At 46.7% G+C, this 71,879-nt stretch overlaps 4 protein-coding genes and 1 pseudogene across 4 annotated transcripts; 1 reads left to right on the top strand and 4 right to left on the bottom strand.

Annotated features, from left to right (window-relative positions):
• The first annotated feature begins 15,778 nt into the window (after positions 1 to 15,778).
• LOC123189196 (ubiquitin carboxyl-terminal hydrolase MINDY-3) lies at positions 15,779 to 24,279 on the top strand. The gene is made up of 7 exons (XM_044601544.1): positions 15,779 to 16,559; positions 19,642 to 19,720; positions 21,517 to 21,671; positions 22,140 to 22,230; positions 22,339 to 22,524; positions 22,635 to 22,706; positions 23,118 to 24,279. Exons 1-7 carry the CDS (start codon positions 16,054 to 16,056, stop codon positions 23,940 to 23,942), a joined length of 1,914 nt encoding a protein of 637 aa, XP_044457479.1. The 5' UTR covers positions 15,779 to 16,053; the 3' UTR covers positions 23,943 to 24,279.
• A 2,915-nt stretch (positions 24,280 to 27,194) lies between these two features.
• On the bottom strand, positions 27,195 to 29,672 carry LOC123191727 (G-type lectin S-receptor-like serine/threonine-protein kinase At2g19130). The gene has a single exon (XM_044604355.1). It carries the CDS (start codon positions 29,670 to 29,672, stop codon positions 27,195 to 27,197), a length of 2,478 nt encoding a protein of 825 aa, XP_044460290.1.
• Positions 29,673 to 33,327: 3,655 nt separating this feature from the next.
• Positions 33,328 to 36,262, bottom strand: LOC123189195 (G-type lectin S-receptor-like serine/threonine-protein kinase At2g19130). Its single transcript, XM_044601543.1, has 2 exons — positions 33,714 to 36,262; positions 33,328 to 33,528 (listed from the first exon to the last, which is right to left on the bottom strand). Exons 1-2 carry the CDS (start codon positions 36,103 to 36,105, stop codon positions 33,443 to 33,445), a joined length of 2,478 nt encoding a protein of 825 aa, XP_044457478.1. The 5' UTR covers positions 36,106 to 36,262; the 3' UTR covers positions 33,328 to 33,442.
• Positions 36,263 to 37,507: 1,245 nt separating this feature from the next.
• Positions 37,508 to 40,025, bottom strand: LOC123189194 (G-type lectin S-receptor-like serine/threonine-protein kinase At2g19130; annotated as a pseudogene).
• Positions 40,026 to 43,079: 3,054 nt separating this feature from the next.
• On the bottom strand, positions 43,080 to 45,953 carry LOC123189193 (G-type lectin S-receptor-like serine/threonine-protein kinase At2g19130). Its single transcript, XM_044601541.1, has one exon. The coding sequence runs from the start codon at positions 45,919 to 45,921 to the stop codon at positions 43,414 to 43,416; it is 2,508 nt and encodes an 835-aa protein (XP_044457476.1). The 5' UTR covers positions 45,922 to 45,953; the 3' UTR covers positions 43,080 to 43,413.
• Between the last annotated feature and the right edge of the window lie 25,926 nt (positions 45,954 to 71,879).

The raw sequence follows: 71,879 nt of genomic DNA, 5'->3' as shown, positions 1-71,879 counted from the left end.
ACGCGCATAAACAAGTGGCAATTAGGCTCAACTTTACTCATCTTGAATTGTACATATTTTCTTTAGTACAACCTACCTTTTTGCACGAAATTTTTCCAACTAAGTTCCTCTCTTTTACAGATGACCATCGTGCTACACTCGTCCAGGATACGGCACAACGGAGACACAGGCGCAGATGTGCAGCAGGGACCCGTTCCAAGGATTCTTTTTAGATTAAGACCCTGCGTAAACCTTTTTTACTGTCTCTTGTTGATACACATCCCCTGTATTCTCTGTACAATTGAGAAGGATGCTGACGTATTGGTATGTGGCCACGTCAGAATATTGCACGTACCTGGACACCAGGGGCTTATTACAAAGGGCACTGTTTAGGCCCGGTTTACACCATAAAGACCGAATACCTTAGGGAGTGTTCGGCGTCGCGAGTTTGGCCTTATATGCATCAGCTCTGAATCATGTCTTTGGTCAAATGTTGGGTTTTCCCGGCTCCTGTGTTTTGCTGCCTTACGTTCTGCTCTATCGGCTAAGGCGGCGCCAGGAGAACTACTGCGATTGTGCCCTGGTTCATCCGGACAAGCACCTCAGTAGAGAAAGCGGAAAACTGACTATCATGATATAGCGTGAGACTGGTCAACCACTCGATGACCTACCGGAATCTTCGGGATTCCTCCGCCTTAACGAAGGGCCGTTTCCCGGCCAGGCATGTACGCACCCCGAATTCGAAGGAGTGCGGAGCCACCAGGGGCTATATAGTAGCCCCACTGTCAAACTCCTCTGGCTAAGTGAAAGTGTTAAAGCATTATAGTCCGGTTGCCTAGTTCGCTGCGCTATCACCTCCTTAATGGACCAAGACATTGGATCAAGTGTGAACATGCGTCTTTTGCGAACACCCCCGCATTATATGCGTGGGGGCTGAAGCCGACGACTGCAATCTTTCAGGTTATATACATATATATATAAACGGTCGCACAGGAGGCATCATAATACTTTCGGGCAAAAGTATAAATACAGCCTTGATAAACTTAATAAAACATTGTTTTTACAATGGGAATACATGTCATTCAAACATAATATTCTTTGAGCACTGGGCCTCTATCGAACGAGCGCCTTCAAGAACTTCTTCAAAATAGTGCTCGACAGCCACTCGGCCTATGGAGAACCCTACACCGCGACAGTGGTGGCATCCATATCCGCCCAGTATGTTTTGACACGGGCAAGGGCCATCTGCGAGCCTTCTATGCACGCCGACCTCTTCATCACATTAATGCGGGGCACCGCACCAAGGAACTGCTGCACCAAACTAAAATAGTTGTTCGGCTTTGGCCTTTCCGGCCACAGATGATCCACAACAGACCTCATGGCGAGTCCGGACAATCTATTTAGCTTGGCCCATTCGTCAAGACGATCAGTCAATGGAAGCGGACGCTCTAGAACATTAAATTGTGACCAAAATAGCTTGTCCACTTCACGATCTGTTTGATCTCGGGAGTATTCGGCCGCATCGACAGCACTCGCCGCCAAGTCCAGATATGCGTCCACCAAACTCCACAGCCGGTCCAGAGGGGCATACTAAGGATCTCCAAACTTCCTCCGCAGCATGAAGGGTTTCCCAGCCACAATATCCCCGGCTTGACGCAGCTCCTCCTTCTTCGCTCTCATTGCAGAACGGGTGTCTTTGGTCGCCATCGTGGCCTTTTCCAGGTCCGTCACCTTCGCCCGATTTTCTTCTTCAACAAGCTGGCAACGGTCGGGAGTGTCTTTTAACTTTACAGCCATCTTGGCCATTTTCTCTTTGCTCTCGCAATGCGTGGCCTTTTCGGCTCTTAACTCTTCGGTCACCTTTAAAGCGGACGCATTACTACTCCTTGCTTGCTCCTTGGCTCGGGCAAGCTCCGCCCGAAGGGTCTCCATGGTGGCAGCTCCATCTGCAGTCACAACATGTTAAAGATACTGGCATCATGCTGCTCTTATTATGTGACGATCACCAGAAAAATCACTCACCCTGTGCCTCGTCAAGTCGCTTGTTGACAAGCACAATGTCGGCATCTGCCGCATCCAGTTACCACTTTAGTATGGCAAACCCATCAGTCCGGCTATCCACCGGAGCTTCAACCACCTGCACATAAAGGCGGTCCGGTTATTACCTGGGACTATGATCCTCTGTTTTCCGCCATTCTCGATGACAACCAGAGTCTCAGGGGCTACTATGTACACGGGGCACACCTTAAAATGTGCGGTACTGTCAAAAATGTACATCATTTCACGTACCTCAAAACCCGTCAGTAGACTCATAAAGGCTTCATGCAACCCGCTTTCGGCGGACGAAATCCTTTCAATCACCGTACCCATCAACGTACGGTGCTCTTCTGAGATAGTCGCTCGCTCTAGCAGATCCCTCGGTACGTCCGACCGCATACCAGACGGTGCCGGACTCTTTCGGTTGCTCTCTTCAAGAGCCGGATACTGGGGACTTCGGGTGGCCATAGGATTATCTTCTGGCCTCGCTGGATCCGGAGAGACCCTCCGCGACGACACTTCAAGGTCGCCCGCTTCTTGAGCTGGGGAGTCCAGGGGAGGCGTTTCGCTCTCCATCATCTCCGGAAGAAGATCCCCTAAAGACGAGCTCTGCTGAGAAGGGCTAAGATCCGAACTGTAAGATAAATACTTCGGTTATTTTCCTCAGAAGTAAGGTAGGATATCTTCACTATTAAGTACTTTTTGATTACTTACAGCTCGTTAGAGGGTTGATCCCCGCGCGGACATTGTGTGGCAAGAGAACCCTCTGAGGCAGGACCCTGTGGTGGAGATTTCTTCTCCCGTTTGGAAACCTTGGTTTCCGGGCCTTCAGAGGTAGTCCTCTTCCTTCCCCGGGGCGAGAGAATGTCAGATTCTTCCCCTGGGTTGTCCTCCCTCACGGAGGCGCTCATTCCCTCGGTTGGAATAGGTAGCGGTGGAGGCCCTCTTTCGCCCTCTTTATTCCCCCCTTCATCTTCCTTTGAGGGCACCAGGAAAGGTACTGGCTCGAGCATCTTTTCCAGCACCGGATTGTCCAAGCCTTCAGGAAGGGGGGCCGAACACCGGATCATCTTCGCATTTGTTATCCAGTCCTGGTCAAAGAGCGATTCTTCAGAATGATGTCATGATAAAAAAGGACAGTGTGTTCGGCCATGGGATTACTTACTTGGGCCGCGGTGCGGTTGCTGCTCAGGCCCACATCCTCGGTAGTGTCCGGACACTCTATTTGGGGTCTGAAGAACGATTTTTACATCTCCTCGTGCGTTAGGCCGAGGAAATTTTGAATAGTGCGCGGTCCTTCCGGGTTGAATTCCCACACGTGGAGGGGCCTGCGTTTGCAAGGCTGGACTCAACGAACCAGCATGACTTGCATTACCATAACTAGACTGAAATCTCCCTCGAAGAGATCTCGGATGCAGCTCTGCAGTATGGGCACGTCCTTGGCTGGGCCCCAGCTCAACCCCCTGCTGATCCATGACATCAGTTGTGGTGGAGGGCCCGAGCAGAAGGTGGGGGCGGCTACCCACTTGGCACTTCGGGGAGCTGTGATGTAGAACCACTCCCGTTGCCACAATCCGGACACTTCTGGAAAGGAGCCCTTCGGCCATGGAGCGCTAGCAATTTTGCTTATTAGAGCACCTCCGCACGCTGCGTATTGCCCCTCGACCATCTTCGGCTTCACATCAAAGGTCTTGAGCCACAGGCCGAAGTGAGGGGTAATGCGGAGGAAGGCCTCACAAACGACAATAAATGACAAGATGTGAATGAGGGAATCCGGGGCTAGGTCGTGAAAATCCAGCCCGTAATAGAACATAAGACCCCTAACAAAGGGATCCAGAGCGAGGCCAAGTCCTCGGAGGAAGTGGGAGACGAACACAACGCTCTTGTTGGGTTCGGGAGTAGGGATGACTTGCCCTCGGGCGGGCAGCCTATGCGAAATTTCGGTGGTCAGGTATCTGGCCTCCCTCAACATCTTGATATCCTCCTCCGTGACGGAGGAAGGCATCAACAGGCCTTGAAGGCTGGATCCGGACATGATTGAAGGTCCGAAGCACCTGACCTGGGCTTTGGGTGTTAGAACTCGAGGCGGGGGAAGGATTCGATTGAGCACGGGAGGGAAGAAGTAAAAGCCTTGTCCCTTTATAAAGAGGGTGAACATCAAGCGTCCTCCTCATGGCCGTTTGGGACTTGCCTAAAATCTAGGAGTCCTAGGCACGGTTGGGTTACCCACGTCCGTATTGATGAGAATCCTGTAATAAGGGGAACACGATCTCTGCTTTGACAAGACGTGTCAAGAAACCGCCTCGCGTTATGTGCGGGGCTGGTTAAGGAAAAATGGTTCGAATAATTACCGGGCCATGGCATGATGTCATGCTGCCAAAACGTGTCAGCAGACTGGATTTGTGGAAATATTATTCTCTCTACGGTGGTATGTGGGACTTATTTTGCAGGGTCGGACACTATCCTTGTATTCAAACTCTTCTGTGGTGTGTTCGGAGGAGGAACCCGCCTTGCAATGCCGAAGACAACACTGTGCGCCGGACTCATCGTCATTGAAGCCTGGTTCAGGGGCTACTGAGGGAGTCCTGGATTAGGGGGTCTCCGGACAGCCGGATTATATCCTTTGGTCGGACTGTTGGACTATGAAGATACAAGATTGAAGACTTCGTCCCGTGTCTGGATGGGACTCTACTTGGCGTGGAAGGCAAGCTAGGCGATGCGGATATGTATATCTCCTCCTTTGTAACTGACATTGTGTAACCCTAGCCCCCTCCAGTGTCTATATAAACCGGAGGGTTTTAGTCCGTAGGACAACCGACAACCATACCATAGGCTAGCTTTTAGGGTTTAGCCTCTCCGATCTCGTGGTAGATCAACTCTTGTACTACTCATATTATCAAGAATAATCAAGCAGGACGTAGGGTTTTACCTCCTTCAAGAGGGCCCGAACCTGGGTAAAACATCGCGTCCCCTGCCTCCTATTACCATCCGCCTTAGACGCACAATTCGGGACCCCCTACCCGAGATCCGCCGATTTTCACACCGACACCCTCCATTATATTCTATTCCACCCATAGTGCTATATCCATGGCTCACGCTCATGTATTGCGTGAAATTTGAAATTTTTTTGAGATTACTAAAGTATGAAACAATTGCTTGGCTTGTCATCGGGGTTGTGCATGATGAGAGCATTCTTGTATGACGAAAATGGAGCATGACCAAACTATATGATTTTTTAGGGATGAACTTTCTTTGGCCATGTTATTTTGATAAGACATGATTGCTTAGTTAGTATGCTTGAAGTATTATTATTTTTATGTTATTATTAAAATTTTATTTTGAATCTTTCGGATCTGAACATTCATGCCACAATAAAGAAAATTACATTGAGAAATATGTTAGGAAGCATTCCACATCAAAAATTCTGTTTTTATCATTTACCTACTCGAGGACGAGCACGGATTAAGCTTGGGGATGCTTGATACGTCTCCAACGTATCTATAATTTTTTATTGTTCCATGCTATTATATTATCTGTTTTGGATGATAACGGGCTTTATTTTACACTTTTATATTATTTTTGGGACTGGCCTATTAACCGGAGGCCCAGCCCAAATTGTTGTTTTTGCCTATTTCAGTGTTTCATAGAAAAGGAATATCAAACGGAGTCCAAACGGAATAAAACCTTCGGGAATGTGATTTTTGGAACAAACGTGATCCATAGGACTTGGAGTGGACGTCAAGCGACCAACGAGGAGGCCACGATGCAGGGGGCGCGCCTACCCCCTGGGCGCGCCCTCCACCCTCGTGGGCCCCTCGTTGCTCCACCGACCTACTTCTTCCTCCTATATATATCCACGTACCCCGCAAACATCCAAGAGCACCAGAAACCCTATTTCCACCGCCGCAACCTTCTGTACCCAAGAGGTCCCATCTTGGGGCCTTTTCCGGAGCTCCGCCGGAGGGGGCATTGATCACGGAGGGCCTCTACATCAACTCCATGGCCCCTCCGATGATGTGTGAGTAGTTTACTTCAGACCTTCGGGTCTATAGCTAGTAGCTAGATGGCTTCTTCTCTCTCTTTGGATCTCAATACAAAGTTCTCCTTGATTCTCTTGTAGATCTATTCGATGTAACTCTTCTTTTTGCGGTGTGTTTGTCGAGATCCTATGAATTGTGGGTTTATGATCAAGTCTATCTATGAACAATATTTGAATCTTCTCTGAATTCTTTTATGCATGTTTGGTTTATCTTTGCAAGTCTCTTCGAATTATTAGTTTGGTTTGGCCTACTAGATTGATCTTTCTTGCAATGGGATAAGTGCTTAGCTTTGGGTTCAATCTTGCGGTGCTCGACCCCAGTGACAGAAAGGGAAACGACACGTATTGTATTGTTGCCATCGAGGATAAAAAGATGGGGTTTACATCATATTGCATGAGTTTATCCCTCTACATCATGTCATCTTGCTTAAGGCGTTACTCTGTTCTTATGAACTTAATACTCTAGATGCATGCTGGATAGCGGTCGATGTGTGGAGTAATAGTAGTAGATGCAGGCAGGAGTCGGTCTACTTGTCTCGGACGTGATGCCTATATACATGATCATGGCTAGATATTCTCATAATTATTCGCTTTTCTATCAATTTCTCGACAGTAATTTGTTCACCCACCGTAATACTTATGCTATCTTGAGAGAAGCCACTAGTGAAACCTATGGCCCCAGGTCTATTTTCCATCATACAAGTTTCCAATCTATTTTATTTTGCAATCTTTTACTTTCAATCTATATCATAAAAATACCAAAAATATTTATCTTATTATTATCATCTCTATTAGATCTCACTCTTGCAAGTGCCCGTGAAGGGATTGACAACCCCTTTATCGCGTTGGTTGCGAGGTTCTTATTTGTGTGTGTAGGTACGAGGTGACTCGCGCGTGGTCTCCTACTGGATTGATACCTTGGTTCTCAAAAACTGAGGGAAATACTTACGCTGCTTTACTGCACCACCCTTTCCTCTTCAAGGGAAAACCAACGCAATGCTCAAGAGGTAGCAATGGCGCGCCGAACGCTTCCCCTTCTAAAGCACAGGATAGTGCGGTGGGTTAGGAGGAACGAGAAAACTCTTTTGGATAAGGTGTCTTCGGATTACTTACACATGAAGCAGGAAGGAGGCCGGGGTAATTGGCGATAATGGGTACATATGTACCATTGTAGCTCATTGATAGAATATTCCCTCCTCAAGCTTCACAAATATGTCCGGATCTTCCTCATATCCGGGGTCGAGATCCCGGTTGCGATTCTCCGGCTGAGGGACAGGGTCATAGATCCCCTCGATAGCCTTTCGACATTCCTGTTATGAGCAAGATAAGATGCTGCTTGTCAAGAATGATTCAGGGACAAGAATAAAATAGTGGAGCTGAGCCTTACCCAGTTGGGAGGATTATACATGGAAAACCTGTCTCAAATTTGGAGACGGGTGAACTCCTCCTTCTCCCCTTTATACAGCTTGGCCAGTATTTTGGCTAGGGCGTCAGGAGTCTTTGGGCCCTTTCGGCCATAGCGTGAGGTGTCGTCTTCCCCGTTATAATGCCACATGGGCAGCCCTCTGTATTGAAGTGGCTGGACCCCCCGTGTTATCGAAATCGCCATCACCTCGGCTATTGATAATCCGGACTGGGCAAGCATCTTAATCTTGCCCAGCAGCAGGCTGATCTCTGCACTATCCTCTTCCCCGAGGCTCTGAGGACGCTAGCTATGGCGTTTCTTCAGCGGAGCATTTGAAAACTCATGGAGGCCCATGCGGACGGGGTCGGGTAGAGCGACGTCGTCGATGTAGAACCATTCGGAAGGCCACTCTTCGGGAGCTTTCTTCGGCATGCCGGACAAGTATCCGACCCGGCGATGCGCCACACTTCGGCTCCTCCCACTTCAAAAATTGACCCACCTTGATTGCGAGGGACGAGACAGAACAGTCTTCTCCACAAATCGAAATGGGCCTCACAACCCAGGAATAGTTCGCATAAAGCGACATAACCCGCGATGTGCAGGACGGAGGCCGGGGTAAAATTATGCAGCTGGAGGCCGTAGTACTCCAGAAGCCCTCGGAGGAATGGGTGAATTGGAAATCCCACGCCCCTCAGCAGATAGGGGACAAAGCACACTCGTTCTCCCGCAGACTAATTAGGGAAATCCTCCGCCTGGGTTTTGCCATTGAAGGAGGTCAGTCCTGCTCGAACAGGGACCAGATCTGCAGGAGGAAGAAATCCCGGCGTTTGTAGCTTCACCAATTGGCTATGGGGCACGGAGCACCTCTTCCACTTGCCTCTCTCTAGGTTGGAACGGGAAGAGGAGATGGGAGTGTTGGCCATGTTGGAATGGTTTCGCCTGGCAGTATCTGAGGATTTTCTTCGCGTGATGCTGAAAGGATCTGAGATCCAATCCCTTTAAATAGACATTCTTTCTTGCAGGGCTAGGGTGTTATTTGCAAAAAATACCCCAACCACCCACATTCGCCCGACACGTGGAGGATGAAGTCATAAATGCACAGAAGCCGAGGGGTGCGACATTGAATTGAAAGTCGAACACATTACTTGGAAGACGTTGGAGGAGGAACCCACCTTGCAATGCCGAAGACAGTCTGCACGCCGAACACCTCGTCACTAAAGACTGGTTCGGGGGCTACTGAGGGAGTCCTGGACAAAGGGGTCCTCGGGCGTCCGGCCTGTTAGCCATGGGCCAGACTGATGGGCTGTGAAGATACGAAGACCGAACACTGCACCAGTGTCCAGATGGGACTCTCCTTGGCGTGGAAGGCAAGCTTGGCGACCGGATATGTAGATTCCCTTCTTTGTAACCGACCTTGTGTAACCCTAGATCCTCCCGGTGCCTATATAAACCGGAGGACTTAGTCCGGATAGGAGACTCATTATCATAGCTATACAAGCTAGACCTCTAGGGTTTAGTCATTACGATCTCGAGGTAGATCAACTCTTGTAATACTCATATTCATCAATATCAATCAAGTAGGACATAGGGTATTACCTCCATAGAGAGGGCCCGAACCTGGGTAAACACCGTGTCCCTTGTCTCCTGTTGCCATCGACCTTAGACGCACAGTTCGGGACCCCCTACCCAAGATCCGCCGGTTTTGACACTGACAGGAGCTTCCCAATTCGGCCTCCCCCCTTCCATATTCATCTGGAGGGGGAAGTAAGGAGGAGGGATGAGGGAAGGAAGGGGGAGGCCGAATCCCTCTCCTTCCTTTCTCCCTTCTCCTCTTTCCTTCCCCCTTATTTCAGCCTACATGGAGCGCACCAGGGGCTGGTCTATCCCCCTCTTGGCCCATTAAGGCCCATGTAGTTGCCGGGGGATGCCCGGAACCCCTTCCGGTGACCCGATATGCACCCGGTACCCCCGGAACACTTTCGGTGTCCGAATACCATCGCCCAATATATGAATCTTTACCTCTTGAACATTTCGAGACTCCTTGTCATGTCCATGATCTCATCCGGGACTCTTAACAACATTCGGTCACCAAATCACATAACTCATATAATACAAAATCGTCATCAAACGTTAAGCGTGCGGACCCTATGGGTTCGAGAACTATGTAGACATGACCGAGACACCTCTCCTGTCAATAACCAACAGTAGAGCCTGGATGCTTACATTGGTTCCCACATATTCTACGAAGATCTTTATTAGTCGTACCATAATGACAACATACGTTATTCCCTTTGTCATCGGTATGTTACTTGCCCGAGATTCGATCGTCGGTATCTTCATACCTAGTTCAATCTCGTTATCGGCAAGTCTCTTTACTCGTTTCGTAATACATCATCCCGCAACTAACTCATTAGTCACATTGCTTGCAAGGCTTATTATGGTGTGCATTACCGAGAGGGCCCAAAGATACCTCTCTGATACTTGGAGTGACAAATCCTAATCTCGATCTATGCCAACCCAACAAACACCTTCGGAGATACCTGTAGAGCATCTTTATAATCACCCAGTTACGTTGTGACATTTGGTAGCACACAAGGTATTCCTCCGGTATCCGGGAGTTGCATAATCTCATAGTCGAAGGAATATGTATATGACATGAAGAAAGCTATAGCAATAAAACTGAACGATCAACATGCTAAGCTAACGGATGGGTCTTGTCCATCACATCATTCTCCTAATGATGTGATCCCGTTTATCAAATGACAACACATGTCTATGGTTAGGAAACTTTACCATCTTTGATTAACGAGCTAGTCTAGTAGAGGCTTACTAGGGACACAGTGTTTTGTCTATGTATCCACACATGTATCAAGTTTCCAGTTAATACAATTCTAGCATGAATAATAAACATTTATCATGATATAAGGAAATATAAATAACAACTTTATTATTGCCTCTAGGGCATATTTACTTCAAGGGGTTCTTCATCATCCTTGTTGCCCCTCCAATGATGCATGAGTAGTTTACCATAGACCTATGGGTCTGTAGTTAGTAGCTAGATGGCTTCTTCTCTCTTTTTGATCGTCAATACAATGTTCTCCTCGATGTTCTTGGGGATCTATTTGATGTAACTCTTTTTTGTGGTGTGTTTGTTAGGATCTGATGAATTGTGATTTTATGCTCAGTTCTATCCATGAATATTATTTGAGTCTTTGTTGAACTCTTTTATGCATGATTTTTATAGCCTCGTATTTATTCTCCGAAACTTTGGTTTGGTTTCGCCAACTAGATGGTTTATCTTGCCATGGGAAGAGGTGCTTTGTGATGGGTTCAATCTTGCGGTGCTCAATCTCAGTGACAGAAAGAGACATGCCACACATGTTGATACGTCTCCGTCGTATATATAATTTTTGATTGTTCCATGCCAATATTCTAAAACTTCCAGATACTTTTTGGAAACTTTTTATACTATTTTTGGGACTAACATATTGATCCAATGCCCACTGCCAGTTCCTGTCTGTTGCATGTTTTTGGTTTCGCAGAATATCCATATCAAACGGAATCCAAATGGGATAAAAACGGACGGAAAATTATTTTGGAATGTTTGTGATTTTTGGGAAGAAAATTAACGCGAGATGGTGCCTGGGGTGGCCACGAGGGTGGGGCCCACGACCACTACAGGCAGGCGCGCCCCCACCCTCGTGGGCCCCTCGTAAGGCGGTTGATGCTCTACTTTGGCTGCAAGAAAGCTAATTTTTGGAAAAAGATCTAGGCGAAGGTTTCAACCCAATCGGAGTTACAGATCTCCGGATATAAAAGAAACGGTGAAAGGGCAGCAGAACAGAACACAAAAACAGGGAGAGACAAAGAGACAGATCCAATCCCGGAGGGGCTCTCGCCCTTCCCATGCCATGGAGTCCAAGGACCAGAGGGGAAACCCTTCTCCCATCTAGGGAGGAGGTCAAGTAAGAAGAAGACGAAGGGCCCCCCTCTCCCCTTCTCTTCTGGTGGCGCCGGAACGCTGTTGTGGCCATCATCATCATCACCGCGATCTACACCAACACCTCCGCCATCTTCACTAACATCTCCATCACCTTCCCCCCTCTATCTACAACGGTCCACTCTCCCGCAACCCGTTGTACCCTCTACTTGAACATGGTGCTTTATGCTTCATATTATTATCCAATGATGTGTTGCCATCCTATGATGTCTGAGTAGATTTTCGTTGTCCTATTGGTGGTTGATGAATTGCTATGATTGATTTAATTTGCTTGTGGTTATGTTGTTGTACTTTGGTGCCCATCATATGAGCGCGCGCGTGGATCACACCATAGGGTTAGTTGTATGTTGATAGGACTATGTATTGGAGGGCAAGGATGACAGAAACTTTAGCCTAGCATAGAAATTGATGCATACGGGATTGAAGGGGGACCAATTTATCTTAATGCTATGGTTGAGTTTTACCTTAATGAACATTAGTAGTTGCAGATGCTTGCTAATAGTTCCAATCATAAGTGCAAAGAATTCCAAGTCAGGGATGTCATGCTAGCAGTGGCCTCTCCCACATAATACTTGCTATCGGTCTAGTAAAGTAGTCAATTGCCTTGGGGCAATTTCGCAACTCCTACCACCACTTTTCCACACTCGCTATATTTACTTTATTGCTTCTTTACTTACAACGGCCCCTACTTTTTATTTACTTGCTCTTTATTATCTTGCAAACCTATCCAACAACACCTACAAGGTACTTCTAGTTTCATACTTGTTCTAGGTAAAGCGAACATCAAGCGTGCGTAGAGTTGTATCAGTGGTCGATAGAACTTGAGGGAATATTTGTTCTGCCTTTAGCTCCTCGTTGGGTTCGACACTCTTACTTATCGAAAACTATTGCGATCCCCTATACTTGTGGGTTATCACAGGTATCATTGCTATTAAGGGTAACAATATGGGGTTTATTCATACGTGAGTTTATATTGTCTACATCATGTTATCGTTCTTATTGCATTACTCTATTTTTCCATGAACTTAATACACTAGATGCATGCTGGATAGCGGTCGATGTGTGGAGTAATAGTTGTAGATGCAAGCAGGAGTCAGTCTACTAATCTTGGACGTGATGCCTATATACATGATCATTGCCTTGGATATCGTCATGATTATTTGCTTTTCTATCAGTTGCCCAACAGTAATTCGTTTACTCATTGTATGCTATTTTCTCGAGAGAAGCCTCTAGTGAAAACTATGGCCCCTGGGTCTATTTCCTATCATATTACTTTGCTGCAATTTTTATTTATTTATTTTATTTTGTATTTTTGTTAGATCTATTTATCAAAACCTATACAATTTAATCTATCTCAATACCGTTGAGGGATTGACAACCCCTCTTACGCGTGTATTTGTTGTTTGTGTGCAGGTGCTATTTACATAGTGTTGTTTGCTTCTCCTACTGGATTGATAACCTTGCTTTCATAACTGAGGGAAATACTTACCTCTGCTGTGCTGCATCATCCTCTCCTCTTCGGAGAAATACCAACACAGAATACAAGCATAAGTGGGTTGCATGTGACCTCCTATAGATGAGCCACGTTCGAACTGGTCATGGGGCAATGATGATGAGGCGTCTGGAGGGGGATGGCCGATGCAGAGCTCCTCACACGTGAAGGGGAGCTTTGCAGCTGACACGATAGGGGGATGCAAACATGAAATGTGGTGGGTGTCGCGTCATGGGTGACTGTAGCCGATCCGCCATTGTTGAAGCAAGCAATAAAGCATCGATTCTTGGAAGCCATTAATGCATTAATGGCAGCTGAATGCTGTGAGCAAATGGAGGTATGTTACTCTTCGCTGCCTACACATTCACATGCCTATATATGATTTGTGGGTCCACATAATGGACTTCTGATGTCACTGCTGCCACTATCTCGGTCTCCTCTTCCCCGGGTAAGTATGATTCTCCGCCACACGCTATTCTTGGTCACCTTCTCTTCGCCACGCCTCGCTGGTGTCGCCCTTGTCTACCACCAACCGCCTTCCATGTCACTGCTTTTTGCCGTGGGAATGGTAGCAGTGGTGGCAATTGGCTCGAGGTTAAGTCCACCTTCCGCCCCGCACGAACACAGACCGTGGGAGCGCACGAGTCTTTACTTGGAGGTGCCATGTATCCCCTCTCAGGCAAGCGTCAGAGTCATTCCGCCGCGAGCATCACCATGAGGAACATGCGATGTTGTCGTTGCTTTCACTCTCTATCCATGAAAATGTCGAGCAACCACCTTCTCCCCTAATTACGCATAGTTATTACATGTTGAGCGTCACATCTGTAAGGAGCGGAGAGGATGAGCTACGTGCTTTCATGCATATCATGTTTAGATATTGCTTTTCATGTCATCTATCTTAACTTTGATTGAAAGTAGACATGCTCTAACGTGGATGACTCATTTTCATGACGTTTATACATACTTCAACCTTTTTATATGGCATGTTAGATATCGCCTCACTAATTCCCAAATACCTCTTGTCCTATTATATGCATGTACTCAATATGGCTGAGTAGTGCAATGGTTTTCAAATTTGTACAATCTTTTTTTTTTCTGCGGTAGAAATTGTACAATCTAAAGTTTAGCAAAAAAGATATACTATGTTTCGACTCTTTATTTACATACATTACTTATGAAAGAAATCTACTATACTCGTAAAAATGAACGGACAGGGCAACGTGTGGCATCAACGGTTTAGCTCTTCACTATCACTTACCATGAACTCATGTATATCAAGCAAAATTCTCCCAATTTTAGTTGAATTCCATAAACATGCTTGGTAACTTCAACAAATGTGGGACCCTCTAGTTGCAATTATAGCTCAAAACGCTTTAATTTTCTGACAGAAGCGTGTGGCGGCGAGACATGACAACTCACTATACTACAGACTACATCGAATAAAGTTGGCTCAGGGCAACCCCAGAGCCTTAAAGGAGTGGATCGGTGTCTCCTCGTGTCATGTGGGTGAGAATTCTCCAGTGACCACGAGCATGTGTTTTTTGAGTCGATCGAGAATGCCCAAAGCAAAAAACAATAAGGTAGAGAGACATATGGCAAGGGAAAAAGATAATAGGAATAACATGAAACAAATTGAGTATTGTTCATGCAAGCATGTTACTTAGAATATCAACATTTCTGTGATATCAGTCACATATGCTAATATCTATATGTTTGAGCCAACGTCACATAGTAATAGTGCGCACTACTAGGGGGGATGGAGTGGGCGCGGGGCTGCAGCCTGCAGCAGGGATGCACGTGATGCTTATATACCTGATAAGTGTCAAACCAATATCTAATGCAACTTTGCTTCAACAAAATTTCTCTCGTCTTAGCACATTTTTGCATCTCAACTCGTAGTTTGCACTATGGGGTGCTAGAACTATTATAGTACAAATCATATTATTACAAGTGACCCACTAATAATTTGTTGAAAACATATTAATTCTAAAAGTATGAACATCGGCGAACCAACCTGTGGTTAGATGGTTAGAGAAACAGTGATATCTCTAGCCAACCAATGTCCAAGTCCTAATGCTCGCATTTATTTCTGAATTTCCGGCGATGCGTTTTCAGTAGGAGGAGATTTTCCCATCGACGACGAGGCGCATACGGTGACTTTGTAAATCTCAAGATGATATGCCGGCTCAATCTCTCAGAGATGTTTATAGGGGTAGGATGTGTGTATCTGGTTCATAGGGGCGAATGTATGAGCGCTTACGTCTGTTGTTCAAAGAAAAATAATATAAACATAGAAAACTTGAAATGGAACTCGTGAAACTTGGTCGTAAGAAGCACAAGAATGTGTCTATTTTAAAATAAAAAGAACAACAATTAAATGTTGTGGGATACATAGAATTCCGTGAGATTATCAAGAAAATTCTTCCATCGGAGGGCCGAAAGAGAGCTGCTACACAGCCGACGGGTTCTGAACGATCTTGAGAATGCAGCACATCTCGCCATCGATGCGTAAAGCGAAAATGAACAGGACCATTCAATTCTTCAATCGTCCGGAGTTCGGCCAGCAACTGTCGTGTGTACAGTAATTCCGGGGCCGAAAACGCATTCAACTTGAGCGTAGACCAATGATGAAGGCGGATCTCAGGCCGCACTGTCCAAACTCCAAAGCAGGGGAAGCCAAAGCTACCGTACCGTCCAACCAGTCACCAGGAGTCATCTGCCACTAGTCCATGACAACTGGGCCACGATGTACCTCGGGCCCACAAGTCATTGACTGTTCATCCAAACCACGCTCCCGAGCCGCGGGTGTGCAGCGCACCGAACAGCCACCGGGAGAACACTTCCGTTTCTGACACACCCCCACCACCCCCCGTCGCATCGCCGTCGCGACGGCGCTCCTACAAATTCACCGACCATGTCGGCCTCCTGACCCGCCGCTATCCCGGATCCCGATGCCCCAGGCCCGAATTCCAACAACCACCGCCCGCTCCACTTCGTCCCTAGCTCGAAGCCTACGACCGGGGGCGCAGGGCCAAACCCTGCCCTAGGGTTTGGGTTTCGAGCCGGATCGATCCGGCCAGGGTTCGGCGGAGCGGCTTTCAATGGGGGATCGGGACGAGGAGGAGGAGCTCCAGATGGCGCTCCGCATGAGCCTCCACGGCTCGCCGCCGGCGCAGCCCGAGCCCAAGCGCAGCAAGCCCCCATCGCCCGCCGGGGAGTCGCCTGAGGCGGAGGCACGCCGCAAGCAGCGCGAGCTCATGGCGGCCGCCGCCGAGAAGCGCCTCCGCTCCGTGGCCCCGCCTGCCGCCGTCGCCCCGCCCGTCGCCGTCGCCCCGCTTTCCGCCGTCGTGGTGCCGCCGCCGTCCCAGCCGACGGCCGTGGTGGCGGAGCAAACTTCCGCCCCGGAGGACGTGAAGGTGGAGTCGGAATCAACCGTGGTACCTATGGAGGATGTGAAGGAGGCGGAGGTGGAGTTGGAGGTTGATGTGGGAGAGGAGGAGAAAGGGGAGGAGTTGCATCCGGAGCTCGCCGAGAAGCTCTGGCTCATGGTGTTTGGGAGCGGGGTTTCAAAGGCAGTGCTGGCGCAGTGGAGCAATCAGGGTATCAGGTGAGCTTTTGTTTGGTACTTCAGTCTCATTAATATATGTACATGGGTGAAAAACATATGCATACTTTGATTTCTGGAGCACTTACCGATTCACCGAAATAGAAATCTGGCATTAACGTGTGATTCCTGAATAGGATATGGGATGTGTGATATAGGATGAGTGATATCCGGTTTTGTAACTCAACTATTCGGATAATATAATCTATGATATCCGGGACAAACTAACTTGCTCAGCCTATAGATCTTAGCCCACTGCTCATATCCCGCCTTTTTGAAGGCCTGACCCATTGCTTGTGTGGCTATCAACCTTGCTGATGCTGTACTTTACCTATTTTTCTTGGAAAGGCACCTTTGGTAGGTTAATTTCACATTGTCTTGCACGGTACATGTCATCCAGTGTCATTGTACAACAAGTGGAAACCATATATTTACGAGTTAATTTGCCTTGTTGAATTATTGATGCAGTTGCATTTTGGAAATGGTATGGTTGATTGATCTTTATATTGCCATATAAATGGTTTATGTTTTATACAGTTCTTATTTGATTAACTTTCGTGCCCGGCAATATTTGCATTTGTACTCATATCGGGCACGACACGTGTCCAACTCTGACTCCCACGGAAAAATGTGGTTTAGGGTACGAAATGAGCGATATCTGTCCATATCCGCTCTGGTTTCACCTCCCATATCTGTAAGATGATGGCCTTTCGTGACTTCGTTGCTTTCATTGTCTAAGTAGACACGTGTTGCTTTCATTGTCTAAGTTTCTGTTCTGATGGGCATGGTGATGGGCACCTAGAAATTAGCGTTAGACACGTGTTTATGAGATTAGGGTTTAGTGTCCCACTGTCCCTGAATACTGGAGGATTGGGTGTCAATCAATGGTTCAATGTTCCGTGAAGACAGACTGATGTGGACATACATTGTGTATTTTAGTTGTTTCTGCGAGCGTATGATAGTCATGATTCAAAGTGATCGTACATGGTTATGTGTATCTTTGAGGATCGAATCATGGTAGGAGACTAAGAGAACAAGAGGTTGTCCTTGAGGTTACTCAGGTTGGCATCTGGGCATGCTTAACTGTACTCATTTATACTACCTCCATCCGGGTTTAAAGGGCCGGCCGACCGATTCTCCAGGACCAAGGCAGCACAGCGGTACACAAAGCAACGCGCCATAATTTGCTCCAATTATTAATGCGTTATCGTTAGCCTTCCTCCAAATTCGCCAATCAGCAAGTCTTGCGCGCAGCCGCACGGCCAGCCAACCAGCGCGCTCACATTCCTGCTCTTTCACCCGTTCCCACGTATCCCAGAACTAATGCTTGTTAATCCACGTGAATTAGCACAGCGCAATAAACACCCGGCCTAAAAATCCGGACTGTGCGCCGTGCTCCTCTGGCACTTTAAACCCGGACGGAGGTAGTAGTATACATATGAAACATTGGCATAGAATATATGGAGAACACAAATTTGGTAGTTAATAAATACTCCATGCATGGCAAAATGTAAGTTCCATAATTTTTTCTTTTCTCGTGGCAGAATAGATGTGCATGGAGATGTGTTCTCTGACTTACATTTACGTTTTGTTTCTTGTCGGTATTGTTAAGTTAAACATTGGTAGTACCTCTCCATTTTCCAACCCAATTATGAGAAACGTTCTATATATCATGGCAGTTTCAATCGCAGAAACCAGAAATTAAAGATGACACTGGTTGTGCTCTATAATTTAATATTCATGCCATACATGATACATGAGCTTCCAGTACAGTGATCTGGTGGAAGCATATTCAAGTTGGACGCGAGAAATATTGGGTTAGAGCCGGCACCGCAGCGCTGGCTGCTTGCTGGCCAGAGGGTTGGGATGTTTCACTGATTCCCTGAGGACCTTGTTTTTCTGCCTTTTTTCCTTGCCTCTGCCCGCCTGGTTGTGTGATTAGCTTTATTCCACCATTTAAATACAACGAGATGTCGCGTTTTCTCGAAAAATGGTTCACTTTCCTGTGCTCTTCCTGCTTCCTGCCAGGGTCTGGAATCCAGTTTTTACCGGTTACCAGCGGGGTTTGGTCAAATTCTGATGATTTTGGATTTCAGAATTTGAAATAAACAAAACAAAAGGTCTCATCAACCTCAATTTTTAAGTAGTTATTGTTAATTCATGCTTCTTCGTATATATTATAGCTTCTTGCCGTATCCATTCTGGATGTGATCATATCAGCTACAAAATACTGCATACTTTTAATAAAGGAATTTAAATTCAAAATAAACCATCCGATTTATATTACCTTGGCACTGTCCCATTCCTGGCAGTAACTGGCCGGTACTGCCAGGAAATGGAACCCACCCTGGATAAGAACTTGTGTCAGGTTGGCATTACAAAAGATGGGCGTTTGTCATGGGTAGCTAATACCATGTCTGATGTCATCAAAGGTAACTTTGTTAGGGGTATTTGTGAAAATAAGTGCTGCTGGAGTTGCAAATATCTTCATAATTATGCGTTGGTAGTTGAGAAAAATAGTTTTGTAGTGATCAAAGGGCCTACGTGCAACAATTATAAGCCACTGCTATTTTTTTTGCCTGGGAACAGTATGGGAGAACCGTACAGCACAGAGCATCAAGCATTTCAGGTGAAACGCTGTCCTTCATGAGCTACAGTTCTGAAATGGACTTTTTTTTCTTCTAAGCTTTCTACGATTGACTTGATCAATTTTATTTTGTTTCTCTGAATCCAACTTGGATCCCATGTCTTCACTCTCCTCACATCAAAGGGGCATTTTAGTTTGAATAAGTTTTTGTGCAACTGACTTAACACGAAGTTTTAAGTATGCGTTTGGTATGTTGGTGCTCCGAGTCTGAGTTAAAAGTGTGATTATTTTGAATTATGACTCTGATTGCTGGCAAGTTCTAGCCATGAAGTAGGAAAATTTCCAGATTTGACAGTTAACAGGAATTTGCATGCCTGTGCCATTAGAAATTAACGCACACAGTTTCTTGGAAATATCGTAGCATTGATCCTACCGTACCTTTCATTGCAGTCACACAATTGAATGCTATTTTTCTAATTATTGTTAAAATGTATGCAGGTTCAGCTCTGACCCAGAAACAGCTATGGGACTGGTACAACATGAAGGTGGCCCTTGTGGTGTCTTAGCTACAGTGCAGGTACATCATTGTTGCTTTAGCTAATTGTGTTTGATTGAGTGTTATTGTGGGCATTTTTGGTGTCTAGAATTGCCCTACATGTTTCCTTGCCTTAACTGGGTGTCACTTCAGTTGGACTGCCTAAACTTGGTCAATACTATGAACCGCCAACTCAACACAGAGCTAAACTGAGGAGGGGTCAACACTGATTGGTGTATGATTAAGTAGTCATTTCAATTCACAGTTAGCCAAAAAAAGTTCCACATAGTGCTACTTAACCAAGGGAGTATACAATCGCAGGAGGGGCCAAGGCCCAGGTTGGTCTCAACCAAGCTCTGCCCCCACGCCTAAGCATCCTGTGTAGTGACCCTGATGAATTGAACAGACATGTAAGAGATAGGTTGGAGCATTCTGCCGTTACTTAAATTTCTTTCCTACTTACAAAGATTTGAGTTGGTGTTTAGTTCACTCACTCTCCATTCTACTCACACCTGGGACTAACAATCTTGCAAAAGTCACAAGTATAAATGCACTCCATACTCGCACGTGGGAGCATCGCCCTGGGAAATGGCACAAATAAATAGTTGCACACTTACTCGTATAAGTAAACAAGTATGCTCTTACTCATGTGGGACCAGTGTTCTTGTAAAAGGCACAGATTAACACACAGGATGAACCTCAAACTCCTGATGAATAGAACAGACGAGTAAGAGATAGGTTGTAGCATTCTGCCGTTACTTAAATTTCTTTCTTACTTGCAAAGATTTGAGTTGGTGGTTGAGTTCACTCCTCACTCTCCATTCTACTCACACCTGGGACTAACAATCTTGCAAAAGTCACAAGTAATAAATGCACCCCATACTCGCAAGTGGGAGAGTCGCCCTGGGAAAAGGCACAAATAAATAACTGCACACTTACTTGTATAATTAAGCAAGTATGCTTTTACTCACGTGGGACCAGCGTTTTTGTAAAAGGCACAAATTAACACATACAGGACGAACCTCAAACTCAAAACGTTGCTATGGGTTTTACCTTCCAGCACTCTAACCAACCAACTCTTCACATGCTATACAGTAGCATATAGAGCAAACGATTTGACTTATTCAAACGGGATGAAAGATGCCATTGCGCTACCATCTTTCTTCCTCAATCACCTCCCATGTGTCGCCTCTCTTCCCTATGCGTATCTTTTCCCAATCTTGCAACCCTCCCATGGTTGTTTCAGTTGCTTCAGGGCATCACTGCCTGCAACTCTTCCCTGCCATTTCGCTCTCTTTTTTCTAGCTGGATCTCGTGCAGCGATCAAATCACACGTACGCCTTCCCATTAATCTTCCATGTCGGGTGGCTAACTCAGATTTTTTGGTTTTGTAATAATGCAGAGGCACTGAGCTAGTTATGCCAAAAAACATTTAAAGCTGAGTAGCTCTACCGGTCGACCTTTTTTCTTCTTCTAGAGTTCACCTTGGTCCAATTTAAAATCCCATTTCCTGATTTTTTTTACACTAATTTATCCTGATGAACAAACCCTATCGTTGGTGGTCACAAATCTGTGCTTTTCTTAGTAAGGTCTGGTAGGACCGCTGGGGCATTCTGCTGTCACATTAAATCAGTAGAGAAGTTTGGTCACAGCTGAGCAGCTTATCTGACTTATACCTTTTGCTTGTATATAAGCCATATGATTTTTTTTTCTAATTTGTCACAGTAATGTGTTTATATACAAGATCTAACTATTTATTTTGCTATCTGTGCAATTGTTTCTGCTCTCAGCAAGCTCAACATTTCTGATGGCTACTTTCTTATGTTCTCTTTTTGCAGGCATATGTCCTTAAATATCTTCTGTTTTTCTCTGATAATTTGGGTAACCCAGAGGTCAGTGACCCGTCATTTGCTCTGGGACAAAGACGATTTTATCAGAGTTCTTTTGCTGCAAGGGATGATTTTTCTTCTCTTACCGAGGATGGAAAGACGAGGTGGTTTCTTTTGCTCCTTGAAAACCACACTGATGCCAGTGTTGTCTTTTAGCTAATTATCTATTCTGTAATTCTTCTGAACCACCGTTCTTGATTATGAAAATAAAAACATAGCAGACTGACGTGGGAGATTAACAATTTTTTAATTTAAGCCCATGACCTTTCTTAGTTAGTTCTCTATTCATGTGTTTGTGACAGATCCCTTGATTTACCAAACTAAAAGCCATATTTCAGTGAACTATTAAAAATCCATGCCATTTTATTACTTTATTGAAACAACAGAAATGCTCTAAACGTTTATTCCGTGGAGAACCTAAATGCTTCCATACCTATTATTTCCCCACGTCGTTAATATTTTAGAATTGATGATATTCTAAATGTACTATGAAACATTATATAGTTTGCAGAATTGTACTTATTATTCTTGATACTCAAACGGCTGTTTATTAATTGATTTTTTTTTACTAGAGCATTGGTTCATGCTATGGTGGAAATTCTATTTTTATGTGGAACTGGGAAAAGAGCTGTTGTTGCATTCATTGGAGGTGTCACTCGTGAGGTAAGTGGACTTGATAACAACCAGGTGCTTATAAGCTTTGAGATGCTTCAAAGTTGATTATACTTCCATATACAGCTTGCTGACAATCTCTTTTGGAACGTACAACAGAAAGTTGATGCTGCTTTGGAAGGCCTTTCTCTTGAATCGGCAATTGATTTCCAGAAAGTTCTTAGAATAAGTACGTTTACCTCAAGGAAGGATGCATTCAACATGCTTCTGGCAAACATTCCTCTGTTTCAAAGTCGACTGGGTGCCATGTTATTTCTTATCTCTTCTTTACTTTCGCGGGGACTGGTATGTCTATGTCTATGTTTTGTTGTGTGCATCATGTTTTTTTTTGCTTGCACAATTAAATAAATTGCAAATTCAGTGGTGTATTTGAACTTCAATCAATTTTGAACCAGGATTGTATCCAAGCAGATAGGGATGATCCAAGCCAACCATTGGTCACGGCTCCATTTGGGCATGCTTCTCAGGTACAGATAGCATTATCAACTCCAGTATTTTAGCACGAGTTGCTTACTGTAACACCCTGCCATTTAGTACCACACTGTCAGTTTAACTCGAGTTACACTTGCATATAAGTCTTGTTTGTGCAAGCGGTGTCTCTTCAGGTTTAACCCTTTTATGTGAAGTGAGGACAAACGTATAAACGTATAAGTAGGGTGTTTACGGATGCATGCCCACTCCATGATGAACAGGGCTGTTGGCTTCTTTGGGTCGCAGTGTATCGCACCTGACATAGCAATTCAGTGCTTACTGTAGGAATACAGTGCTGGAGTCACTTGAAAGCTATAAATATTGAACAACTTTTTATGTACTAGTACTGCCCATTATTATCAGTAATATCTATACATTACATTACAACCTAGTGTGGTCTTTTTCAGGAAATTGTAAATTTATTGCTTTGTGGAGAGGCTGTCCCAAATGTATTTGATGGCAAGATGGACCTTGGTGGCGGCATGTCCCTGAAAGGCATTCCAAATGATGTTGAAGTTGGGTTCCTTACCCTTCTGGAATCGCTAAATTTGTGCAAGGTTGGTCAGTACCTAAAGTGCCCGAAATGGCCTATATGGGTGGTGGGAAGTGAAAGTCACTACACTGTCCTTTTTGCCCTAAATCCCAACGTCCAAGAGGAGAATGAGCTGGAAGAGCGGGAATCCAAAATTAGGAGGGCATTTGATGCGCAAGACCAAAGTGGAGGTGGAGGCTTTATTGCGGTGGAGGGATTCCAGCAAGTTCTGAGGGACACCGACATAACATTTCCTTCTGACAAGCTCGACGATCTCTGTAATGCGGGCGTTATAGTATGGAGTGAGTTCTGGCAGGCACTGCTTCAGTTGGATAAAAGGGCTGGAGGCATGAAAGATCCAACTGGCCTTATGGGCAAGAAGCAATTCACTATCTACCACTTCAATGGAATTGCCAAGTCAGTGCTTAATGGGAGTGGAAACACAGGAGGAGGCTCAACTCCAATACAAAGACCTAGGATATGCAAGTTAAATGTCAGCGTCCCACCTAGGTGGACGCAGGATGAATACCTAGCTGATGTTGTAAGCTCATCGGCCAGCGGCAGCAAGAATGACAGTGTTCTTTCTCTTGCTCCACCAGTTCAGACTGCTTGTCAGCATGCGCCATTAGTGGACTGCATTAGAACTCGATGGCCACGGGCAGCTTGCAGTTGGTCTGGAGATGTGCCGAGTATCGTCTGATGCTTGAGTTCCAGTCGTATCGTTTGTTGGGCTGATTTCGAGCAGACTGCTTGGACTCCCATAGTGTTGGCCATGCCATGCAAAGTTTTGGAAGGGGCTGCTGGTGTTGTAATTGTTTAGCCTGATGAATATATGTTTTCCCCCCTTGACATGAATCCTTTTTATCGCGTCATCTTATCAGGGACATGAGTTTTCTTTTTTTCTTTTAATTGACATTAGATGTATACACCTTTTATGGATATGCTGTTAAGTCTCGAGGCACATTCTTTCCTGTACACAGATGATTTTGTTGTAGTTTATTTTATATCTGACACAGCTGATCGACTTGTTTGTTTTACATCTGACGGAGTTGTAAAAGTTCTATGATAGTGCTTACTTGTCCACCTTTTGATTTCTTATTTTCTTGCCTATAACCTTTCTTTCGTTGACCGAAAAAATGTTTCCCTTGCTTTTTTTTTAACACAGACGCACATACACTCACTCGCTTATTTCAGTTGAACGTGTCCGTGTAGTTGATTTATGTATATAGTACTTGCGTCCGCTCTTTTGACGTGTTTGGTTCACACAACGGTAACGACTACGAGGCTGTTATGAGATTATTACGGTGGTACATTGGCGTAATGGATCAATCTGCAGTTTTGTTTGGGTCCAGTCAGCAACGACAAGCTCAGAAAACTGCTAGAGGAGCATGCCATGGCCAGCTAAAACAGCCTTCAGCCCCTCAAGATTCGAGTGTTCTTGCTCCAAGGGCTATGTCGTCATCCACCTCTTCGTCCTCCATGGTGAGCTTGGTGGCGAGGTGTGTCATATGCAGGATAGATGAACGGGCGTGAGAATTTGTTCGGGAAGAGGAAACGAACGAGGTGGGATTTGGGAACGTGGTTGCCTATAAAAAGAAAAGAGGTTAGAATCAATTTCGTACGATATCATGGAATAAAAGCCAAATCATAAGGGTAGAAGTGAAAACAAAATGTACAACTCATTGGATGGTTATAGGAGGACAGTGGTACACCTAATCTATCGAGGATCAAACCCTAGATTTGACGTTTTTGTGTCTCATGTTATAGCGAGGCGCCAATCTCTACATCGATCATGTGTGAAGTTTTGAATTGATGCACATGACTTTGCACCAAAAAAAAACACTCAGCGACCGCTCACTTTGATGTTTGTTTAGTGAGAGAAGAGTCGATCACGAGATGCTTTTGGCGATTGCATTGTGTTACAAAAATAGAAATTCAATCCATTTCGCACAAAATAGATAAATTATAATCAATCACACGGCGTAACCCTAAAAAAAATTAAATCACACATCGGCGCACGTAGGGCGTCGTTCCAACCGTCCGATTTAATGTTGGTCTGACAGATGAAGTTTCTCCGAGAAAAATAGAAGCAGCACAAGCGGTCTTTAAGGCTGGTCGTAATGATAGTATCATAGCTAGTATCATCGATTGCATAAGACCCGCGGTAGCAGCATGCCAACTAGGCAATTTTGATGAGGTGTCATATTATTAAATGAAGAAAGAGGTAATGGAGTATCATATCATGATACCGTATCATAATAAATGCTATGCTGCTTTGTGTCATGCATGACAATAAAAAAAATACTACATAATACATACTAATATATGATACTCCCTATTACAACCAGCCTAACCTGCGGCTGCGGGCCCCTCTCTCCTCTCGCTACGCCGGCGATGAGCTGCTCGTCGGAACTCCCCTCCCCCTCGCCCAGACTCCGACCAACTCTCCACTCCCTCCCCTGAACCTCCTCCCCCCCACCTCCAAGCAGTCAGGCCTCCCGTCTCCACCCACCAATCATCGCCGCGCCATCTTGTCCAGCAACGCCTCTTCCGCCGTCGTGGCGCCACCCTGAAACCCCAAAGCCTCGGTGTCGTGATACCAAGGCCACGTTATCAGGGGCACACCACCACTACCCCGCCCCGAAATACCTGGGTACCAGTGTCGCCACCATTGCGGCGGCGTCCCGAAACCCCTCGGTCTAAGGTAGTACAATTTCTGCCGCTCAGGGGTCACGGTCGTGGTGATGGGATTGAACGCCCGGAAGGAGTGCGCTGACAGGAGCAGGAAGACCGGCGAGATCACCTACCGCAACTTCTCCTGTTTCCCGCGAGGCCTTCAGGCCAGTGTGAAGCCGGGAAGCCACACCACGGCTGATGGCGCCAATGCCGGACCCGGCGACGGGCCGCAGTGCCCACCTCCATCGCCGGGCTCAACAAATCTGGCCCCAAGCTTGAGGTATACGCCTTCTAGCTGCGGCACAACTATCCATTCTTCGCCGCATCCTGCCTGCATGCCTACTTTTTTCCACCTGACATTTGGTTGAATCGGGGATGAGCCCGGACCGCTGAATTAATTCTACCGAGGGACTCAGAGGCAGTAGTATACAAATCCACCTTCGGAATGAGGTTATGAGCAAGTGCCAATTATCTGTGAACACTTCGCCTGAAAATGGAGTTGCTGGTTTTCTGATAAGTTTATGACAATCTTCATCTTTTGCTACTAAGAATTCCATAACCATGTTGATTCAACACGCCTCAACCACTGATTGTAGTTAAGACTAGTAATTTGCTACCAGAAGTTGTGGGCTAGCCTATTTAACTGCTACTAGTGTTCTGTCCTAGTCCAATCTGTCTTCTGTCAGTTTTCCTTTCGAGTATTTCATACCTTCTGCAGTCTTTACAGGGTTAACGCTCACTAATTAATTCTCTTTCTTCATCAAAATGGCAAAACTCCTGCCACTAATGGAAGAAAAAAAAGGTATCTGGATACAAAGCGGACAACGATCACTAGTCAAATCGTACTATATCCGTGCTTGCATCCATTTTGTAGAAGATCACGTAGACAACCAACCAATAATTTATGTCAAAAATACTTTGATGAGAATCCAAATGATTGCTATGTATATTATACAACAATATATCCTGAAAAACCTTATCTCAGTTCATTTAGTTTCAGAAATGCTAACTTGCCACTGGTATTTCAGGGTTTAGACAATCACTGAAGGGAAGCTCTGCTCCATCATTGCAGCAACCTGTCTTCATGAAGCTCCGAGGTATGTTGCAGTTTGCCTGCCTCTTGTGAAGCTTGGTCCAGGTGCCCATCAACTACTTGAACATATACAAGATATTGCGGTCAGAAATGCTAGCAATGAATGGTGATGTTCCATAGGATTTATCGGTAATATAAAAAATGTACTTGTGACAAAACCTGAAATGCTTAACATGTCTCTGTTTATTTTCTTGGATTCCAGGCTTCCAGCATGACAAATAATTGTTCTTGAATTAAGATGTTTGCGTAAATAAAGTCGTGCTTACATGTTGAATGTTGATTCCCTGCAATAGCTTGAAGTAGTCTTGGCATTGGGGGTATGTTGACTTCAAGAAGGCCTTCAAGACTTTGAACAACGTCACCCATTGTGGGTCGATCAAACTCGTCATCTTGAATACACCAGCATGCAATCTTCAAAGCTCTTTCCACCTGTTCCAAATGGGCATCGCCATGTAGATTGATGTCCACCAGACTCCCCACACCCCCCTCCAGTAGTTTGTTTGCAACTTGCACAGGGAAATAGACATAATCATCACCGGTTGTATACTGTCTACCTGAGTTCCTCTTCCCTGATACAATTTCCAACAAAACCATGCCATAGCTGTAGACATCAACTTTTGCTGTAATAACAGTTCCGCTAATCCATTCAGGTGCTAGATATCCAATTGTTCCTCTCATTGTAGTGAGAACTCGACTAAAATCCCTTCCGAGAAACTTTGCCATCCCGAAATCTGCTATTTTCGGAACAAATGACGCATCTAGAAGTATGTTCTCTGGCTTAATGTCGCAATGTATGATGCAATCCTGGCAACTATCATGCAAGTAGACCAGTCCTCTAGCAACTCCAAGAGCTATTTGATGCCTAATGCTCCATTTCAAAATTGTACCATTATTGTGAAATAAATGAGCATCAAGAGAACGATTTTGCATGTGTTCGTAGACAAGCAACCTACCGTCACCCTCAGTACAAAAGCCAATTAGATTAACTAGATTGATATGCTGAATGAAGCCAATTGATCTCACTTCAGCTCTGAATTGCTTCTCTCCTTGGCAAGCACCATCAAGCCTTTTAACTGCTATGGCAGTGGAGTCATCTAGAAACCCCTTGAATACAGAACCAAAACCACCTGCCCCTAGCTTCTCGGAGAAGTTTTTTGTTGCACGTTGCAAATCAACATATCTAAACGCAATAATGCCCCCACCACCTTGAAGGTTTTCCATTCTATGAGCAGACAACCTCTTGTTCCTCTTAATCATCAGTAGCAAGAAGAGTGACAATAAACCGCAGAAAGCAACACTTGCACCAATTGCTGTGCCGATGATTATCCGTCTTCTGTTGCTTTCCAACCTTTGTACCTCTCTGTTGGCTAGGCGCATGTAAAGAGTGGCTTTGTTAGTATTTGTAGTATCATCACATTGTTGCTGCTTCACATTAATAATTTCACCATTCCAAATAAAACATCCATTGACACCATAGGAATATGCAGTGCAAGTGCAGCTGCCCATGCAAACTTCGGTACATTTATCTTCACTTGTAGCATCTTCTGTGCTGTGTCCGTTATTGGGCAATCCAACACATGTGATAGGGTAGAACCTGTCTTCCTCACTTATGCTTTTGTTGATACCGCAATCTAATGGAGTATTTCTCACACAGCCGCCTGTTCGATCATCTAGCTCCCAGTCACTAGGTGATCTTATGGAGAATCCTTTCATACAGTTGCAGAATGGAATTGTATTATCATTACAAATTGTGAATGGTCCACAAACAGCAAATACATCACATTGAACTCTGGGTTGGGCATAGGTCATCACCCAGTCTTGTGAGCTCTCAAGCCAAAGGAAAGATTTTGTTTGACCTGAGACATCCAACAGATGATGGAAAATGATTGTCTCGTCTAGTAAGTTATACGTGAAGTACTTCTCTTGGTCATTGTCGACAAATGTAAAATTTACAACAAAAGGGCCTGCCATCTCTGGTATTGACGGAAAGTATTGGCCGTTCCATACCCCACTCGACCAATATGGTATGGACGAGTTCAGCTGTGTAAAGATGTACTGATTGGCACCACTTGGGTCTAATTCTTCACCATATCTGCCAGGGGCTAGGTCAATCAAGTTCTTCCTAGAAACCAGACGGCGATTCAGACCCGTGACCTTGTTCCAACCTAGTTTTATACCAGGAAGGAAGGTATTTGTGGGGTAATCAAAGCTCTGCCACAACACATTTGATGAGTTCGAGGAGTTCTGTAGGATGAGGTTTCCGCTGTTCAATAGCGTAGCAATGGTATTGTTGCTTGTGGTATTCGTGTGGGTAGACCAGATGATGGACATAGTGACTTGGTTTAAGATGACGAGGTTGCCATCACTGGATATTATCAGCTCCGACGTGGTGGTGTCTGTAACTGGGTTATGATCGTTTGCTACCCATACCGGAGTTAGCTTGGGGACGTTGTTGTACCATATGCCTAGGTACCAGTTCAGGGTGTTGTGGGAGGACTTACTGCCTGTCTGGAAGAAGCCGAGAGCAAACTTGCCGTTATTAGAGATGATCCTGTCGTTGCCGACAAGTGCTTGCCTAGATGTAATGGCGTCCATGGCAGCAGAACATCCAGGGAAGTGTAGGGACAAGAAAAACCCGAAATAGATGAGGAAGAGATGCATGCTGAATGGCCTGTAGAGCTAGCCAAACATCAAGAAGTTTGGTTAGAATTGGATACTTAAAACACTGGGCAACACCAAACGTCATGGTAAAGTCAAGCCCTCCCCTCTATGACCGTGATAGATATCCCTAATTTACTAATCAAGTGGCATGCCATCTTTGCTAAATCCAACACTTGCAGAAAAAGGAATATGTGGAAAGTGGTAGTTGACCACATGTTGCACACTAGATTAAAAAAACAATGCCTGATTGTGACAAGATGGCTAACCAGTGCACTTTTTTCTGTTTCGTTGGCCTCATCCAACATTGTGTTCTCATCCTCTCAAATTCTTGCATTTGTGATTTGCTATGGGAACCAGGGAGGAAGGGACTGACCCTCACCTCTCATGTTTGCTACTATAAAAGCGTAAAGATGAACAAAGAATATAGAACAATGACTTAGAGGCACCACTGCATGTTTAAATGCACCACATGCATGTTTAAATGGCTCAATCAGCTCCAGAAACAATGGAGGTAACTAATGAATAATACGACAGCTAGGTCTTGGATGACCTCAGTAGAAATACCAAGTTATGGTGTCAAGTTATGGTGTAACCACGGGTGACACCATTGAATTGTGCTGACCTGTTCACCATAGGCCACTTTCATGTTTAGCTGGGTCATGTCCGTGTGGCTTCCTTGTGACACCTGGAGCTTCCCTTGGGTCGACTGTTTCTCTGCATCGAAGATTTATGACATCTCCCTCCAACACGTTTGAGCTCCGATTTACTCTTCCTAGATATGGAAGTCGAACTGCTCATCCAAGCTCAAGGCGTTTGCTTGGCTCCTTTTGAATGATAGGCTCAATCCTAAGGACTTGCTCGAACGATGACACATCCAGATCAATGGAAGTTCTAGTTGCATTTTATGTAACGCGGGAGATGTTGAATCCTGCTACTACCTGTTCTGGAAATGCGGCTTCAGCACAGATTGCTGTGCGACTATTGATTCACCCCTCAACTCTTACCAGTGGAAGGCATGATTATCCAGGCTAGACAGAACTTCAGCTAGTCCTTCAATGTTGTTGCGTGGAACATATAGAAACAGAGGAATGCTAAGATCTTTGATAATATCAATCCAAGTTTAGCCTCCTAGTCTTTCCTTTTCAAGAGAGACATCTTCCTTCTTTCTTACTGAGTGAACGCTGAACTTGAGGCTCCTCTTAGGCCATGCCTTGTTCATCTTGCTACGCCTCTTCCCCTTCCTCTTGTATATTCCTCTCCCCACTCTCTGTATATACTAGATGACACCCCGCGTGTTTCTGCGGGAGTTGGTTGCAATATATTTCGATGATATTTGGTTGTATAGAACAGGAAATTGGGATTAATAATATGAGAACTGAAACTGAATATATATATGATTTTATTGTATTTGATTATTGTGTAGTTGTGAAACATTTATTGAATACAAGTAGAATAATAAAATAGAAATGGCTGATCCTTTTCCCATGCATGGTTGTATGTTGAGGTGTGCTTTTTCCCATGCATGGTTACACATCAAGGTGGCATGTTTGCATATGTTGACAGAAATAGGTTAGTGGGGATCACCTATTTACTCCCTCCGTTCCAAATTAATTGAAATTCTAGGTCTGTCCTAAGCCAAACTTGTTTAAGTTTGACCAAGTCAGAAAAATGTGCTAACATCTACAACACCAAATTAGATTTATAAAGTATATTTTGTACTATGTATATTTGATACTTTAAATCTTAGCATATTTTTCTTTAGACTTGGGACAAATCTAGAACTTCAATTAATTCGGAATGGAGGGAGTTGTTATATAGGATTTCCCTATTGTAAATATATCTGATCTTTAATTAACTATTACTTTTGGCTCTTTCCTACAGTTTTATTTCAAAAAGTATTGCATTGTTCACGATAGACACATGCTGTGATTAGCTGCAGTATCTTGAGGTCGACTAGCTAGTACCACAACCTGTATTAATTGTTCAGCATAGCCAGTATATTGAAATGTGTATATCCTTAGGCCAGCAGTTAGGCAGGCTGCTGTGGTTTTCTTTGTCAGGTAGCACGTCTACTCCATATAGAAACCCTGTTTGCAGCATACCTTGTTAAGTTTCATACATTATATTACTTTATATATAAACCATTGTGAATGGAAGTTTTGATTGATGTGAGCTGGGATAAGATTGGGAAACGGCTTAGGAAAACTGACGAGGTAGCAAGCTATTTTTGTACAACTAATGGGTGCAGAGAAACTTATATGCATGCTTGGTCATATACATGCCATGTTAGTTTCAGGCAAAGCAATTAACATCTTAACCAACAAGTAGAGGTCTCTCAGTGCAAAGAGATCATACATTTTACAAACGGTAAGTTCATTCACAAGATAAGGTCCCCTTCCTTTGTACTTCATCATAGATTTTACATTTTGCTAACTTGTGCGCGACATTCTTCTCCACTTCTAAGCTGCTTCGTGTTTTGGACGTTTTCTGGCAACCTGATGTCCGCCATGCTATGTTTTTAAGGCGACGCTTTGCTTTAAGGCGCTGGGGGGGCGCCTCGACGCCTAGGCGACGCCTAGGCGCCTAAAGCGGACGCCTAGGCGCCTAAAGCGGACATATTTGCAAAGCGCTGGGGGGGCGCCTCGACGCCTAGGCATGGCATGAAACCTACCACTGAGATCTACTCCGTTTTGTTGCTACCATAACTTAGTGGAAGCCTAACTGGGACCAATAAACAGGTTCTGGTCAGTTACCCTATGCCTGGCCCTGGCAGTGGAAGTCATGAGTGAGTGAGAATGGACTCTCACTGCACCACTTTACAAGTGCGACTGCACATATCTATGGGCGTTGCCAGAGGATATGCAACCTTGCACTGGTAACTACTTCACACCTGCAAGTTCAGTTTTGTTATATGATGTGGTGATCTAGATGTCTAGCTATCAACCTATCACAGTGTTCCACAAGTGTCACTTGGGGTTTTGTTATCTAAGAGTGAAATGTGGGTCTCCATAGAAACTCTAACCCTAGGGTTTCGTTTCACTCGCTCGCGTACAGAAGGTTTGAAACTCTAACCCTGCTGGATCTTAATCTCCTGCCCATTGCTCTAGAAAAGTTAATTCTGGATTTCATCTGCGACTTAAACAATTGGATTTGAAATTCGATACCACATCCCGCCAAACCAAAAACTGCCAACGAATGTAGGGGATATGAGAATGGTGGCTTCTTGAACAAAGGCTCTTTGCTGCTCTGCAACTTCTCGATGACCGCAGTGCAATGCAACATCTTCATATGAGAGCACTGAACCAAAATGCAGTGTGGTCTATTGGAGGCCTCCACTCAATCTTAAATGTCATATTTAAGCCTTTCTATATTCTTACCTGCCATTCGGGATCCTTGTTTATGTACTGAATAGCAGCTAGATAGAATTCACTGTTAATGTGATTCATCTAGTCAATTCATAAACTTCCCTTCCAGACTTCGCAATATTAGCACCTTTTTTCCTTGTATTTTTATTAGGGCATGTACAACGCCATCTACTCAGCCATCTGTAAGGCATGACACGTAGGATTTTTATCTAGGTGGAGGAGAGAGAGAGAGAGAGAGAGAGAGAGAGAGAGAGAGAGAGAGAGAGAGAGAGAGATGCAAGCTCCTTTTATCAGTTCATACAAATTAGTTATCAAAACACATGCTAAGTTGTCACTGTCATTTCATGATTTAGACAATCACTGAAGGGAAACTCTGCTCCATGACTGCAGCAACCTATGTTCATGTCATGGGTGAGCTGCCTGGTGTGGCTCACTGCCTCCATCATCTTTCAGTCCCCCCTCCTGTGAAGCTTGGTCCAGGTACCAATCGGCTGCGCGTACATAAAAAAAATGATGCAAGTTAGGCATGCTAGCACTGAATATTGACATACCATAGGCTTTTATCAGTATTATACCAAATGTAATCATGACACATCTCGCCGCTTATATTCTACAGTAGTATTTATAGTAAGCTATGCTTGGATTAGTATATTTGTGCAAGTACGTTCTTGCTTACATTTCGAGTGTGCATTCCCTGCAATAGCTTCAAGTAGTCTTGGCATTGGGGGTATGTTGACTTCAAGAACACCTTCAAGATATTGAACTACTTCACCCATTGTGGGTCGATCAAACTCATGATCTTGAATACACCAACACGCAACCTTCAAAGCTCTTTCCACCTGGTCCAAATGGACATCATCGTGCAGATTGCTGTCCATCAAACTTCCCGCACCCCCCTGCAGTAGTTTATTTGCGACTTGCACAGGGAAATAGACATCATCGTCATCGGCTGTACACTGTCTACCTGAGTTCCTCTTTCCTGATACAATTTCCAACAGAACCATGCCATAGCTGTATACATCAACTTTTGCTGTAATAAGAGTTCCACTAAGCCATTCAGGTGCAAGATATCCTATAGTTCCTCTCATTGTAGTGAGAACTCGACTAAAGTCCCTTCCAAGAAACTTTGCCATCCCAAAGTCTGCGATCTTTGGAGCAAATGATGCATCGAGGAGTATGTTCTCTGGCTTAATATCACAATGTATAATACAATCCCTGCAACTATCATGCAAGTAGGCCAGTCCTCTAGCAACTCCGATAGCAATTTGATACCTGATGCTCCATTTTAAGCCTGTAGCATTACTATGAAATAAATGGGCATCAAGAGAACGATTTTGCATGTGTTCATAGACAATCAGCCTCCTATCACCCTCGGTACAGAAACCAATTAGTTTAACTAAATTGATATGCTGAATGGTCCCAATTGATCTCACTTCAGCTCTGAATTGCTTCTCGCCTTGACGAGCACCATCAAGCCTTTTAACTGCTATTGCAGACGAGTCATTTAGAACCCCCTTGAATACAGAACCAAAACCACCTGTCCCTAGCTTCTCAGAGAAGTTTTTTGTTGCACGTTGCAAATCAGCATACCTGAACATGATAATGCCACCATCACCTTGAAGGTTTTTCATCCTGCGAGCACACATCCTCCTAGTCATCAGTAGAAAGAAGAGTGACAACAAACCAAATAGAGCAACACTTGCACCAACGGCACTGCCAATGATTATCCGTCGCCTGTTCCTTCCCAACCTTTTCACCTCTTTGTCGGCAAGGCGGAGGTAAAGAGTAGCTTGGTTATTGTTACCAATATCACCACATCGTTGCTGTTTCACATTGGTTAATTCATCATCCCAAACAAAACATCCGTTGTAACCATAGGAATATGCAGTGCAATTGCAGTTGCGCAGACAAACTTGTGCACATCCAGCTACATTTGTAGCATCTCCTATCTTGCGGCCATTGTCGGGCAAACCGACACATGGCAGGGAGTAGAACCTGTCTTGCATACTTGTGTTTTCGTTGATTCTGCAATCTAATTGGGCATTTCTCATGCAGCCGCCTGTTCGATCTTCTAGCTCCCAGTCATCAGGGGATCTTATGGAGAAGCCCTCCATACAGCTGCAGTAAGGAAGCTTGTCCTCTTCGCAGATCGTGAAAGGCCCACAGATGCCATATACATCACAATGGTCGTTGGGGTTGGTGTAGGCTGGTACCCAATCCTGTGCACGCTCAACCCACAAGTGTATCTTGACCTGACCAGAGTTATTCAGCGCAAAACGCATGATGGTCGTGTCATCCAGCAAGGTATATGTGAAATACACCTCTTGTTCGTTGTTGACGAACGTAAAGTCAATCAACTGGCGGCCTGACATCTCTGGTATAGAACCAAAGTAGTGCCCGTTCCATTCTCCACTGGACCAGTATGGCATGGACGAGTTCAGTGCTGCAAGACTGAACCGGGCAGAACCGTTCTTCTCATGCAACTCGTAAACATACATCCCAGGAGCAGGGTCTATCATGTTCTTTCTGGAGACAAGACGGCGGTTCAGGCCGGTGACCTTGTCTCGGCCAAGCTTTGCGCCGGCGAGATGAGTATCCGTCGGGTAGTCAAAGCTTTGCCACAAGACATGAGAAGAGTTTGAGGTGCTTTGCAGGACGAGGTTACCGGTTTTCAGTAGCATGGCTCTAGTGCTGTTTGCTGTGGTGTTGGCCTGGGTAGACCAGATGATGGACTTGGTGCTCTGGTCTATGATGACCAGGTTCCCGTCGCCGGAGATTGCGAGCTCCGGCGAAGTGGCAGGCTTATCTCCGTTGGCCACCCACGCCGGAGTGAACTTTGGGACTCTGTTGAACCATACGCCCAGGTACCAGTTGGAAGCATGGCGCGAGGACTTACTATTCGGTTGGAAGAAGCCCAGCGCGAACTTGCCGTTGCTGGAGACGAGCGTGTCCTTGCCGGCGAGCACCTGCCCGGCTGAGATGGTGTCCGTCGCGGCACGGCAGGCGGGATTGCGCAGGGGGAGGAGCAGGAGGAGGCCGTAGGCGACGACGATGATCGGGTTCGGCATGGTGGTGCGAAGAAACTAGAGTTGCTGCTCTATTTTTGAGACGAGGAAATGCTGCCTCGGCGGAAGGGAGCAAGCATGATAAGGAAGCCAGCCACACGACAGCAGCCGTTGGGGTACAGTAGAGTGCCGGCCGCCTAGTCGTCACGGCTTTAAAGGACCCGAGTACGACTGGCTTTAAAGGACCCGAATACGACTGAAATACTGTATATATGTCGGCGGTTGTCTGAAGGTCCGATAATGTCTGGATAGTGCCGCAGTCCTGGGGTGGAGAACGGGCCAAACCTGTGCTCAGCGGCAGAGATTGCCTTCAGCCCTTCACCGGTGGGAGCTGGGACGTCATTACTCTATTAATTACTCCTAGGTACTACTCCCTCCGTATATAGACATACTTTAGTGCGTTGGTTCACTCATTTCAGTCCATATGTAGTTTATATTGAAGTATCCAAAACATCTTATATTCATGAACGGAGGCAGTACCCTCCGTTTTTACTTACTCCGCATATTAGAGTTGACTGAAGTCAGACTTTGTACAGTTTGACCAAATTTATAGAAAAGAATATAAATATTTAGCATAACAAATATATATGATGTGGAAGTACATTCAACAACGAATCTAATGGTATTGATTTGTTATTGTATATGTTAATATTTTTGTCTATAAACTTTGTCAAAGTTTGTAAAGCTTGACTTTGACCAAAACTAATATGCGGAGTAAATAAAAACGGAGGGACTTATCAAGGAGTGTCCCAGTATCTTGAAACTAAAGGCTGGGTCGATTAGTTTGGTCAAAAAATTCTTGCCTAGGTGACGCCCACTGCAGCGAAATTAAGGCAATATCAGTTGTCTGTTTATGTGATGAAAATATTCTGAAGTGAACGCTCACATGTGCATTGCTGGAAGTTTATGTACAAGAATTCTCTAATCAGAAGCTTGACTTTGAGGTTTGACCGATGGTGATTTTGGATTAAGGCCTTGAATTTATCAAGATTTATCTTAGGCGCAAAAGTAGATCAATAATAAGACACCAAATTTGAATGTGGGAAAAATACACTCAAGGAACCTGAAGATTGACATCACTAGGGCTTTGGGGATGGTTAGATGGCACCTTCCCAATACCCAGGAACTTTTGGAACTTAAGTTTTGGAGATGTGTCTTTAGACACTAACTTTTGAGAATGGATTAAAGTTTCCCTAAGCTCATGTAGCATCCAAGCTATGGGAACACTGTGTATTCTTTCCCAATGCCACATATAGTTGTTTTATCGATCAAATCGATACACTTGTACTACTCACACAAACGGTCTATCATACGAGTATATTAAATATATTTTTAACAAATAGCAACTTCATTTCTGACACATGTGAATTACAATTTCATGGATTCCAGAATAGAAGTACTCCCTTAAAAGTTAACATATTTATTAGCAGCATGTCGAATGCGAATTTCCCCTGCCGCTCATAGCTTGAAGCAGCCTTGGCATCGGGGGCACACTGATCTCAGACAGCCCCTCGATAGTCTGAACTACTTCTCCCATTGTTGGTCGATCAAACTCATCATCTTGGATGCACCAGCACGCAACCTTGCAAGCCGTTGCAGCCTCATCCAGATTGACGTCGCCATGTAACATGTGATCCACCAAGCTCCCGACGTCGCCTCCTTCGAGAAGCTTCTGGGCGACGTTAACAGGGAAATAAACACCATGGTCGCCACTGCAAGAACACGGTGCCCAAGAATTTCTCCTCCCAGATATGATCTCCAGAAGCACCATCCCGTAGCTGTAAACATCGATTTTTGTTGTGACCGCAACGCCGCTGATCCATTCAGGCGCGAGATAACCCGCAGTCCCTCTCACCGTGGTCAGCACCCGGCTGAAATCCCTTCCCAGAAGCTTGGCCATCCCGAAGTCGGCGATCCTCGGAGCGAACGAAGCGTCAAGGAGGATGTTTTCTGGTTTGATGTCGCAGTGTATGATGCAGTCTTGGCAGCTGTCGTGCAGGTAGGCCAATCCTCTAGCAACTCTGAGGGCGATTTGGTACCTGTCATGCCATGGCATTGTGGCATTGCTCTGGAATAAATGGAGATCGAGAGAACGATTTGGCATGTGCTCATAGACAAGCAACCGCCTACTACCCTCGCAGCAAAAGCCAATTAACCTGACTAAATTGATATGGTGAATGATGCCGATGGAGCTCACCTCGGCCCTGAATTGCTTCTCTCCCTGGTTAGCATGGTCAAGCCTTTTCACCGCTATGGTTGTCGAGTCACCCAGAGACCCCTTGAACACACTACCAAAGCTGCCTCCTCCGAGCTTCTCAGAGAAACTTTTAGTTGCGCGTTGCAAATCAGCATACCGGAACGCGATGATACCATTGACACCTTTAGCAATTTTCAGTGTGCCACCAGATAACTTTGTTCTGTTCCTCCAAATAATGATTAGTAGCACCAGTGCTGCTAACAAGCCTAACGAAGCAACAGTTGCACTGATGATGAGTATAACATTGGTTTTTCCTCTTCTACTAGCCTGCTGACTGGGAAATTCGTTGGCGGCAAGGCGAAGGTAAAGAGTTTCTCCATTTGTGCTTGAACTGTCACTGCACTGATGCTGTCTCCAGTCAAGTAATTCGCCGTGCCAAACAGAGCATTCACCCTTCACAAAGGAGTATGCAGTGCAAGAACAGTTACCCAGGCAGATCTGTGCACACTCACCAGAATTAGCAGCAGCTGGCTTGCTATGATCATCATTTTGCGGCAGTCTAACACATGGCATGGGGTAGAACCTATCTGTCGAAATTGTGCTTCTGTTGCTGCAGTCTAATGGAGTGTTTCTCAAGCACCCACTGGTTCGATCATCTAGTTCCCAGTCCTTCGGTGATCTTACGGCGAAGCCCTTCATACAGTTACAGGATGGTAGCGCGTTGTCATTGCATATGGTGGAAGGTCCACAGACTGCATTGACATCACACTGAGCTTTGGGCTGGGCAAACATCGGCAGCCAATTCTGTGAGCTTTCTTGCCACATATTGGTCTTTGCCTGACCTGAGACATCCAGATAATTACGGATAACCGTGGTTTCATCATGCAAGGTATACATGAAGTACTTCTCTTGATCGTTGTCGACGAATGTGAAATTCATAAGATAGCCTTTTGACATCTCTGGCATCAAGGCAAAGTATTGGCCGTTCCAGACGCCGCTGTACCAATATGGCATGGAAGAGTTCAGTGGTGCAAGGAGGAACTGGTTGAGACCACTGGGGTCTAACTCCTCATGGTATGCTCCAGTGGCTGGGTCGATCAAGTTCTTCCAAGAAACAAGGCGGCGATTGAGGCCGGTGACCTTGTCATACCCAAGCTTCGCCCCGGGCAAAAATGTGTCCGTGGGGTAGTCAAAGCTCTGCCAGAAAACATCTGATGAGTCTGAAGAGCTGTTCTGCAGGACGAGATTCCCAGTGTTCAGGAGAACAGCAATGGTGTCGGTGGTTGTGACTCTTGCTTGAGAAGACCAGATTATGGAGCTGCTGGACCGGTTCAGGATGACAAGGTTGCCGTCCCCGGAGATCGTGAGCTCCAGCGAGGTGATGTTCTTGATTGGGTCGTCCCTGTTTGCGACCCACGCTGGAGTAAGCTTGGGGACTGTGTTGAACCATATGCCCATGTACCAGTTGGACTCGCTGCCGGTCTCGAAGAAGCCAAGAGCGTACCTGCCATTTTGGGAGACGAGCTTGTCGCAGCCGACGAGTGGTTGGGCGGAGGAGATGGTGTCCGTCGTGGCAGAATTTGCAGGGGCGGCGGCGTGTAAGGTGAAGACAGTGAACACAAAGAGGAGGAGAGGCATGGTGAACCAAGGGAGAGGGGGAGGGGTGGCTTGCAGTTGCAGAGACCGCAACTGTAGTAGTAGGGTGGGTGCTCTGCTCGGCCGCCATGGCAAGAAATAATTTAGCGTGGTGAACCAGCAGTCAAGCACAACCGCCAAACCAATGGAGTGAAAAATGTCGCTGTGAAGATGTGAGATTCAGGCTTAATTTACTGAGGAACTGCAGCTATTGGGTTGGCAGTTTCGTCGAAAACTTTGACACTCCGCCTCACGTCTACTCTTTCTTCACCAGATCTAAGGCGTGGGATGGATACATGTCGCAACTATTTTCCTTGATAGCGGAGTAAAAAATGTCAGTATGCGGTGTTGAAGATCTGCTTCAGGTTTAATTTAGCAATCAAGTGCAAAACATCCACATCACGGCAACGATGGTCTGGGTGTTATACTCTTGGTCAAGCTGAAACAGTCTTGTTAATTTAGCCATGTTTGTAGAATGCATGTGAGATATAGTACTCCTATGTCTACAACTCTACATCGACAACCAAAAAAATATCCATTCTTGTCTTTCTCAGACAAACAACAATACTTTGCCGGCCTGCTGATTGCTACAATAGGCGTAAATTAAGCAATTTTGGCTGTATACTGTTGGTGCAGATACATTTGTCAGCAGTCCAAGTGTCCAACTGCTCTTGCGTTAGGTTTGACTGGCTTGTAGCTGAGCAAAGCTTACCAACTGTTCCTCGAAGTCATCATTTGATTTTGACGCTTGATATAGCCTGCAGGTTGCGCACCTCATACACAATTCTTGGATGCTGTCCACATCTCTAAGGACAGTTTTATATAGCCAGTTTAAAAACAGTAAGTGAAAAAATGTTCACGTGTTGCAAAAAAAAAAAATCCTCGGACATACAACATGTTAATGTGATTTTAATTTTTTATGTATTTTCCTTTAAAATGTTTGTGTATGTGGAAATGAAGTGTTCATTCATTGCAATAAAAAAAGTTCACGCATATGAAAATAAATGTTCATGTAACTTAGAAAATGCTTTTCTATTTGAAAATATATTTTTCGTTACTTCTCAAAGAGATGCTCATGTTTTAAAAAATGTTCGCATATACAAAAACAACATGTTCATGAATATTTTTTTATATTATTATATGTAAAAATTGTTCATGTATCTTTAAAAAGGTGTTCACATTTTTTAATTGTTCATGTTTCTCAAAACAAGCCTTTGTGCCAAATCCCGAAGAAAGCTCAAAGCGTTGTTAGATGAGGTAAAGACTGCTCAAGCTAATAATGCTTAGCTGGTCTTTTTTTGCTCGTTAAATAATATTCATGTGGTAGAGTAATAAAAGGAAAGACGAAAAGAAGAAAATAATAAGGAAAAAGGTAAATAAATAGAGAAATAAAAAGATATAACAAGAATTTTGGCTGTATTCTTTTGGTACATATTCATTTGTCAATCCAAGCGTCGAATTGCTCTTGTGTGAGTTTTGATCGACGAGAGTTGTGTATTGTGGGTGAGCAAAGCTTTCTAACTAAGTAATGGCTGGCAGTTGACACATGCTCGGCTGCGATTGTGATTACTATTTCGTTTGAGCTCCAGGGCAGATTCAACTTTGCTAGTGAAGTTGAATATGAAATCTGAAACAAACAACTATTTCGTTTGAGAACCAGGGATGAGATTCTGCTTTATCAGTGACGTTGAAACAAACCAACTAGTTTGAATCAGCTTTGCCGGTGAAGCTAAACCTGGATTTGAGCCATTTTCAGTGCAATTGCCTGAAGCACCTCAAAGTGTACTTCAGTTGTAAAACTGATTCCGCATGCCGCAACATCAGCTTTGCCAGTGAAGTGAATCCACAGATGATTCGAATCCAATCAAAACTGAAAAAAACATGGCCTTAGAAATCAGAAACACAACAGGGTCGGTCATGTCAATGACAAATTTCAAAGTGCTCGAATCAAACATGTTGTCTGATTCACAGGGTACCAAAATGGTCAAGTGAGCTTGGTTTTAAAAAAGAAAAATAGAAGAAAACTGTTTGTTCTAAAAAAATTGGCGAGAAAATAGAAGAAAATTATTATTTTGGATAAAGAATAGACTTGTTAGGTGCATGCTAAACTTCATCTTTCCGCGAGCCTCGACGTAAAATGGGTGATCAAAGCATCATCAGCTCGGGCTCTTTATCCTCCTTTGGGATCCTCGGCCCATGCACGGGCCTGTTTCACGGTGCCGGATCCTAATTCGAGCCAGATAGCAACCAAACGCGCACCCTGCATGTTAATGGGCTGGCCTAGTTTGGGCTTTTGTGTTGTTTGTTACCACCTGTTTTGTGAAGGCACTAGGGCCTACATCTTTTTTCTTGTTTTGTTGTGTTTCTTTTTACTTGTTTTATCGGTATTTTATTTTTAATTATTTTTTAATACAATTACATTTGAGAAAAGATAACAAAACATGAACCTTTTAAAAAAATCAAATTCATGAACATTTTATGAAATTCATAAAATTTCTAAAAAATCATGGACATATATTAAATAGTGAACATATTTCAAAATAGCTAACATTATTAAATCTCATCGTTTTTACAGTTGGTGAATATTTTTTGAAATTTGGAAACATTTTTCGAAATTCATTAAAATTTTGATTTTTAAAAATTCATGATCATTTCGTAATTCACTAAACAGATTTTAAAACTCTGCAACATTTTTTAAAATTTGGGATAATTTTTTAATTCATGATTTTTAAAGTCCCTTACATTACAAGATTCATAAAAAAATGGATTTTTAAACATTTTTTAAAATTATTGAAAAAATACAATATTTTTACCTCTTTTTTTTAAAAAAAATTCATCAACTGATAGTAGTAACATGTCCACTCAAAAGACAATCAATAGCCTCCCTCCGTTAGTCTCAAAACTTGCCCATTTTCAGTTTGTTAAATTCAGGGAAGTACGTAATAAACTCTACATCAATCTGGTGGTGTCTCTGCTGTTTTGGTGTTGCGCCAGCAGATCACTTGAGTTCTTGCGCCGTGCCCCACTGTCAACTTATTTTAGGTTCATTCAGGAAACTGTCAAACAAAAATTATTTTAGGTTCATGAACAGTAGTACTATATTCTAGGAAGACGAGACGACGTCGGTCGTTGTAATGCCCATTGGTCGTGCAGCTCATCACTAAGTTAAGCCTAACATCCGGTCTTAGATCGCCATTGGAACATATTTTCCCTCCACTAGTTAATTTGATGGTTGTACTTGAATAGCTACACATCTTTTACCCATCTTTGTTTTCACCGTGATCTTCCACCTACACATCGTTGTGACAAGCTCTGCTGCGACGGACACCATGTCAGCTCGCCAACCACTTGGCAGCGGCGACAAGCTCGGCTTCCGGAACGACAGGCACGACGCTTGGCTTCTTTGAGACTGGTACATGGACATATATGTTAGACCAGGTGAATGCAAGCCACGCTAACGGCCGTCCGCGGTTACCAGGCTAGGTGCATGCTGAGTGTGATCTTCCGGCGATAGCTTCGAGTAGCTTAGGCATCGGAGGGGTGTCGACTTCAACAAGACCCTCAAGAATCTGGACTACCTTGCCCATCGTTGGCCGTTCAAACTCCCTGTCCTGAATGCACCAACAGGCAACCTTGCAAGCCCTTTCAACCTCGTCGACGATAACATCACCGTTTAACCTATCATCCACGAAGCTCATGACGTTTCCCTCGAGAAGCTTGCGCGCCATCTGGATGGGGAAATAAACAATGCCATCACCACTGCTGCCGCATTCTTCGTTCGCGTTCATCCTCCCGGATATGATCTCCAGTAGCACCATCCCATATCCATACACATCGACTTTGGGCGTGATGGCCACTCCACTGATCCATTCAGGGGCAAGGTACCCAATTGTGCCCCTGGTTGTGGTCATGACCCGGCTAAAATCCCTTGTGAGAAGCTTTGCCATCCCGAAGTCGGCGATCTTAGGAACGAACAACGCGTCGAGAAGTATGTTTTGCGGCTTTATATCGCAGTGTATGATGTAGTCCAGGCAGCTCTCGTGCAAGTATGCCAGCCCCCTGGCAACTCCAAGAGCTATCTGGTATCTGGTTCTCCAATTCAGAGCTTTGGCACTGCTCCTGAACAGATGGGCATCAAGGGAACTGTTTGGCATGTGTTCGTAGACAAGAAGCTTCTTGTCGCCCTCACAACAGAAACCAACCATTTTGACTAAATTTGTATGGTGGAGGATTCCAATTGAACTCACCTCAGCCCTGAACTGCTTCTCTTGTTGATAACAACCGTAAAGCCTTTTCACCGCTATAGTGGTCGAATCATTTAGCGACCCCTTGAACACAGAACCAAAACCACCTGCCCCAATCTTCTCTGAGAAATCTCTAGTTGCACGCCGCAAATCGCTGTATCTGAATGAAACAAGCCCACTGCCACCATGGATTTTGTCCAATGTTTCACTGTACCTTTTGTTCCTCCTGGTCCTGCGTAGCGCTACGACGAGTACCAAGATAACCAAAGCGTTGAGGCCTGCACCAATGGCAACCAAAATGATAACTACACTGTTGTTTTTCCGGGTCCGGAACTCTTTCGCCGCGAGGCGGATGTGAAGAATTTCGCCATCACCGCTGGAAGAAGCACCATCAATCTGGCGTTGTTTTACGTTCAGCAATCCACCATGCCACATAGAACAGCCACCACTGCCAAAGGAATATGCAGTGCAAGAGCAGTTGCTCAGACAGACCTGCTCGCATTCGGCTGCGCTGGCGACATATCCCGCGGCGCCGTGGGGGTTATAGGGTAACCTGACGGCCGGCATGGCGTAGAACATGTCAGCCATGCCAACCATGGTGCCGTTGCTAATGCTAGCACAATTCAGCTGAGTGTTCCTTCTGCAACCGCTCGTGCTCCGATCGTCAAGGTCCCAATCCTCAGGCGAACCCACGGAGAACCCCTTCATGCAGCTGCACGGCGCCGGCGCGCTGTCGTCGCAGGCCGTGAATGGCCCGCAGACGGCGTGCACCTCGCACTGGGTGGTGGGGTGGACGTAGACCGTCACCCAGTCCCGCGTGGCATCCTGCCAGACCAGCATCTTCCTCTGCCCGGACACGTCCAGGAAGCTGTACATGGTGATGGTTTCGTCGAGCAGGTGGTAGGCGAAGGACACCTCCCGGTCGTCGTTGACGAAGGTGGAGCCTATCAGGTGGCGGGCGGTCATCTCCGGCACCGAGCTGAAGTAGTCGCCGTTCCACTCCCCGCTGGACCAGTAGGGCACGGACGCGTCCCACAGCATCTGGACGACGCCGCTCCGGCCCAGCTCCATGGAGTAGGCGCCCGGAGCCTGGTCGATCCGGTTCTTCCTGGAGACGAGGCGGCGGCTCCGGCCGGTGACCTTGTCCAGCCCGATGGTGGCGCCGGGGAGCAGAGTGTCCGTGGGGTGGTCGAAGCTCTGCCACATCACGTCGGAGGCGTTGGAGGCGCTGCGCAACACGAGGTTCCCGGTGTCCAGGAGAAGGAGGACCGCCCTGTTGTTGTTGTTGTTGGCTGTGACGTCGGCTCGGGTGGACCAGGCGACTTTGCCGCGGTCCACGATGACGAGGTTGCCGTCGCCGGAGATCGTGAGCTCCGGGGACGCGGCGCCGGCCACCGGGCTGCCTCCCCTGTTGGCCACCCACACCAGTGTCAGCTTGGGAACACGGTTGAGGCTGAACCATATGCCCAGCTGAGTGCTGTTGCCGCCGGAGCCGGAGGGGTTGCTGTCGCTGCCTGGGATCTGGATGAAGCCGAGCGCGAACTTGCCGCCGCCGGAGACGAGCTTGTCGTCGCCGGCGAGCGACTGGCCTGGCGAGAGGGAGTAGGTCGCCGTGGACGCGGAGCTCGCGGGGGCGTGTAGGGCGCAGAGCAGGGCGAGCAGGACCGGGAGAGGCATGGCGAGGCGAGAGCTGTTGAGGTGAGGACGGTGCGTGGGTTGGTCAATGGGACGCGGGACAGACATCCTTGGTGAAAACGAGTCTTTGAATAATCGATGGTTGGAACGAGTGTAAATCATCATTTGAGGATTGACTTCATGGGTGAAAACGAGGGTTGGCAACTTGTGCTGCCCATTCGGGCTGTTCGCGGAACGCTCCTTCTGTGCGTGTGATAATGTAGGTGTGTGTGCAGTAAACATCTGCGTTTATACCGTGTTAAAAAACACTACATTTGTATCAAATTGTAACATGTTTTTTTTATTTAGTATAGGGCATAAAAAATGCCTTATATTTAGTTACGGAGGGAGTAGAATGGAACTTTTCTCCGATGGTGACCGCGCTGCTATTTTTTTTCTTCCAAAAAACGTGTCTTGCAATGAATCTCGACGTCATGGAATCGATAAGAATTTCACGGCTTGTCCATCTCTTGGCGGAGCTCGACGGGAGCATAGAAGGAGAGGCATGGCGAGTGAACGAGGTGTTCAGGTCAAAGCGGTGTCTGGGACACGAAACATCCGGGAGCTCACGTTGAAATATTATATAATTGTTTGCGTGTTTTTTTGGATGAATTCAGCTTAGCCACAAGAATAGGGTGAAAACCCTCAAGAAAGGTCAAGGAAGTGAAGTGGCATTACTAAGTTGCCAAGATGGCTACATGAATATGGTAAAAACCTTGAACAATGGTCAAAGGGGAGAATATGACAGAAAAGAAAGAAAAAAGGTAATTGTATACTAACCCCAATAATGCAATTAATATGACAACCGAGGCTACTAATAATAATATGATAACCAAGTCTATTTAGGCCTCTTTTGGTTCATAGGATAGGATTATCGTAGGAATAGGAATTTTATAGGAAACGATATGACATGTATCTCAAATCCTATGAGTAGGAATAAGAAACGAGATGTCATTTGGTTGACACCAAAGGAATTTTTTCATTGAGTCTAGGCTCATTTTTATTTTCCTATGAAATGTGAAGGATAGGAACCAATCCTATGTAGGAATAGGAATCTATTTCTATGAACCAAATGGCTCTAAAGGAAAAAATCCTATAAGAATCCTATCCTCTAAATATTTTATGAAATTCCTTCAAACCAAAGAAGGCCTTAAAGTTGTAACAACAAAAAAAGCTAGTGGAAGACGATCTGATCGAGCATCGTTAGCAAGTGGACATGGCGGAGAAGCACATTTTTTGACCAGACTCGCAAGTGGGCTGCTCCTCCTGGAGGGTGGATAAAGTTAAATACTGATGGATCCGGGTCGTCGAATGATGGTGTTGGAGCTGGAATGCTCCTTCGTGACAACACAGGCAACATAAGTTATTCATCGTGCAAGGAACTTTTTTCTTGCAGAGATGCAATGGAGGCTGAGTTGCCAAAATGTATGGAGCCTTAGCAATTCAACTTTCTAATTTGCTGGAGGTAGACTAAGTCTCTGTGGTGAACATTCTCAAGAATGAAGATGTGAATAGGCAGTGCTTGCTTTCTAGTAGCAGAGATTAAATACTTGTTTTCCCTTCGTACTTGTATCGCTCATGTTAACCGTTGCCAAAATGTTGTAGTGATTTTTTGACAAACTTTGCTAGAACGGAGAAAAGAAATGTGGTTTGGTTGGGCTTAGGACCGCCAGAGGCAGTAGACCTTTGCAAAGTTGATTGTAATATGACCGTTAATTGAACATGGCACCTAAGGAGTGTATCTGTTTGTCTGGTATTTGTCTATTTTACTCTCTTTGTTTTCATATAATAAGGTCACTTCATATCATTAATTTTATCAACAAAACGTAGGTTATATGTCACAAGAAATATGTTATTGGATGCGCACTTCAAAGAACTTTCTAATGATGTACTCTCTCCGTTCCATAATATAATAATAACGTTTTTGACACTCTCTTATATTATGGGACGGAGAGAGTATTTTTTATGAAATATAACCCATATTCATTGAGAAAAATTACAAGTCAAAGTTTGATATGAAAAATAAAATAGTCTTGTATGCAAAAATGAAGAGAGTATTTTTTTAATAAATTTTATTCTTTGAATAGCTAGGGGATTGACATACATAGCTATAATCGACACACTTCGTAGCTAAAACATGTACTAGAACCCTCTAGACATTGAAGTGCATAAAATATAGATGAGCAATGCTACACCTACTGGCAACTTATGAAAATCTTATGTACTGGCTGTCCGGACACCCTATTGAATTCGGGGCGAGGGGGGTTAATTAGGAGGCTCGGTTAATTAGACGAGTAAAAACAGGACTTGTCAGGACGTGACTTCAATACGTAGGAATTGATCTGTATGTAAGTCCAGCATTTTCGAATATAGATAATGAGAACTAGAAAAAACTTGTTTATGGTAGAGAGGGCATAATGCCTTGTTGAGAGCTAGAGTGTCCGCTGCCCACCACTTCGATTACAGCGGCAACGCGGCCACCCCCCTCGCAAGCGACCACTCCGATCTCGGCATCCTTCTCAGTGCTCCGGCCGTCCCTTAGGCCGGTCTCTCTGCCTTTTGTGTCCTTACTGGACGTCAGGGTGTGTTTGGTTTGAGCCCCAGCTAGCCCCACTAAAATATTGGCATGACCAAAGCAAAGGCATGACCAAAATTTTGATAAGATGGTGTTGTTTGGTTTATAGCCATTGTACATGCCAAAATTTTGATAAAGTTGTTGGACTTCTGTTTGGTTTGGAGCAACAGAGTTTACGTATGGCATATGTGTTAGTGCTTGATTTGATCCTAGTTTAATGTTAATGTTAAGCTGCTAAAAGAGTACCCGCAAAATAGGAAAACTGCTAAAAGAGAGACGCAATCAATAGCCAAGGAATTATAAGTTCAGCGGGACTAAAATCCACGGCACTGAAAACGCAATTAGGAAACATATCGCCGCAATCAAAATAGGTGAGGCTGCTTTGGATTACGGAGGCAGTACCGGCATATGCATGCCATGCGTGGAGCGAGTCTCACACAGAAAAAAGAGGCTACGGTTAATTAGGGACACAAACAACCAATTTAATCAGGTAGTTGTGCGATAGCGCGTGGAGCTTTAGATTCTGTTAGCATTAATTTGGCCGGATAATCCGCCTGTCATTGTACATACACAGTGTATCGTACAGAAAAGCGGGTGTCTGTCGATGTTCATGTTCTGGAACCGAGTCCACAGACTTGCCTGTCTGTGACCCACAGCGTGGCTCTACAAGCGGGTCCATACGGCCCATCTTCACCAACAAGCATACAAGACCCTCACGAGAGGGACGACACAAGACCTCCTCGGGAGCGACCTTACCAGGCTGGCTCGCAAGGGACGAAGAGATCAAGGCAAGGCAAACCTCGCGAGGTTTCAGTGACGTGAGCCATGACGACCACGGCCAGGCAGGTGCCAGGCGGGCGCCAGCGTGCACAGTGTTCTTATTTCCACTTTGGTGTTAAGGAGACAAATGCAGACAAAGAGTTTTGAGACATCAGGTAAAGATTTCCATATCGGTGCAATGAGACCAAGACCAGCAGGACGACAAGACGGAGGTCACCATGGAGCCCAAGACGACGTCACCACCAGAGCCTTTGACAGGCGAAGACTACTTTTGACAGGATAAGCTGTACTAGCTGCCCCCTTTCGAATTTACCGTTGTGGCATCCCTTCCCGCTCAATATTTGGGAAGATGACCATGACCTCTATAAATAGGATTAGCCACCACAGTAGGGAGGGAGAGCCTCAGCCATCTTAATTTGGACTAGATCCAACCCATCCTCACAACCACAAGTTCACCAAGTACAAGAACACCTCACCTCAGGAGGCTGTTCTTCTCCTTGTACTATTCATCCTCAGCCCAAAAGACAATCCACTACCACCACACGGGAGTAGGGTATTACACCGCAACGGTGGCCCGAACCAGTATAAATCTCGTGTTTCGTGTGTTGTGAGTTAGTGTGCCTAGCCTAGAGATCGTGAAGTGTTTGAGGACGTGATCAGTGAGGGAGAGATCTTCGCGCGCACCCCAGTGTTCAAACCTTAAGGGTTTTGCCGGAACCTGAAATTCGACATTTGGCGCGCCAGGTAGGGGTGCGCCGAAGCTTTCCTTCCGTCACTCCGCGTTCCACCGCTTCGTCGCAACCATGTGGGAAGCTCGTCGCGCCCGAGCTGAGCGCCGGGCCGCCCTCTCCGCCCGCGTCGCCCAGACGGCTCCTGTCTGTGGGCCTCCCCGTCGTTCTCCGTCACCCGCCGCCAACGCCGCCAACGGTCCAGCGGGGAACGAGCAGCAAGCATCCTCGTTGCACCCCTCAGTGCGACGGGACGGCCGCACTGCCACTCCATCGCTGACCCCCGCCGGTTCCTCGTCTCACGCTCGTCACACTCCCATGGACGCACGTGCCGCGCTACTCATGTCACGCGAGCTCCTGCGTTACCGCCCAATCGACGATCTCTACGAGGACTGACTGGACCACATCGTCGAACTCGTCAGCACCGCAGGGGGCTCCCCTACACCGCCCCTCTCGCTGCCTCGTCCACCGCCAGCTACGGGCGACGTAGCTCACGCAGCACCTCCACCACCCCTGCACCAAGACGGTGCCTTGGCGCCAAGGCGCGCGGCTCCGCGGCGCGACCGCCGCGCCAAGCGCCCGCGCGTGAAGAAAAAAGCTGTCAAGAAGTTCCTCGACCGCAAGAGAACGCTCCACCGCTCCCCGCACCGCCGCGTTAGGATCGCTTGCCGCGGCAGGGCCATGTGCTGCTTGCCGTGGTAGTGCATGGGTGCCAAGACCAGGCTCCACCTCCACGGCAGGCCCCGGTGACTACGGCCGGCTGCCGCGCCTTCACCCCCGAGCTGCGTAGCGTCGCCTGGCCGGGCAAGTTCAAGCCGGATCTGCCTCCTCGCTACGACGGCACCCCCGACCCCGTAGAGTTCTTGCAGCTCTACGAGCTAAGCATCGAGGCGGTCAACGGCGACGAGAAAGTCACGACGAACTGGTTCCACATGGCTCTCAAGGATGGCGCGCGCTCGTGGCTCCTGAACCTGCCTCCAGGCTCCATCTCTTCCTGGAACGAGATGCGCGACCGCTTCGTCGCCAACTTCCAGGGCACGCGCGACCGCCCCCCCCCCAGCCGCGGGTGACCTGCGCCGCGTCAAGTAACAACCGGGGGAGACCCTCCAAAAGTACATCCAGCGCTTCAACAACGTCCGCCTCAAGATCCCCAAGGTGACGAACGAGGCCATCATCTCTGCATTCTCCCTTGGCGATGTCAAGATGAAGGAGGAGCTCGCCATCCACGAGGAGCTGTGCACATCCCTGGAGCTGTTCAACCTGGCAACCAACTGCGCAAGGGCTGAGGAAGGGCGCCTTTCCCTCCTCGAGCTCCCAGCTACCGACCCGGAGGAGAAGAAATCCAAGGCCAAGGACGTGAAGCGCAAGGGATTCGCCGTGCTCGCGGCGGAGCCGGACACGAAGTGCGGCAGGGACCAGCCTGAGTCATTCAAGGGCAGCCGACCGTTCTGCGCCTTCCACAACATGCACAACCACAACACCAACGATTGTCAAGAGCTCAGGGCGATTCGTGACGGACGCTTCGGTCGAAGCCCCGAGCGCAACGACTGAGGCTACGGCCGAGGAGGAGGACGTCGCGGAGGATGCTGGGACGACCATGGCCCATGCCAGGAGTGGTGCAACCGACCTCGTGAGGACCATTGGCAAGATCAGCCTCACGAGGGCGCCTGGAGGGATCAACCTCGCGAGGATCGCCCTCAGGGCAACCCCGGTCATCCTCCGCTGTCGCCACCACCAAGAAGGAACGACGACCACCATCAAGATGAGGGGGCTGGGGGCTTCCAGGAGCCGCGTGCTATCGCCTGCATCTTGAGCGTAGCTCAAGCCCCAGCCCCATAGCGTATCTTCAAGAAGTATGCTCGCAAGGTGAACGCGGTCCTCCCCAAGCTCGAGGCCACTCGCCCGCTCAGGTGGTCCAAGTGTGCCATCACTTTTAGTTCGGCAGATCAGCTCAAGTGCGCGGCTACCGCTGGCGCTCTCCCAATGCTTTGTTCACCCGTCATCAGCAACATGCAAGTCACCAAGACTCTCATTGACGGCGGCGCAGGGCTCAATGTCCTGTCCGTCGAGACGTTCGACAACCTTCAAGTGCCATACGATCAGCTTCAGCCCACTAAGCCCTTATCGGGCATGACTGATGGCTCCACCACGCCGATAGGGCAGGTCCTCCTTCCCGTCACCTTCGGAGAATGCAACAACTACCGCACCGAGCTCATCGACTTCGACGTCGCCCACATCCGTCTGCCGTACAATGCCATCCTCGGGTATCCAGCCCTGGCCAAGTTCATGGCAGTGACGCACCACGGCTACAACGCCCTCAAGATGCCAGGGAGCGACAGGATCATCACAGTTCCCTGCGAAGAAAGAGATGCGGTGTGCTCCCTCGAGCGCGCCTTCCAAGCAGCGTCGATCGAAGACCCCGACAACAATGCAGCTCGGTACCCTCTTGAGGCCGTCCCTAAGAAGAAGAAGCAGCTACTCTATGTCGGACCTCGGGATGGCGGCGCCGCAAGTGGTACCTTGTCAGGATCAGCGCCCGCACCTAGGGCGCCTCCCTCTATCGCATAGGAAGGCGTGCTCGGCGCCCTCCTCGGGCAGGGCTCAGGGGCTCTCTTCCGGAGGGCCTCAGACCTTGCCAACGTCACGAGGGAGGCGCTCGGGCACCACTTGGAGGCGTGCTTCACGTCACGTCTCCCTTAGGAGGACACTGTGCAAGGAGCGCCCGACGCTCAGGAGTTCATCACCAAGGTATCTCAGGAGCTTCAGGAAGCAAGAGCAATATGCGGCGACTGCTGCCCACCTGGCGTTGCTCCCCACCCGGGCGAGGGTGGTGAGCTGCGCGTCTGCATCGACATACTAGGGCTCAACCGAGCTACATCTCAGGAGCGCTTCTGGCCTTCGCGTGTTAGGCGCTGCGAAGGTCCACCTCGCAGCTACGTTCGCATGTCGTTCAGCCTGCCGAGCGTGGCTACTGCCTTCCAGCGCAACCTGCGGGGCGTCATGGCGGGTCAGGAGGCTAGGCACCACACGGTCCTGGTGGAGATGGCGACGGTCCTCGAGGAACTGCCTGGACCCCTAGAGCCTCCCGAGGCTCAGGGCCCCGGTGGCTCACGAGGAGCAACCCCTTCGCCGTGTACCTTCAGTTGCCTCAACACCCCTTCATCAACGGAACCAGGTGACACTTTCCAAGTTTATTTAGCTGGGAGCGCCCCCAGGGCTGCATCATTCCCAGGCCACGTGGGTCCGTCCCTGTGGCATGTATCCCTTCTTTTTTATGTCTTTAGCTTACCTTGCTGGGGGCGCCCCTCGGGCTGCATCATCCCCAAGCCGCTCGGGCCGGACCAAGTGGCACGTATCGTTCATGCAATTACCTGAGCTAGTTTACCTTCCATGCTTAATCTATCTATGACTATCACCTGCTTGATTGTCGCCCATCACGGGATCCGCGCGCCGGTCGTCTTTCTTCAGGACCCCTCGCGTGAGAGGGTTAGGCACGACGTCTGTGCTCGGGCCCATCCCTGCAGCATCGATAAATCCAATGGCTGAGCTCTATCTGGCGGGCCGGCCCCGTTCACGTCACCTCCTAGGGCCGTTGGTGCATGGCTTTCTCACGTGATAACCTTAGGAGATTCGTTCGACGCAGGTTGTCTGACCACCTCACAGGACAACCACAGCGAACACGAATCAAGGCCAGGCGCAACCCGCCTTGAGGTAGGGCCTCGTGAGTCCCGCGCTGGCTCACGAGTGCCCAGACACACCTCGTCTAGTCCTGCCGTGCAAGCCACGTGTCAGGGCAGGGCTGTACATGCCCGGGGCTCTCTGCAGTAGGGAGTCCCCTCCCACGTACCAGTGGAAGCACCATGCTCCGCGCTGGCAGTCGACACTGCCGATGAGCGGCTATGCCTATTCAAGTGCGGAAGCACCATGATCCGTCCTGGTGATAAACAACTGAGGGCGGCCTCATGACCATATCAACCTCAAGGAGCCTCCGGGCTCGGTGTCTGGCCTCATCGCAACGCCTCCCCTTGGGAGAGCTGCGTGAGGGGGCTGGGCACGGGGATTGCGCTCGGGTCACGCCCAAGCGTACGCCACCCCGCCAGGTCCCTCAGACCTGGTCGTCGCGCGCCCCTCCCGAGCCGAGCCTCGGCGAGGTGCTACCTCTTGAGCACTGCGTTGGTTTTCCCCGAAGAGGAAGGGATGATGCAGCAAAGTAGCATAAGTATTTCCCTCAGTTTTTGAGAACCAAGGTATCAATCCAGTAGGAGGCTACGCGCGAGTCCCTCGTACCTGCACAAAACAAATAAATCCTCGCAACCAACGCAAATAGGGGTTGTCAATCCCTATAAGGCCACTTACGAGAGTGAGATCTGATAGATATGATAAGATACTATTTTTGGTATTTTTTATGATAAAGATGCAAAGTAAAATAAAGGCAAAGTAAATAGCAAAGGAAATAACTAAGTAGTAGGAGATTAATATGATGAAGATAGACCCGGGGGACATAGGTTTCACTAGTGGCTTCTCTCGAGAGCATAAGTATTCTACGGTGGGTGAACAAATTACTGTTGAGCAATTGACAGAATTGAGCATAGTTATGAGAATATCTAGGTATGATCATGTATATAGGCATCACGTCCGAGACAAGTAGACCGACTCCTGCCCGCATCTACTACTATTACTCCACTCATCGATCGCTATCCAGCATGCATCTAGAGTATTAAGTTAAAAATAGAGTAACGCCTTAAGCAAGATGACATGATGTAGAGGGATAGACTCATGCAATATGAAGAAAACCCAATCTTGTTATCCTCGATGGCAACAATACAATACGTGCCTTGCTGCCCCTACTGTCACTGGGAAAGGACACTGCAAGATTGAACCCAAAGCTAAGCACTTCTCCCATTGCAAGAAAGATCAATCTAGTAGGACAAACCAAACTGATAATTCGAAGAGACTTGCAAAGATAACCAATCATACATAAAAGAATTCAGAGAAGATTCAAATATTGTTCATAGATAGACTTGATCATAAAGCCACAATTCATCGGTCTCAACAAACACACCGCAAAAAGAAGATTACATCGAATATTTCTCCACAAGAGAGGGGGAGAACATTGTATTGAGATCCAAAAAGAGAGGAGAAGCCATCTAGCTACTAACTATGGACCCGTAGGTCTGAGGTAAACTACTCACACTTCATCGGAGGGGCTATGGTGTTGATGTAGAAGCCCTCCGTGATCGATGCCCCTCCGGCGGAGCTCCGGAACAGGCCCCAAGATGGGATCTCGTGGATACAGAAAGTTACGGTGGTGGAATTAGGGTTTTGGATCCGTATCTGATCGTTTGGGGGTACGTAGGTATATATAGGAGGAAGGAGTACGTCGGTGGAGCAACAGGGGGCCCACGAGGGTGGAGGGCGCGCCTAGGGGGGGGGTAGGCGCGCCCCCTACCTCGTGGCCTCCTCTTTTCTTTCTTGACGTAGGGTCCAAGTCTCCCGGGTCTTGTTCGTTAAGAAAATCACGTTCCCGAAGGTTTCATTCCGTTTGGACTCCGTTTGATATTCCTTTTCTTCGAAACCCTAAAATAGACAAAAAACAGCAATTCTGGGCTGGGCGTCCGGTTAATAGGTTAGTCCCAAAAATAATATAAAAGTGGATAATAAAGCCCAATAATGTCCAAAACAGTAGATAATATAGCATGGAGAATTCAAAAATTATAGATACGTTGGAGACGTATCAAGCATCCCCAAGCTTAATTCCTGCTCGTCCTCGAGTAGGTAAATGATAAAAACAGAATTTTTGATGCGGAGTGCTACTTGGAATAATTTTAATGTAATTCCTCTCAATTGTGGTATGAATATTCAGATCCGAAAGATTCAAGACAAAAGTTCATATTGACATAAAAATAATAATACTTCAAGCATACTAACTAAGCAATTATGTCTTCTCAAAATAACATGGCCAAAGAAAGTTCATCCGTACAAAATCATATAGTTTAGTCATGTTTCATTTTCGCCACACAAGAATGCTCTCATCATGCACAACCCCGATGACAAGCCAAGCAATTGTTTCATACTTTAGTAATCTCAAACCTATAAACTTTCACGCAATATATGAGCGCGAGCCATGGACATACACTACAAAAAAAGACACATCCGTGACATTTTGGACCGAACGAATTTTTTTTCTGTCATACATATGACACTTCTATGACGATAATTGTGACAAAACCCGGTATCATCATAGATCTGGTGGGCTCCTACTTCTATGACAAAAAATCATGACAGAAAATGGGCTTTTCGTCCTGGGCGGGCCGGAGACGCAGCTGCATGACATTCTTTGGGCCGTCCATGACGGAAAAAACCGTGGTAGAAGTGAGGGGGAGGAAAATTTCGGGGAGTTCCCGGTTACGGTGGGAGGTGGGGGCCGAGCGATGCATGTTTCTCTCGTACACGTACGCGCGTGTGTGCGAGGCGTTGGCTCTAACTAAACCCGAGCGAGGAGTTGGGCTCTAACTGAACCAGAGCGATTGCACTGCAGGCTATGCGTTACTGAACCCGAGCGATCGATCGATGGCTGTTAACTAAACCCGATCGAGCGATTCCTTCGCTACTGCTGCTAACTGAAGCCGATCGATGCTGCCTCTGGATGAACAGTGAGCATTGCGGGGGGGGGGGGGGGTTGGATGAACAGTTCCCGGTGGGGATGGATGAACATGACCCCGTGGTGTTGCCTCTGGATGAACAGGACTCCGATCAATCGAGCCAGTTGGGGCTGGATGAACAGGATCCCGTGGAGGGCTGGATGAACAGGACCACCCCGTGGAGGGCAGGATGAATAGTAGACGGTGGAGGGCAGGATGAACAGTAGCCCGTGGAGGGGTGGTTGAACAGGAGCCCGTGGAGAGGGGTGGTTGAACAGTAGCCTTTGGAGTAGCGCGCGGTGGAGGCTGGATGAACAGGAGCCCGTGGATGAATAGTCGCAGGTGGAGGCTGGAGGAGGTCGACGGTGGATGAACAGTAGCTCGTGGAGGCTGGAGGGGGTCGACGGTGGAGATGAACAGTATCCCGTGGAGTCCCGTTTTGCGGTACGCCACACCCCTCTCGATGAACAGGACCCCCCTTTTGACCGTAGCGCTCCAACACAAGTCCGTTTCGTCCGTTTTGCGGTACGCCACACCCCTCCCGATCAACAGGACCCCCGTTTCGACCGTAGGAGGTCCGTTTCCTCCGTTTTGCGGTACGCCAGACCCCTCTCGATGAACAGGATCCCGTTTCGAACGTGGCCGGTTGAACACAAGGCCGTTTCCTCCGTTCTGTGGTACGCCAGGCCTCGTTTCCATCGCCTGTTCTGTCCAAGCCCTCCCGATGAACACGACGCATTCCGTTGCCTCCCGATGAACACGACGCATTCTGTTGCCTCCCCATGAACACGACGACGACACTGTTTCTCCGTTCCGACCCAGCCATGTACACGAGCCCTAGCCGTACGTATGCGCGAGTAGGCGTTCGAGACCCCGCCCATATGTACACATACGTGGCCGTATTTTCTTTCTTGCACCCTGGCCGCTGTATGTACGTGTACATGCTACGTGCGCGCCTCTACATCGACCAGTATATATGTACGTACACGTTCGCGACCAGAATGACAATGCTACATACGCTTTGACCAGGTGGGTCCCGACTGTCAGGCACTTCCTTGCGTGCGAAGATGTAGCTGGTGGGTCCCAGCAGTCAGGGGGGCGAATCGTTTTGTTTTTTTTGTCCGGACGCACTTCCTTGCATGCGAAGGTGTAGCTGGTGGGTCCCAGCAGTCAGGGGGGAAACGTTTTTTTCAAAAAATATGGTGGCCCGTCCGGTGGGTCCCCGCTGTCAGGTGGAGTGGAGGAATAATTATTTTGCACGTAATAAGGAGGCACTTCCTTGCTGCGACCGTGGACCCAGCTGTTAGCCTCTCCACGTACAGTCCACGTCCGATGGAAGTCATTCCTTGACCACGTTGACCACACCGCGCCGAGAGCACCAGGGCGGTGGATGACGGTGAGGCCTAGGAAGGGGACGACAGGGAGCCGGGGAAGACGCGGCAGTGGAAGCCCGCGCAGAGAGGAGTACGAGGGTTCACTGGTTCGGCTGCGGTGTGAGGATGCCGTCGCCGCAGGGCCTGGCCAGCGGTGGGAATAGTAGGGGACGGTGAGGCCTCCGCAGCAGTACAACCGGCCACGGGAGGCAGGAGCATGCGGCACGACCGGTGCTGCTTTGGGCGACTGGAGCAAGAAGATCAAAGGTTGAAGAAGCACTACGACCGTTGGATGGACATCGTACGGTCACTAGAGCTAGAATCGTTCATATTGACTAAAGTTGACAAAGGCCCCCGTCCCAGTCAACTTAGTAGGCCCACAAGTCAGCCTCCCACCATGGTGGGTCCCAGCTAGCAGGGGGAGTATTCATTTTTTTGTGCGTAATAAGGAGGCACTTCCGGTGAGTCCGAGCTGATAGCGGGGGAATGTTTTTTTCGCAAAATACGCTGGCCCATCCGGTGGGTCCGAGCAGTCAGGGGGGAAACGTTTTTTTTTCGCGAAATAAGGTGGCCTGTCCGATGGGTCCCTGCTGTAAGGTGGAGGAATAATTATTTTACGCGTAATAAGGAGGCACTTCCTTGCGGCCGCCTGAACCCAGCTGTCAGCCTCTCCACGTATAGTACTCTTCCGATGGAAGTCGGTCGTTGACCATGTTGACCACGCCGTGCCGAGAGCACCAGGGTGGTGGTCTGGATGACGGCGAGGCCTAGGAAGGGGACGACGCGGAGCCGAGGAAGACACAACAGTGGAAGCCCGCGCGGAGAGGAGTACGAGGGTTCACTGGTTCGGCTGCGGTGTGAGGCTGCTGTCGCCGCAGAATAACAGGGGGTGTGGTTGAGTGGAGGGATGGCCTGGCCAGCGGTGGGAGTAGTATGGGGGCGGTGAGGCCTCCGCAACAGCACAGCCGGCCACGGGAGGCAGGAGCAGGCGGCACGACTGGCGCTGCTTTGGGTGGCTGGACCAAGAAGACTAGAGGTTGAAGAAGCACTACGGCCGTTGGATGGACATCGTACGGTCGCTGAAGCTAGAAATGTTTATTATTGACTAAGTTGACAAAGCCCTTGGTACGCTCCAACTTAGTAGGCCCACAGGTCAGCCTCCAAAATGGTGCGCCCCAAATGTCAGGGGGAGGAATCATTTTTTGGGCAGTCGAAGATAAGAATATACGAGATTGAAGAAGAAGCACGACATCCGTTGGATAGACATCCAACGGCCACTGCTGCTAGAACCGTGTGTTGACTATAATAAGTTGGCAAAGCCTTGCATACGCGTCAACTTATTTTTTTTAGGGGACGCATCACTTAGTAGGCCCACAAGTGTGTGGCAGAGAACTTAAGCCCATTTGCGTTTTGAAAGAATGTACAACCCATTTTGGAATTCTAATGGAATTTACAACAACCCATTTACAGTTTGTTAAAAGTACAACCCATTTTCCAGCTAGGACAATGATTAATAATTTTGACCAACCGTTGAAGAGAGAATTCAATAAAATTTCCCACATTTTGATGGGCTCCGAAATATTTTTATCCTGAAATTTCTAGTCAGATTAAATATAAATTTGTATTACGTAAAAATCCGACGAAACATTGCGCGCGCAACAATGAAAATTTAAGATTTTCAAAATCCATAAATAATATTTTATAAACTAATTTCGTGTTTGGTGCATTTTTTTATAGTTACTGCCTAGTTTTTATAATTACATCCCATTTATTATTTTTAAAGCCCATTTTCCTGTTAAGCCTAATGCATCCCTCCTAGGAAAGATCTGCAGCCCAGCGGGGCGGAGAATAACAAGTTGACCTTGCCTGCGTATTCCTCAAAAAGACGTATAGCTGGGCTAGCCATTTTCATCTTGAAAAAATTAGTATCTGGGCTGGATATCTGGCCTGGGCTAGACGGGCCATAGCTCGCCTAGTTAATACCCTGCTCTCCTCTGAACAACAACGAAACCATCGCCAAGAAAAACTCTGTAGTGCTCATGCCTCAAAAACACAAATACTGCTCGAGTTGCTTGGTCCCAGCTGTCGGCCGCACCTTGTGCAATTCTCTCGTTTATATTACCTACATAGGTTGACAATGGTGTGGGACCGTGATGTCACGAAACCAAGAGAAAGCAAAAAAAATATAGTTGTACATAATAAGGAGGCACTTGCTTACGTACGGCTATGGCCCTAGTGGGTCCCTAGTGTCATCCAGTCAAAATAAAGTCATCTCCTGAATCCTCATGTTCGTTGACGATGTTAACAATGCTCGGCGCCACGGCAAGCGCAACAACTCGAAGGACAATGGAGAGGGCCTCGCGGGCCCTACGGATGGTCTGATACAGCGCCTGCTACTCATTCAGGAAGCCAGGATCATCGGACACCTATGAGCACCTTCGAGAAACTGAGACGGCATGAAACGGTAAGGCCGCGCTTGGGAGCTCTGGTTTATTTCAAACCTATATTAACATACAAGTGTAATTTACTCGTCATCGAAAACAACACGTAAAATATAGGCGTAATGAAACCGAGGGCCCGAGGTCTGTAAGTAAAACCGGCGGGTTACGCGTGTAATTTGAGAGACTAGTGTATATTTTATGAGCACTGCTATATGGACGACATTACCAGACGATACATGCACAACGTGCGTATCATGCCATCCATGGGCAAGGCTGAAACAGCAGCTAACGGCTGGATTAGCAATCCTCCGAGTGTCGTTCAACGTTTTTATCGTGTGTCAAGTACTTCCGATATTTTACTAGTCGAAATCGAGCAACCAAGCGCCTTCGCCCGAGACCATCTGCTTTAATTTACAAGCGTCAACTTTACAAGCGGTTTTGGTTGGAAAATGACGATCCAATCACGGCCTAATATCATGAGTTGGTCGGAAGATCATATGGTTTCACGTCTAACCTACCCGACTTGTCGTATAGGCTATGAATGAAACATCAGACGATGAACTTCTTAAGCACGGAAACAACAGAAGAGGATGATCTTCTTAACAAGCAAATCACTGGCATTAGATCGACATGCAAAACAATACGAAGCATTATTCTCAAAAGGCACGGTGAACAGCTCGTGATGCCGCATGCCACAACATTCCAAGCTCAACTTTGCAATCAAACACAAGGCCTGGCATTACATAGACAATATTCAGAACAAACTCTTAACATAGGAATATCTCAGCAGAGTAACTATTTACTTCTAAACTGAACACAAGAATAGGAAAAAACACTCGACGCCGCTCACAACAAGGGTGTCCCACTCAAAAATATCAAATGCATGTCTTCTGGCTAACATCAATGAGCAAATTTTGACAAGGTTTTCCAATTCCAATATATTAAACTAACGTCTTCTTGCTAACATCAATGATTAAACTTTGACAAGCTTTTCCCATTCAAAATATGTAATGCCTATGATCGTGGAGTCCTTTCGTAGCTTTTATACTTGTTTGGGCACTTTTTGCCCAGGGCACTCCACGTATTGTTAAATTGCCAATGGTCTCTGCAGACTAGTCATGTCACCGGTGTCTAATAATACTCTGTAAAGCTTCTCGGTCATTCCTTCTGTAATGTAGCGCAAACAGTGACTGCTTCTTTCTGCAAAGTGGAACGACCAACTAGACCCAGTAATGCAGCAGTTTGCCTTACACATTGGCTCCTTTTGTGCAGTTCAACTAAAATCGACGTCGGAATAAAACCAAGCTTTAATTTTGATATCCCTGTAAGCAACAATAGGTATAAGGGAAACAATTACTAAGAAATAATGGTTGATGACTTGTACTCCCAGAAGAAAAGCATCTACTGATCTACTTTATCTTAATGGGAAACAAAGCAGGAGAGTAGCAATTCTCCATCAGTGTGATCCATTCATATTGACTGAGACATTATCTTAACAATGCCTTGTTTCAACATGTATAAAGAACGACAAAGCTTATAAAGGGGGTGATGCTGAATTTGTTGTAACAAAGCAACAAGCATCATGTCTGGGTTGGTCCCATTTTTGTTCACTACTTAATGGGAAAAGACATCAATACAATAGCTTCAATTCATCATTTATTTAAAATAGTACCAATACAAGTAGCACAGCATCTCAAAGCACACTGCACAATCATGTGGATGAAGGCCTGTACTGACCTTTCATGAGACGACCAACATAAAATACGAATCTACCAACACGAATAGGAAATCCAATCAAGTTTTGTGCAATTGCACTGAAATCAAGCAAAGTTGCCGGTGTGACATTTAAGTTTTCTATAGCAACAAGTTGAATAGATATCCCTGTTTTAAGAGGCAAAAAGGAAAATAATTACTGGCCAATAAAGGAGGATGAAACATGCGGCCACAAAAAGAAGCATCTACCTTATCTTGATGGAAAACAAAGTATACGACAATGGCATTTCTAAAACGGTTGCATTGATTCATATTAACAGAGAAATTCTTTTAAAACAAATCAGTAGTTAATTCTGAGATTAACAACAGCAAAATAGCTGCATGGGACATGCCAGCACCATGTGCATCCACACGTATAAATGGGTGATGCAGAGTATGTAGCCAAGCAGCATATATGCGCTGGTCCCATATTTGTTCTCTTTGAACCTTCTTCCTATGTGAGGCCAGCAAATCGAGTCGTGCACAAACTACCCGACCTCCCAGTTTCTTTCCCTTTTCAACAAAGAGATCGGTTCCTTACAGATGTGTGTACTGGGTTACCCCCTTTTCCCTTTTCGACCTACAAAGCGGCTGGATAGCCAGTCTATACTACTTTCCGCCCCTCCTTTCCTCATTGAACCACGTCCTAGATTCTTTCTCCAGCCCATCGCACCCTTCATTCCTCTTTGAACCAAGACCTAGATTCGACTACAGATCGAAAAAGATCCACATGCAGCTAGAGCAACGGCGGTTTCAAAGAAACTTATACCTTAGGGTCGTCGGGATGTGGCAAGGCGTGCGGCGGGAGGCCGGATCTGCCCACACTAAGTACGGCAGTGAGGAAGAAGGGGTCGGTGGCCCTCCCGCACAGGCGCTGGGTGAAAGAGAACAGCGCAGCCGACAGTGGATTGCCTCCCTCGCCGAAGGCGATAGAGTGAACGCTGCACCTCCTCCTCTTCCCGGTGTGACGGGATACGGACGCCTCCTTCACCAGCTGTGAGGGGGGGAGAGAGACAAGAGGCCAACGCAGTCTTGTTTAGATCTGGTGAAGAGAGGGTGAGAGACTGTGAATATAGCAAACCCTAGCAAATGTATCTAGACTCATTTTAGTGCTAGATACCTCTGTATCTAGACAAATCTAAGACAAGTAATTCGGAACGGAGGGAGTAACATATATGTAGTGCGGCGAGCGTGTGGAGAGTGCAAACCCTAGCGAACAAGCACTGAGGCTCCCGCTTATATATATACTACTGTAGTACGGACTGAGCTCCGGTGCCTTCACTGCACCTGCTTTTGGCTGTATGACAGGTGAGCGAGCCACATTTTGGGCCCACCTGTCGTAAAACCCTAGCAAAAATTGCACCAACGTGAAAGACGACTGCGTCTCCAACGCAACCAAGGTGAACTGACGAAGGATATCATCTTTGTGCGTAACAAGCAAAGAGCACTGATGGAAGACAGCTTGTTTTTCGTCGAAAATCGATCAGCTTCACCAGCCGACGCAACCATGAGGCGCAACCATGAGCATCGATAGGTCATCGTGGTGATGCATCATCCATTTGGCATCAAGTTTGGGTGAGGCACCTAAGAAGTTCGACAAATCCTCACTGTGGTCTGTTTCTTCTCAGTAATCAAGCTCGAGGAAGGAAGAACCACGTGGCAGAGGACAGTGAGGCGGAACAACAATGGCCATCCAATTTTGTGCAGTTCCACTAAAATTGAGGAAGACATGCCCGGGTATGGAGACACGCATCGCTGTTTCCAAAAATATAAAAAAGGGTTAGCAACGACATCTCAATTGTCAATAAGAATTAATGAAAAGTACACCAACAAACAGAAGCATCATAATTATCTTGATGGGAACTAAACCAGGATACCCGAGAAAAAAAGCATTTCTTCATTTAACCAGTGATAGTACTACCACCATATGGACAATGACCGCACAACCACCATGTACTTTTTGTCGAAACAACATGTATACCTCCACCGAGGCATAAATCAGGACAACTTTTTGAGTGGCATTTCCTCTATAATAGTACTAGTAGGTGATGTTGGACCAGCCGACGAACCCTAGCTACTATGCATGGGGAGCTGGGGAGTAGTCGCATAGAAGAAAACCCGCACGCAGCGACCTGGGGAGCTGGACCAGTACAAGAAGTTATACCTCAGGTGGGCGAGATGTCGTTTAGGCGGGCGGGCGGGATCTGCCCACACGACGGCAGCGAACAAGGGCGCGGAGGATCTTCGTCCGCGCCAGCGCCGGCTCCGAGAGGACGGTGCGCATCGGCTTCCTCCATCGCCGACGGCGACAACGTCAACGCTGCACCTCCTCACCTCCCGCAGCGGACGGGATTCGGCCGGATCTGTGACCACCGGTGAGGAGAGAGATAGAGTGGACACTGTCATCTTGTTTTGATATGGAGAGGGTGAGAGAGCGAGACGCGAGAAACTCTATCAAACAAGAGGCTATAATGGAGTAAAAAAATCTCTCCATAGCAGTGGTTTTAAATAGAATACGCGCGTTCCCGGAAAAAAGAAACGAAAACTGGCGGACAATTTTTTAAGGGTCTGTCTAGGACACATCTAGATGTGACATAGTTATGTCACATATAAGTTGATGTCCACTCTGTTTGTGGTCTTTTCCTAGTTTTTTTGTTTCTTGTTGCTACATTATATACTTGTGGGAGCTTAGATGTGATATCCTTAAATAACATCTAGATGTGAATTAGACAAACTGATTTTCTAACGTACCAAGAAAGAAAACTCGATCAAAAACACGCCCCCGCTTCCAGGTCGCGAGAGTCGTCGCGCACACACACATAGACATAGACATGCATATCCGTGTTTACGTAAAATTCCATTTCCATCTCCATCTCCAATCATATTTGTCCAACTGGCACATTATTTACGTTGTTAATTATATACGCAGCAATATTAACGTACAACATCTCTTGTTTGCGCACGTCCGGACCGCTGCCACGGCCGGTCCTGACCAACCCGAACCCTCTTCATCACCCGCGCGTGCTTCCCGCCCGAAACGGTCAGTGCCGCATTCATGCCCGGCCAGAGCGGACGCGACCTCTCACTGGCGCCGGCATTGATTGCGGCGCGCCGGCCGAGAGAGCGTCGCCCGCGCCGCTTCCGGGTGCACGCGGCTGCTCCGCGTTCAAAGGTCGCAATAGCCGGCTACAACATGCGCGATCTCTTCCAGTAGTAAGTTCTTGGGAGTCCGTGCTACAGCTAGCTGTCCTCCCCCAACTCGTCAATCTCTTCCAGTAGTGCTAGTACTCCATGGCGCGATCCATCGACAAGCAGGCGGGAAAGTTATGGTATACTACTCGGTTTGCGGTGAGTGGCATGCCGAGCGACCGTGTGGGGTCGAGCCGTGGAGGAGGGTGAGACACGAACACGACAGACGTGATTTAAACGTTGGTTTTGCTCGATGGCGCGATCCAACGAAACGAAACGTTGGTTTCTCTCCGTTTCCATTTTTTCTCCGGAAAAACGGAAACTTTTCCACTCCATTTTCATTCCTATTCCAAGGTTGCCCCGTTACAACATTCCATCAAATACAAAGGAAAACTAACACGCATGCTGATGCATCTCAATGATTCACAGATCATAGCCAATATTTACTTCACAACTAAAGAAAAAAGTTGTGAGAGCGTGTACGATAGAAAAACTACTGATGGGGTCACTACGACTTAAACCCTAAACCCTAAACATGATTTAATTTCCTGGCCAGGTAGAACCTGTCGAAGGAAAGACGGCTGGCACCCTCGGATCATACGATGCTTTTGTGCAGTTCCACTAAAATCGACCTGAGCATCCCTGATGGCAAAGATATTGAAGAAGTGTGATTAGAATAATAGTACTGGCACTAGTTCATGAGACATAAACTCATCACAAGTAGAAGCCGGTAGAAGTAGAGAAAGATCGACATGGAGATGGAGCTACGGCAGTGGAGCAAGCCGGCTCCAAAAGGAAGATGGACTACCTGGGACGTCGGGCTGTAGCTAGAAGGGCGGTTGGGACGCGGCATCGGCCCATACCGCGGTGACCCCCGATTGGGACGCACCGACTGTGGGTTTTCTCCCTCGCCGATGTCGACCGCGTCTACGCAGAACATTGTTCCCTTCCCCCAGCTGCGGGATCAGGCCCGTCGTTCTATGCTTGTGAAGAGAGCAACCTAAGCAAGCAGGCTTGTAGCTTAGGCTCCTGCTAGTGTATATATAGTGGTTTTCTTTTTCTCTCCATATCAACCATTTTATATTGCGTACGTGTCATTCAAGAGTGAAATGATGGTTGCTTCTTCCGACTAACTTACTGTGTGATTTGACTGCTCCTTAGTGGCCCCTACACGTACTCCCCCTACGTGTATGCAACAGTCACACGTACACATGGACGCAAAAACGCGCGCGACGCCCTAATGCATGCATGTCCGAGCACACGACGGAACACACACGGTCACGCTCAAGTGCTCAACCTACACGTGCATGCACACACATACTCAGTCAGGGTGAGCTAGTGACCGTATGAACACCGGAAAATATATATATATTGAGAGCAATGAGCATATTATGAAGTCCACTGACAGTATATTTACAAATATACAATGACAAACAGTGTATTTATCTCGTTTGAAATTAAGCCATATTAACCGGAGAGGAGGCAGCATGGACTAGCATTACTTTGCTGTGTCCCGTCAACTTGCCGAACGAGGAGAAGGTTGCAGGACGGGAGAAGCTTGCGCGCGGTGGCTCGCAGGACAAGGAGAAACTTTTGACTAATGCAAGCTCTCCCTCGCTCAGGCGGTGGACGTGCAACAGTTAATTCGGTGTCAGATTGCCAGAAGCATACACTATACTACTAGTGCTATTATTGTTCGACTTCCCGAACAGCCAAGCGCAAAGTTTACTAGTACTACTACTATAGTCCATAAAGGTACGTACTATACTAGTACTAGGAACCGGATGGAGGAGCGTCTGCACTCTTATTATAATTTTAAAATGTGATAAAGCAATCTTCAACACATTTGGTTCTCTTCGAGGGTTCTCGCATGTGATAATGGAAGTTGATTGCATGGAACACTCGCCACAATTCTCGCTTAATTCTGGCTCATATCCTGTTACAAATAGTAGCGCTCAGTAATATTTCCTCTTTTTTGTTATTCAGCATGTAAACAGGTCAGCAAACCTTGCGGCGCATCTTCGTGCGAACCGTGCTTGCTGCACTTTGAATGTGGCCGAGAGCTGGCTTGATGAAACACCTCGCTTCCTACTTCTTTTTTTGCGGGGTACCTCGCTTCCTAGTGACCAGTGTCTTGGCTGATCGTCCTAAGAATGCTTATATATGAATAAAGCTCTCTCATTTACCCGCAAAAAAGATTAAGCCATATTAACCGGAAAGGAGGGAGTATGGACTAGCACTACTTTTTGGTGTGTCCCGTCAACTCGCAGAACGAGGAGAAGCTTGCAGGACAAGGTGAAGCTCGCTTACGCCTTTTGACTAATGCAACCTACCCTCGGTGGACATGCATCAGTCCATTCGGTGTCAGATTGTCAGAGGCATACACTGTAGTACCCAACATGCGGAGTACCATCATTGTTCGACTTCACGAAGGGGCGAAGAGCCAAGCGCAGTAGTACGCGTACTTGGTTTTGCACCTTCATACTACTCCACCCTCCGTCACAGTTTACAGGGCGCGCTTCATTATGATGCATTTCTCTCAATGCATTTCCACCACCAGAGAGACTTTAGACGCGTTTGGTTTAATGCTCAATTAATTAGGGCGTGGTAACCGCAATCAAGTCCACAATTTTCTCTCCATGTACTGTACTACTACGGAGTGCATGCATGTGTGTACCCGGGGTGGAAGCACTGCATGCATGTGTGTACGCATTATTCCCTCTAGTAATAGACGCCGTGCTATAACTACCAATGCTATTTTTCAGGCCGATCGCTAGTCGCCTTGGTCCCACAGATTTTTTTCTTTTTTCTGAAGCGCGCTGTATAAACAGTGACGGATGGAGTAGTATGAGCGGATTCAAAGAAGAGCGTATTGATGGTTGCTTCTTCAGAGCAACTTACAGTGGGAAAGGTGGGGCTTATGATTTGACTGCTCATTACTCACTATTAATGCGGCGCAACGACCGGGCTGAGTCTCCCATGCGGTTGTGCACTACCCCCTCGGTTCTTAAATATACTCCGGAGTATTTGTCTTTCTAGAGATTTCAACGAGTGACTACTCAAATATTTGTCTTTTTAGAGATTTCAAATGGACTGGCACATACGGATGTATATAGACATATTTTAGAGTGTAGATTCACTCATTTTGCTCCGTATGTAGTCACTTGTTGAAATCTCTGTTAAGACGAATAGAATATTTAGGAACGGAGGGAGTACACATACGAAGCAAAATGAGTGAATCTACACTCTAAAATATGCCCGTTTGAAATTTGTAAAAAGACAAATATTTAGGAACGAAGGAGTATAATTTTGTGCATGGCACATGGACCCGGATGATGAAGAGGCTTCTGGCAATGCTATCAAGCTTCCATCATTTGTTTACATAATTGACGTACTATACAAATAATTTTCCAGCGACATGAAATTGTACAATGGTGTGAGCTTTCAGCTTTTGTTTCGCGTGTCTTGCCATCGATGCTCTTTCGGAAACAATAAAAAACTAACTTCCTTGCTAATGCATGTCAATTATTAGCAGATCAGAGCTAATAATTACATCACAACTGAAGACAAAGTTGTGAGAAGGTGTTAAATTAAAATTGATCCATGCTTTCATTGGCAGCAACGTCCCCCCAGCTCTGTCTAAATCAACAAGGCATGTTGGGAAAAAAGTAGCTGTCTGGAGCATGCAACATTCCGATCATTTTGTGCAGTTCCACTAAAATAGAGCTGAGCGTCCCTGTTCCAAAGATATCAAGTGTGATTACGATAATAGAGGACTGCTGATGAAACAATAAACACACAAATAGAAGCCGGTCACCTTTGCAGTCTCTCTTAAGACTAACTAGTTGGAGAAGATTAGGCTCGGAGTTGGATGAGGAGGATAGAGCAAAACCAATCTCCCTTTGTGCAGTCGCACTGAAATGTAGAGACGTTGCCCGTGTGGCATTTTAGTACAACTGCACAAAACACTCTTAAGAAAAAAGTGATTTGTGCAGTTCACCAAAAGGTCGCAATAGCAACGACGTGAAATGGATAGCCCTGTTTGCAAAAAAGAGGTAGAAAGGAAACAATTACTGGCCAATAACAGTTGATGACACATGCGACAACAAAAAAGAAGCATATTCCTTGTCCTAAGGGAAGATAACAACACGGTTGTGTTTGTCTAAAACGGTGTGAGGACGAGAATGCAATATGGAAAGTACGCCGGACAAGTGATGTTTTGGGCAAAGAACTATGGAAGATCCACATGCAGCGACGTGGGAAAACGGGCAGTGGAGCAAGGCCAGAGGGGATACCTGGAGGTCGTCGGGATGTAACTAGGTGAGCGGCGGCGGGCGGAATCTGCGAGCAGGTGGCGTAGGCCCTGCCGTGCCGGAGCTTGGTCAGAGAGAACGGCGTGTACTGCAGATCGAGACGTGCTGCCTCGGCACCATCGAACGGAGAAACAATGCACTTCCTCCCTTTCCCCCGGTGGACGGGATGTGGCCGGATCAGCGACCAACGGTGAGAGAGAGGCCACTGCACTCCCTTTCCCCCGGCGGACGGGATGCGGCCGGATCAGTGACCAATGGTGAGAGAGAGAGAGAGAGGCCACCGCACTCCCTTTCCCCTGGCGGACGGGATGCGGCCGGATCAGTGACCAACGATGAGAGAGAGGCCACCGGAGCCTTTGTGTGAGATACTCTGAAGAGCGGACTACCTTTTCCTCCATAAAAATCGTTTTATATTCTGTGTACGTGCCATTGTGCGCTATAAATTTATTTAAAAATAACATGGGAATGCGTTAAGTCGAACTTTGTTTCGTGCACGCGTGGTACACGACCTCCCTAGGTAAACAACCACTACAAGCGTTCAAATTAGCACGTGGGCTGCCATTTCGTAAAGAAATGAGCTCCACCGTGTACCTGCGCGGGTGTGGCTGGGCACGAAGCGTGAGTACGTGCAGGGTGCACCTATTCTCTTGTTGTATACGTACACCACCTGCGTGGGGTTGTGTGAGAGAGATACAAACCTAGAGAGATATAGTGTGTGGGTTCTTGAGAGTTTTTTTTGGGGGGGGGTCAATCAAAAAATTTAACATATGCAATGTGTGTGAAATAGAGTCCTGGATATAACATATATATAGAGGGGGTGATCCACGAGAAGAGAGTGGAGGTATCATCGGCTTGAGGTGTCCATAGAATCGAAGAGAGGGATGATGATGTGTGTGTGTGTGCGCGCGCGATCGATAAAGAGTGCCATCGAATTTGTGTGTGCCCACGTCAAAGATATAGAGTGGTTGGCCTACTGGAACGTGAGATGGGACATGTGCAGTTTGTCTCTGTGGCATGGATACCTACCTGCAGCGCTCGACTATCGGTGTGTGGTGGGGGAAGAGGGAGGCCCAATTAACTATAGAGGTACAATGGCTGGTATATGTGTGGAGGAGGAGAGAGGCCTACCTCATGTATTAAGGAGATCGATCTGCCTCATGTATTAAGGGAGATCGATCGACATCCATGCATATGTGCAGGAGATGAATAAGGTTGGGAGAGAGACAGAGCTAGAGTGTTGGAGGGGGTGGTAGTGGAGTTGCTTCTAACAAATGGTGGGATAGGCTTGCTAGACAAACGGAGGGCACGCCCGCAATATCAATAAGAGAGGAGATGGCTGCTTGTTGTCTGTGCACGTGCGTGTGAGAGACGGGTCAGGAGGCATGCACGAATGATGAGGGGGGACGATGTGGCTGTGGTAAGCAGACGTAACTACATAGGAAGATCAATCGCCCTTTGTAAGATAAAGGAGAGACATAACTTGTGAGGTACGTCGATCGATGGGGGGTAGTTAAAGTCGATCTAGGTATATGTTGGGAGATCGATCGGTATACATGCATGTGTGTGTTAGAAGCAAATGAGGCACGAGGAGAAGGATAGAGAGAGAGGGATGCATGTAGGAGGTGGTACGAGAGGCATACTATATCGAGGGGGAGGAGTGTGCGAGTACGAGAACGATGAAAAGAGTGGTGGGAGTGAGGCATGGACGGTGACAAGAGAAGAGGGGAAGCTTGTGTTTGTGCTAGGCACACCTGGCTAGAGAGGCATATCGATCGATGTGTGCCGTAAAGAAGGAGCTGGGGGGCCTACACACACCGTGGGTGAACGACCTAAAGTGAAAAGACGAATTTGCGCGATGGAGCTAGAGAATGCTGAGGGAGGGTGAGAGGGATGCGGGCGTGTGCATGCACAAGAGAAAGTTAGCGCTAGCTACAAAGATAAGAGGGTTGTGTGGGTGTAAAAGACGAATAGAGATCATATATACTTCATTATAAAAAGCGAATTCGGATATTTGAAGAATTTATCATAGTGTTTCAAACCGACGGATGTGTGAATATATATAACGGTGATACACATGGTGTGGTTATGAACATGGTATACTACATTTAATATGTTTTATCTCTACTCTTATAAAAAACGGAGTTGTTGATGATGGTGTGCCTGCCATCCTGCATTATAGGCCGTCTGATTTATATCTGGCGGATAGCAAGGAAACTATGATGGTTGAAGTTGGCA

The sequence above is a fragment of the Triticum aestivum genome, chromosome 2A (assembly GCF_018294505.1).
Source record: "Triticum aestivum cultivar Chinese Spring chromosome 2A, IWGSC CS RefSeq v2.1, whole genome shotgun sequence".
Taxonomy (NCBI): domain Eukaryota; kingdom Viridiplantae; phylum Streptophyta; class Magnoliopsida; order Poales; family Poaceae; genus Triticum; species Triticum aestivum.
This window is presented reverse-complemented; position numbering and strand designations above follow the sequence as displayed.

Coding starts and splice junctions, on each gene's coding strand:
- LOC123189195 (XM_044601543.1), bottom strand. CDS start 36,105: ATGCCGAACCCGATCATCGTCGTCGCCTACGGCCTCCTCCTGCTCCTC. Junction 33,529..33,713: donor AGGGAATGCACACTCGAAAT/GTAAGCAAGAAC, acceptor ATGTACGCGCAG/CCGATTGGTACCTGGACCAA.
- LOC123191727 (XM_044604355.1), bottom strand. CDS start 29,672: ATGCATCTCTTCCTCATCTATTTCGGGTTTTTCTTGTCCCTACACTTC.
- LOC123189193 (XM_044601541.1), bottom strand. CDS start 45,921: ATGTCTGTCCCGCGTCCCATTGACCAACCCACGCACCGTCCTCACCTC.
- LOC123189196 (XM_044601544.1), top strand. CDS start 16,054: ATGGGGGATCGGGACGAGGAGGAGGAGCTCCAGATGGCGCTCCGCATG. Junction 19,721..21,516: donor GTGTCTTAGCTACAGTGCAG/GTACATCATTGT, acceptor CTCTTTTTGCAG/GCATATGTCCTTAAATATCT. Junction 22,707..23,117: donor CATTTGGGCATGCTTCTCAG/GTACAGATAGCA, acceptor GGTCTTTTTCAG/GAAATTGTAAATTTATTGCT.